This window comes from Acipenser ruthenus, chromosome 35 (assembly GCF_902713425.1).
Source record: "Acipenser ruthenus chromosome 35, fAciRut3.2 maternal haplotype, whole genome shotgun sequence".
In the NCBI taxonomy this organism is placed as follows: domain Eukaryota; kingdom Metazoa; phylum Chordata; class Actinopteri; order Acipenseriformes; family Acipenseridae; genus Acipenser; species Acipenser ruthenus.
Window position 1 is genome coordinate 10,918,405 of NC_081223.1, and position 69,939 is coordinate 10,988,343.

At 43.9% G+C, this 69,939-nt stretch overlaps 6 protein-coding genes and 1 gene segment (V, D, J or C); all 7 read left to right on the top strand.

Annotated features, from left to right (window-relative positions):
- Positions 1–3,501: 3,501 nt before the first annotated feature.
- Positions 3,502–5,382, top strand: LOC131705199 (protein S100-B-like). Its single transcript, XM_059007445.1, has 3 exons — positions 3,502–3,660; positions 4,384–4,536; positions 5,183–5,382. The coding sequence occupies exons 2-3, from the start codon at positions 4,405–4,407 to the stop codon at positions 5,303–5,305; spliced, it is 255 nt and encodes an 84-aa protein (XP_058863428.1). The 5' UTR covers positions 3,502–3,660; positions 4,384–4,404; the 3' UTR covers positions 5,306–5,382.
- Positions 5,383–10,256: 4,874 nt separating this feature from the next.
- Positions 10,257–12,528, top strand: LOC117968287 (protein S100-A6-like). The gene is made up of 3 exons (XM_059007789.1): positions 10,257–10,611; positions 11,452–11,611; positions 12,156–12,528. Exons 2-3 carry the CDS (start codon positions 11,471–11,473, stop codon positions 12,300–12,302), a joined length of 288 nt encoding a protein of 95 aa, XP_058863772.1. The 5' UTR covers positions 10,257–10,611; positions 11,452–11,470; the 3' UTR covers positions 12,303–12,528.
- A 2,222-nt stretch (positions 12,529–14,750) lies between these two features.
- LOC131705292 (protein S100-A1-like) lies at positions 14,751–17,395 on the top strand. Of its 2 annotated transcripts, none has more exons than XM_059007688.1 (3): positions 14,751–14,890; positions 15,845–15,986; positions 16,828–17,395. In XM_059007688.1, exons 2-3 carry the CDS (start codon positions 15,849–15,851, stop codon positions 16,981–16,983), a joined length of 294 nt encoding a protein of 97 aa, XP_058863671.1. In that variant the 5' UTR covers positions 14,751–14,890; positions 15,845–15,848; the 3' UTR covers positions 16,984–17,395. The 2 variants fall into 2 exon arrangements, with proteins under 2 accessions (XP_058863671.1, XP_058863670.1); XM_059007687.1 differs by having other exon boundaries at positions 14,753–14,890; positions 15,842–15,986.
- A 2,694-nt stretch (positions 17,396–20,089) lies between these two features.
- Positions 20,090–25,867, top strand: LOC117968293 (uncharacterized). Its single transcript, XM_059007686.1, has 6 exons — positions 20,090–20,677; positions 21,208–21,558; positions 23,838–24,146; positions 24,354–24,470; positions 25,061–25,131; positions 25,605–25,867. The coding sequence occupies exons 1-6, from the start codon at positions 20,632–20,634 to the stop codon at positions 25,629–25,631; spliced, it is 921 nt and encodes a 306-aa protein (XP_058863669.1). The 5' UTR covers positions 20,090–20,631; the 3' UTR covers positions 25,632–25,867.
- Positions 25,868–31,902: 6,035 nt separating this feature from the next.
- On the top strand, positions 31,903–38,517 carry LOC117965042 (M1-specific T cell receptor beta chain-like). The segment is given in 6 exon segments: positions 31,903–32,043; positions 32,141–32,470; positions 33,134–33,496; positions 34,583–34,699; positions 36,418–36,479; positions 37,310–38,517. Coding segments are annotated over 6 exon segments (1,029 nt in total).
- Positions 38,518–43,944: 5,427 nt separating this feature from the next.
- LOC131705123 (sorting nexin-27-like) lies at positions 43,945–60,653 on the top strand. Of its 2 annotated transcripts, none has more exons than XM_059007363.1 (13): positions 43,945–44,316; positions 47,741–47,969; positions 48,523–48,715; positions 48,856–48,920; positions 49,643–49,747; positions 50,655–50,733; positions 51,982–52,145; positions 54,297–54,386; positions 54,741–54,890; positions 55,181–55,309; positions 55,766–55,825; positions 57,011–57,073; positions 59,317–60,653. In XM_059007363.1, the coding sequence occupies exons 1-13, from the start codon at positions 43,988–43,990 to the stop codon at positions 59,362–59,364; spliced, it is 1,704 nt and encodes a 567-aa protein (XP_058863346.1). In that variant the 5' UTR covers positions 43,945–43,987; the 3' UTR covers positions 59,365–60,653. The 2 variants fall into 2 exon arrangements, with proteins under 2 accessions (XP_058863346.1, XP_058863345.1); XM_059007362.1 differs by having other exon boundaries at positions 57,011–57,059.
- A 7,497-nt stretch (positions 60,654–68,150) lies between these two features.
- Positions 68,151–69,939, top strand: part of LOC117968331 (neuronal acetylcholine receptor subunit alpha-7-like) — a 4,319-nt gene continuing 2,530 nt past the window's right edge. The window contains exons 1-2 of the mRNA XM_059007421.1: positions 68,151–68,360; positions 69,455–69,594. Coding sequence (XP_058863404.1) covers positions 68,309–68,360; positions 69,455–69,594 — 192 coding nt within the window. The 5' untranslated portion in view covers positions 68,151–68,308. The remainder of the gene's footprint in view (positions 68,361–69,454; positions 69,595–69,939) is intronic.

The following is a 69,939-nucleotide window of genomic DNA, read 5'->3' on the forward strand; positions in this document are numbered from 1 at the left end:
CATTAACGGCGAGACAAAACCAACGGTGTCTGAGAAGCCTGTGAAAAGTCTTGGGAGATGGTATGATGGGGACGTAAAGGACACAGTTCGTGTGGGAGAAGTGAGACAAGAAGCAGTGGAAGGGTTGAACTTAATCTCTGGTGCTTTCAGTTTGGTCTACTGACAAGACTTCTGTGGCCACTCACTGTGCATGAGGTTTCTTTGACAACAGTAGAGAAGCTGGAAGCGTTAATCAGTTCATACGTCAGGAAATGGTTAGGAGTTCCACGCTTACAGCAGTGGATTCTTTATTGGTAGACCATGGAAAGCAGCAGTGTGGAGTAGTGGTTTGGCTCCTGACCAGAGGATTGTGGGTTCAATCCCAGGTGGGGGACCCTGCTGCTGTACCCTTGAGTAAGGTACTTTGCCTAGATTGCTCCAGTAAAAACTGTATAAATGGGTAATTGTATGTACAAATAATGTGTAAAAAATAATGTAATTGTATGTAAAAATAATGTGATATCTTGTAACAAGTGTAAGTTACCCTGGATAAGGGCGTCTGCTAAGAAATAGAAAATAACCTCTAGCCCTCTCTGTAGCTCAGTGCATTGTTCTGAGTTAACCACTTGTCATCAGCTGAAACAGGGTATGCAGTAATTTTCCAGTTTGCCAAGTCTATGCTATGTGTTTTTACCAAGATACCGCAGGGACATTTCTTTAGAAGGAGTGATTCATTATCTTCTTTGTGCTTTACTAGACTGTGCTGTGCTTCAGGGATACCAAAGCAGGAAACTTCGAGAAGGCTGCTGGTTAATGGCAGCCTCACCCCATTCCATCTGCACTGTACTTGTGCTACCATTGCCCCCTCAGTATAACACAGAACCATTGCCATTGTAGTGCCCCTGTCTGCCTGTCTGCATTGACATTATCTTCTCTGTGCTTTACTCCACTTTGCTGTGATTTTACCAGGGGACAATGCAATAATCGTTGAGAAGGGGGTGTCTATCTGTACGTTACTAGGTTGTCATCCAAGACCTACAGTACATTAACATTCACTTACTTAAAACCTATTGTTGCAATTGCAGACAGAAGCAGATTGTTACAGTTTAAAATACCCCACACTGTCAGGTGTTGCATCCACGCCCATATAGAAATGGAACTCAATCTACATGCAATTATTAGTTAAATGTTGATACATGTAGGTGGTGTTGTGTTGGTGCGGATTTAGTATGAAGTGTTGAAATGCGTTTGGAAAATGAAGAAATTAATGTTGAGCAAGACTGCAATACCAATGCCACGTATCACTTACGAGAAAAAAAACTAAAAACTAAAAACTAAAAACTGAACACTCCAGTTCAGGGCAGGCTTGATACATGGAGACTGAACTGCTCCCTCCCTCCCTCCCTCCCTCACCCCGTGAAAGAACTGCTCCCTAAAAACAACTTGGTACTTTATTTTAACTGCTCCCACCCTTTTTTTTAAAAGATTACCAGATTTTTAAGGGTAGTTTTGCAGTTTTCCTATGCTTTTCCCTTGGTTATATACTAAGCATCAAAAGAAACGTATCACTTATATTTGGGTAAAATTCACTAGATGTGATCGAAAAATGACAAACTCTGTTTTAGAGCAGGTGCAGTGACTTTTTATTGTGCTGGTTAACAATTGACATCACGAAGCTGCTGCAAAATGATCTGTGGATCTCGGGCAGGTGTTGTGACTCTTGGTCTCCCAGTTGGTGGCTCTGTCATTGACAGAGTGTGTCTGGTTATACCGTCTCGCCAGGTTTGAAATCGCTGGCTGTGAGCACCCAAGACGGCGAGCCACGGCACGCTGCCCTAGTCCAGACTCCAACATGCCGATCGCACGAAGGCGCTGCTCTCTCGACAGACGTGACATATTGTTTTTTTTTGTGATTTTCTTTATTGCTTTTATTCAAGCTTTGACAGCTGAAATCACTCCAGTGTATATCCAGTACATATCCAGCGTCCAATCAACTGTCTCACTAATGAGGTGATTAAGTGCATCTGCTTCAGTCATAGTCACTCAAGCGTGTCATGGTCAAGGATGAATGATCGAGTGATTAAAAAGCAGCCAAAAACATTGTCAATGTCCATCATTTATACACCTTTTTTTAAAAAAATAAATGTGTTATACTAGTGATGAGTTTCTTTTGATGCTTGGTATATTATGCAATTACCACAGATAATTATTTTTTACCATATGCTCTGTGCTTTACCATGCTTCCCTATGCTTTACCAGACCTCTCTGTGCTTTACAATGCTTCCCTATGTTTTACCAGACCCCTCTGTGCTTTACCATGCTTCCCTATGCTTTACCATACCTCTCTGTGCTTTACAATGCTTCCCTATGCTTTACCAGACCTCTCTGTGCTTTACAATGCTTCCCTATGCTTTACCAGACCTCTCTGTGCTTTACAATGCTTCCCTGTGCTTTACCAGACCTCTCTGTGCTTTACAATGCTTCCCTGTGCTTTACCAGACCTCTCTGTGCTTTACAGCAGTGTGGAGTAGTGGTTAGGGCTCTGGACTCTTGATCGGAGGGTTGTGGGTTCAATCCCCAGTGGGGGACACTGCTGCTGTACTCTTGAGCAAGGTACTTTAGATTGTTCCAGTAAAAACCCAACTGTATAAATGGGTAATTGTATGTAAAAATAATGTGATATCTTGTAACAATTGTAAGTCACCCTGGATAAGGGCGTTGGCTAAGAAATAAATAATAATAATAATACAATGCTTCCCTGTGCTTTACCATGGTGTCACTGTGCTATGCTTTTACTATGGGAAACTTCTGTAACGGCACCTGCTGGCTAGTTTTATGAAATTCACATAATTGGAAAGCAATGTTCTCTAATCAATAGCTCTGTGCTCTCAGTTCCTGTCGCTATACTTCCATGTTTTGCAGGGAGTTTAGGGAAATGCCATTGTGTGAGGGACGTTGACTTCTGCAGGTGAGTATGGGGGTTACCAATTGTAATCTCGGTTCCCTAAAGATCAGTGCTTCAAACACAAAATAACTTCCCCAGACACCTGTCTCCGAATGGAAGACGACTGCAGGAGTAGTCATGGATGGGATTTATTAGTTTGAAACACCCACAGCAAGCAGCAACACAGGCTCAGCTGCAGGACAGGACCGCTCTCTTTTAAGCACCCTTTTTAAATTATAATGTGTATTTGTTTCTGTGCACTTTACCATGCTTTAACCTATAATTCCGCCTAGCCATACTTGCACTGTGGGTCACCACTGCCACATTTATAAACGGGCTTGTTAGGTAGTATTGATTTTCTATTAAATATTTTTCCTCCTGCTTTTCTTTCATTGTGTGTTTAGAAGTGAGCTCATGTTTACTCAATAAATGGATTCAAATAAAGAATGAAAAGAATCAGGGTTCGGTCTCTGTTGTTTCTTGATCACCTGAGCATCAGACAGATGACTGCCCCACCTGCATAGTTATTGCAGAACAGGTGAGGCAGGTCTAAGCGGAAGAGCCAGCGTTGGTGTGGGATCACTTTTTTTTTAATTATCATGGCAACAAAACATGATAAACAGCAACGGTTTAAAAGGGAGTTACCCCAAAGGTTTCTATAAAAACCCTGCTCCGACTCGACGACCAACACAACATCCAAATCATCATCACTTCCAGCTCTGTGTTTACCTGTGCAGGTGAGTAAGACACTTCTCATTGCTCGTCCTGGTTGCAAGATCGCAGCAGTCTAATGCAGATGATCTCATATCTGAACAGACTCTCTATTATTCAGACCACAGCCTGGACCAAATCAAAACTTTGACCCACGCGCTAATTGAAAATTACAAACCTGGTACTGATAGTGTGTTTTTTTTGTTTGTCAGAAGGTTATTCCTTCTACCCTAGAAGGAACCCGCTATTAATACTGGGTTTGCAATTTGCGATTAGCAGGTGGGTCAAAAGTTTGGATTTGTTCCAGGCTAATGTTTTATTAAATATTGCTTCACTGTATAGAGAGATCTTGTAAATATATATATATATATATATATCAGAATGCTAACTGAAATGTTCTAAATTGGTTCTTGCTGTTCGTTTACCATTAATGGTTATTGTTCCTCTGGAAACCTGCACACTTTGGAAAGGGCTCAATAGCATTGGCCCGGTGTACAGTATATCTAATCATGAGTTGCATTAATTTAAGATATGTTAGAAATGCTACGACATTTCAAATGATTTTAGTTGATGTGTTTCCTGTATCTCTGCTTTTCATTTGAGACGCTGCACCAATGCATATGTATTTCTCTTGTAAAAGTCTCCCGTAGTGAAAGCATGCAGACTCACCGTGGTTAACTTTTCTACTGGCTGTTCTTTTAAATGCACTTTGCCCTGAATGTCTCTCTCTCTCTCTCTCCCCTTGTCAGTGACTCAATCTCCAGCTCACCATGTCTCAGCTTGAACAGGCAGCCAAGGCCGTGGCCGAGGTGTTCTACAAGTACGCTGGTCAGGATGCCAAGAAAAACAAACTGAGCACCGAGGAGCTGAAGGCACTGATGCAGAAGGAGGTCACTTCCCTGGTCAGTTAACCAGCGTTACATTTAAACAGCAGAACAGCTGCAATACTTTATTATTATTATTATTATTATTATTATTATTATTATTATTATTATTAGGAAATTTACATTCTTAGTTAATTCTTATTTACTCTGTCTACAGTATTGGTCGTTCAAATCCACATTCATGAGTCATATACCCAGTGGAGGGCAGAAATATTAGCTGTTTTTTTTGTTGTATATTGGCTGTTTATAGTAAACTAGGACAAATAACGCAGTTTGAGATCGCTAGACTAGAATTACATTGTAACTGCAGTTTGAGATCGCTAGACTAGAATTACATTGTAACTGCAGTTTGAGATCGCTAGACTAGAATTACATTGTACCTGCAGTTTGAGATCGCTAGACTAGAATTACATTGTAACTGCAGTTTGAGATCTCTAGACTAGAATTACATTGTAACTGCAGTTTGAGATCTCTAGACTAGAATTACATTGTAACTGCAGTTTGAGATCACTAGACTAGAATTACATTGTAACTGCAGTTTGAGATCACTAGACTAGAATTACATTGTAACTGCAGTTTGAGATCACTAGACTAGAATTACATTGTAACTGCAGTTTGAGATCTCTAGATCACTTTTTTTGTTTGTTTGTCTTGTTTTAAACAGAAAGGTCACGATGCTGATGTCACCAAGATGCTGAAATGCCTAGATGACAACAAGGATGGCGAAATTGACATTGTGGAGTTTGGCACCCTGGTTGGCATTCTCGCCAACGGGTACAGGAAGTGAGAACACAGCCCTGGAATGAAGATAGGGGGGTTCTATTGTGCTGTCAAGTTCCCAAAATAAAGTGATATAAAAATATATATCTTGTTTCTTTTTTTCAGTCCTGGAGGCTAGTCCTTTTTTCTTTTTTTTTTTTTTTTTTGTAAAACCTGTAATAAATCTCAGGTCAACTCCTTAACCCCTCACCCCCTAATCAATAGTGATGACTTCATACACAACTTATTCAATGGTATAATAAACCTCATTCTTGCCACCATCGCCTTCTCCCAAATTTTGATACAAATTTTAAATCAGTAATTCATGACATTTGTGGCAGTCATTTATTTCAAGTACTGCACTTTTTAAGCTGGCAATGCCATGGGCTTTACTGTGGGGCAATGATAGAACGTATGAGGCAGCTACAATGGGACACCCTTGCCAAATTATTATTATTTTTATTTACAATTGTTGCAAGATATCACATTATTTTTTACATACAATTACATTATTTTTTACACATTATTTTTTACATACAATTACCCATTTATACATTTGGGTTTTTACTGGAGCAATCTAGGTAAAGTACCTTGCTCAAGGGTACAGCAGCAGTGTCCCCCACCAGGGGTTGAACCCACGACCCTCCGGTCAAGAGTCCAGAGCCCTGACCACTACTCCACACTGCTGCCCATGATCTTCAATAGCAATGCATGCACACAATGGCACTGCAATGGTTCTGTATTACACTGAGGAGCAATGGTAGCCTAAGAATAGGGCAGCTACAATGGGATGAGGCTGCCATTGGTAGAATGGGAGCACAGTGTGCCATTCCAGGATTTTCAACTCACTGTTTTACCAACTAATTAATTCTGTCTTAGTATCTGGGCTGGCTCAAACTGCTCTGCAATGGGAGCCATTTTTCCCTATGCTTTACCATACCTCTCTGTGTTTTACAATGCTTCCCTATGCTTTACCACACCTCTCTGTGCTTTACAATGCTTCCCTATGCTTTACCATACCTCTCTGTGCTTTACAATGCTTCTCTATGCTTTACCATACCTCTCTGTGCTTTATGATGCTTCCCTATGCTTCACCATACCTATCTGTGCCTTACAATGCTTGCCAATGCTTTACCATGCTTTCACTGAGCTTTATTACACTTTACTGTGCTTTTACTGTGGGGAAACTTTCATAAGGGAATCTGATCTGTAATGGTATTAATATTCTTGTTATGATCACAGAATGGGTAAAACCTGGACTGGTTCCAATTGCTCTGCATGTGATATGATACCCTAATTCCATAGTTATCCTACAACTAGAAACTGTTTGCTGAAAAAGACAGGAACATTTTACAAACAATGCATTGGCCTTTTTCCAGATCTGCTAAATTTAGAATGCTGTGACAGTAATTGTAAGAAGAAGGAAGTTAGTGGGGCCAACACCGCCTTGAGAAAGGCTTGCCAACTGGAAAGACAGGCCAATTATCGCACTGCCAAACCGCTATTATTAATGTGTCTTCTACAACTGCAGCTCTGAGCTGTGGAAACCGAGATCTCATACTACTGACAGCCTCCCCATTCTACCTGCACTGTACTTGTGCTACCAGTGCCCCTCAGTATAACACAGAACCATTGCCATTGTAATGCCACTATCTGTCTGTCTGCATTGGCATTATAAAGCCTAGCTTGCCTGTATGCGTGTTTGTCTGTATTGTTATTGGAGATCATTGGGGAGGGGAGGGGCATGTGTTCTGACCTCCCTACTGTCTTTCTGTCTGTCTGTCTGCATTGCCACTGAAGATCATTTGGGTAGGGTACAGTTAGCACACTGGGGTCCCATTCTACCAATGGCAGCTTCATCCCATTGTAGCTGCTCTATACCCCAGCTACCATCCCCGCTCAGTATAACACAGAACCATGACGTCACTTTTGCAGTGCTTGCATGTATTACTAAGCTGCCATTTCTCAATGTATCTCCTACTCTTGCAATCATGCCCATTGATTCTTTAACGATAACTAGAATGCCTTGTTGCTCCGGTTGCTACAGGAGCTCTGTAATTTCAGGGTTTTGTTTTTCGTATTTATTTGACTGTTTTTGGACTCAATTTTGAATTAAAAAAAACAAAAACAGGTTGAATCAATGTTGCATGTTTAGTCCATTGCGTACACAGATGGTCTAGTATACTCCCATTCTATACCCTCATTAAAGAAAGTTTCCTAACAGCCACACAACATTAATGCACACTTTGAGAAGGGGGCTGGTTCATTGTCTTCTCTGTGCTTTACTACACTGTGCTGTGCTTTTACCAGGGGGATACCACAGCAGTAAACTTTGAGAAGGGGGCGGTTCATTATCTTCTCTGTGCTTTACTACACTGTGCTGTGCTTTTACCAGGGGGATACCACAGCAGTAAACTTTGAGAAGGGGGCTGGTTCATTATCTTCTCTGTGCTTTACTACACTGTGCTGTGCTTTTACCAGGGGGATACCACAGCAGTAAACTTTGAGAAGGGGGCTGGTTCATTATCTTCTCTGTGCTTTACTGCACTGTACTGTGCTTTTACGAGGGGGATACCACAGCAGTAAACTTTGAGAAGGGGGCTGGTTCATTATCTTCTCTGTGCTTCACTACACTGTGCTGTGCTTTTACCAGGGGGATACCACAGCAGTAAACTTTGAGAAGGGGGCTGGTTCATTATCTTCTCTGTGCTTTACTACACTGTGCTGTGCTTTTACCAGGGGGATACCACAGCAGTAAACTTTGAGAAGGGGGCTGGTTCATTATCTTCTCTGTGCTTTACTGCACTGTGCTGTGCTTTTACCAGGGGGATACCACAGCAGTAAACTTTGAGAAGGGGGCTGGTTCATTATCTTCTCTGTGCTTTACTACACTGTGCTGTGCTTTTACCAGGGGGGTACCACAGCAGTAAACTTTGAGAAGGGGGCTGGTTCATTATCTTCTCTGTGCTTTACTACACTGTGCTGTGCTTTTACCAGGGGGATACCACAGCAGTAAACTTTGAGAAGGGGGCTGGTTCATTATCTTATCTGTGCTTCACTATACTGTGCTGTGCTTTTACCAGGGGGGTACCACAGCAGTAAACTTTGAGAAGGGGGCTGGTTCATTATCTTATCTGTGCTTCACTACACTGTGCTGTGCTTTTACCAGGGGGGTACCACAGCAGTAAACTTTGAGAAGGGGGCTGGTTCATTATCTTCTCTGTGCTTCACTACACTGTGCTGTGCTTTTACCAGGGGGATACCACAGCAGTAAACTTTGAGAAGGGGGCTGGTTCATTATCTTCTCTGTGCTTTACTACACTGTGCTGTGCTTTTACCAGGGGGGATACCACAGCAGTAAACTTTGAGAAGGGGGCTGGTTCATTATCTTCTCTGTGCTTCACTACACTGTGCTGTGCTTTTACCAGGGGGATACCACAGCAGTAAACTTTGAGAAGGAGGCTAGTTCATTATCTTCTCTGTGCTTTTACTACACTGTGCTGTGCTTTTACCAGGGAGATACCACAGCAGTAAACTTTGAGAAGGGGGCTGGTTCATTATCTTCTCTGTGCTTCACTACACTGTGCTGTGCTTTTACCAGGGGGATACCACAGCAGTAAACTTTGAGAAGGGGGCTGGTTCATTATCTTCTCTGTGCTTCACTACACTGTGCTGTGCTTTTACCAGGGGGATACCACAGCAGTAAACTTTGAGAAGGGGGCTGGTTCATTATCTTCTCTGTGCTTTACTACACTGTGCTGTGCTTTTACCAGGGGGATACCACAGCAGTAAACTTTGAGAAGGGGGCTGGTTCATTATCTTCTCTGTGCTTTACTACACTGTGCTGTGCTTTTACCAGGGGGATACCACAGCAGTAAACTTTGAGAAGGGGGCTGGTTCATTATCTTCTCTGTGCTTTACTACACTGTGCTGTGCTTTTACCAGGGGGATACCACAGCAGTAAACTTTGAGAAGGGGGCTGGTTCATTATCTTCTCTGTGCTTTACTACACTGTGCTGTGCTTTTATCAGGGGGATACCACAGCAGTAAACTTTGAGAAGGGGGCTGGTTCATTATCTTCTCTGTGCTTTACTACACTGTGCTGTGCTTTTACCAGGGGGATACCACAGCAGTAAACTTTGAGAAGGGGGCTGGTTCATTATCTTATCTGTGCTTCACTATACTGTGCTGTGCTTTTACCAGGGGGGTACCACAGCAGTAAACTTTGAGAAGGGGGCTGGTTCATTATCTTATCTGTGCTTCACTACACTGTGCTGTGCTTTTACCAGGGGGGTACCACAGCAGTAAACTTTGAGAAGGGGGCTGGTTCATTATCTTCTCTGTGCTTCACTACACTGTGCTGTGCTTTTACCAGGGGGATACCACAGCAGTAAACTTTGAGAAGGAGGCTAGTTCATTATCTTCTCTGTGCTTTTACTACACTGTGCTGTGCTTTTACCAGGGAGATACCACAGCAGTAAACTTTGAGAAGGGGGCTGGTTCATTATCTTCTCTGTGCTTCACTACACTGTGCTGTGCTTTTACCAGGGGGATACCACAGCAGTAAACTTTGAGAAGGGGGCTGGTTCATTATCTTCTCTGTGCTTTACTACACTGTGCTGTGCTTTTACCAGGGGGATACCACAGCAGTAAACTTTGAGAAGGGGGCTGGTTCATTATCTTCTCTGTGCTTTACTACACTGTGCTGTGCTTTTACCAGGGGGATACCACAGCAGTAAACTTTGAGAAGGGGGCTGGTTCATTATCTTCTCTGTGCTTTACTACACTGTGCTGTGCTTTTACCAGGGGGATACCACAGCAGTAAACTCTGAGAAGAGGGCTGGAGTGGAAAACATGTTGCATTGCATTCAGTGCCAGCTTGGGCGTGTCTGGGTATCACATTGCAGTGGGTTCATGCAAGTCTACAATAGCAGAGCTCTATGTTTGGAAAACAAAGTGCACTGGCCATGATATTTCAGTGATTTTCCATTACGGGATGTAAGCTTTTTCAGAGCGAGAAAGCAACGCTTTCCCCTGTGTTGAACTGACCAGGACTAGCAGGGTAATTATCAATCCTTGCCAGCCTGTGTGGGCGTGGGGAGGGGTGATCGGAAAATCAGCATTTTACCAAAACAAACACTGCTGTCTCCATGCGAGCTTGACAACCACATCACAAAAACAACAAACCCGTCTCGTATTTTCTGTTAATGTATTCAGTGTGAAAGCAAAGTACTAAAAAGGGAGTCACCCAGAAGCTCACATAAAGACCGAACCAGGAAAGGACCGAGTCAAACAGCCTCTCTGTTCCTGACCACCTTTATATTACCTGTGCAGGTGAGTTATTATCTTTATTTATAGCTAGAGAGAGAGAGAGAGAGGGAGAGAGAGAGAGAGAGAGAGAGAGAGAGAGAGAGAGAGAGAGAGAGAGAGAGAGAGAGAGAGAGAGAGAGAGAGAGAGAGAGAGAGAGAGAGAGAACTGAATAAAATGAAGTGTTTTGGGGATTTTCACAAAAAGTTATTTCAGGTTGCTTCGGACAACAGCCCTTCTCCAGCAGTGCACCTTTTCATCTCATCATTTTTTCCCCTCTTTTTTTGTTACTTTCTTTAATTATATATTTATTCCCTGACGGCAGTGAGTTGCGCACAAGCAGTTTTGCTGTACTGGATAAGATCTCTTTGCTAATAATGTTTCTTTGATATGCCGGTCAGATAGGAGCTGTGCATATATTGGTAAAGACTGTGTGAATACCAAACAGCAATTCAATCTTTTTGCAATTGTGTTTTCTTTAACAGTTGTGTTCATGTTATCTTTTCTGTTGTGCTTCTAATTGTAAAAGCTGCATTTACAATGCATCCTCTGCCATTATGGCTTTTTTTAAATTTTATTTTTTTTAGCACATTTATGCCACAAAGGATTACTGAACTGGTCAGGAAGGTCACTTGTGTGCATCGCTTGCTAGTTATAGGAGTCATGAGATTTAATACAAACCAGGAGACTCAATAGATATCAGGAGATTGACAAAAAGCAGGAGATTCAATCGAAATCAAGGCTTTAAAATCATATTTAAAAAATTCAATAGAAATCTAAACATCTATTTGATTCACCCACTTCGTGGTGAGCGAGGGATCACGCCTGATCAAGCGCTCAGCCTCCCTCTGCTGATCTGTCTGCAGGTTGAAGTGTGCGGCAGCGATGTCCCAGCTAGAGTCCGCTGTGCAGTCCCTGGTGGACGTGTTCATCAAATATGCAGAGCAGGAGGGCAGCAAGAACCAGCTGAGCCAGGGGGAGCTGAAGAAACTGATCACGACTGAACTGAGCAGCGGGGCGCTGGGGGTGAGACTGGGGTGGACTGGGGAGAGGGGGAGAGGAGAGATACAGAGGAGAGGAGGAGAGGAGAGAGGGAGAGGAGAGACTGAACTGAGCAGCGGGGAGCTGGGGGTGAGACTGGGGAGAGGGGGAGAGGGGGAGAGGAGAGAGACAGGAGAGGGGGAGAGGAGAGAGGGAGAGGAGAGACTGAACTGAGCAGCGGGGCGCTGGGGGTGAGACTGGGGAGAGGGGGAGAGGAGAGAGGAGAGAGACAGAGGAGAGACTGAACTGAGCAACGGGGCACTTGGGGTGAGACTGGGGAGAGAGGGGCGGGCAGGGGGAGGACTGGGGAGAGGGGGAGAGGAGAAACAGAGGAGAGGGGGAGGGGAGAAGGGGGAGAGAGGTGTGAGGTAGAGAGACTGGGGGGGCGAGTGGGAGAAGAGGGGGGAGGGACTGAAGCCTGGTAGCAGCTCGCAATCTCATAAGCGGAGCCTCGCTGCCCTCACCCTGATGAAGGCACTGTGTGATTCGCCGCTGACTTCCTGTCTGTTTCTGTCCCTCATTCATGCAGAAGAAGGTCGGCCCCGAGGAGGTGGGGGAGCTGATGGGGCAGCTGGACAAGAACCACGACGGGGAGGTGAACATGCAGGAGTTCTGCAGGTTCATTGGCATCCTCGCCAAGGGGTACTACAAGAGCAAGAAGAAGGGGAGCCCCTAACTCACAGCAACTCGCACAACCACCCACCCACCCACCGACTGACTCAAACCACCCACCTTCCCACTAACCCACTCATTTACCCTTGTGCTTCACCTCTGCCGGACCATAAACCAGCCTCATGCTCGATGTAACCAGCATACCTCCTTGCATGCGACAGCACAGTTTTCTGTGTTTGTAAAGTTGTTGTATAAAATGTAATACAAAAATAAAACGTGGTACAAACCAAGACATTTGTTGTTTTTGGAGAGTGACTCTCACGGTGCTTCATCGCCAGTAACAGTGGCTGGGCTGGGATTTGAAATATCATCCATTTGTAATTCCAAGCAGCTACGTATCTGAATTTTAATTTTAAGGTTATGAAACAGCATTGGAACTGCCAGGAGGCTGGTGTTATATATTCAAAAGCATTCAGAGAAGAACAGAAAAGCAGCGAAGCAAAATAATCAAACACACACTCTAAAGAGTTATTAGCGGAAGCAGAAGCCTTTCTCAGTGCCTTCAGTTCTATCGTAAACGGCTGCCAGTTTCTTTTAGTATGTCGGAGTTTTCTTACGAGGGTTTAATAGTTGCAGGTGATAAGTTTAATGTCTCACATAGCCAAGGGAGGACAGGTTTACAAAACTATCCAAACAACTTCTCATCAGTCAGGTCACGTGTTATCAGAGGGGCTTGGTCGGTGATTGATAATCTCGCAAGAAACACAGGCAAATGTTGAACCCCTGTCCTGATTCGACCTGATACACAATCCAGCAGGTTTTATAGGCAACCCTTAATCATCACTGTACTGAATGTATTATACATTTTTCACTATATTGTTGTTTTTTTTTTTACTGTATATCATGTAAGATGCATTTCTCTGTATTTAAAGTATGATGGATTTTCTTGTTGTTGCTGCATCTTGTAAAGCGCTTTGTGATGGTGCTCCACTATGAAAGGCGCTATATAAAATAAAGATTGATTGATTGACTGATTTCTAGAGATCATGTGGAACAAAAATCTGATCAGCCTGCAGCTCTCCAGGACCAGAGCTGACCCCTCCTGATGTAATTGAACACATTAACTTGAGAAATTGATCAACAACTTGCATTCTTCAGAAATCGATGATTTAACTAAGTACCGGTAGAAAACAGTTTAACCCAAAATAAATCACGCTATTTTCACAGGCTGAAAAAGATGAAATAGTCGCTACTGTCTTTTATTTCATGGTATCATGGTAGAGATGGCCCTGGCTATGAAAAGCACTATATAAATGTAAAGTTGTTGCTCCTGTTCTTCCAGGTGCTTGAATACTTGCAGAGAGAGGTAAGGTTCTAAAGCATGTATTTAATTGTATTATTGTATTGATTTAGTTTTGGGAGGAATCTTCTGTTCACTGGGGGGTGGATCAGAGAGGTTTGGACAGTGTTCAGAGTTCCTGTTTACGCAGAGAGGGGTGAGGGGTTGGAATGGGTTATTGAGCCATGCTGTTGATGCTGGATCACTGGGACCCTTTGAGTTTTAGGATCAGCTTGCTACTAGAAACTGGAAGAGCATTGATGTTTTTTTGAGAGGGCAATTCTCTTTCCTATACTGCTAGAGCGCTCTGCAGTGTTGAGAGTGGAGTTCTCTTTCCACTACTGCTAGAGCGCTCTGCAATGTTGAGAGTGGAGTTCTCTTTCCTGTACTGCTAGAGCGCTCTGCAGTGTTGAGAGTGGAGTCCTCTTTCCTATACTGCTAGAGCACTCTGCAGTGTTGAGAGTGGAGTTCTCTTTCCTGTACTGCTAGAGCGCTCTGCAGTGTTGAGAGGGGAGTTCTCTTTCCTATACTGCTAGAGCGCTCTGCAGTGTTGAGAGTGGAGTTCTCTTTCCTATACTGCTAGAGCGCTCTGCAGTGTTGAGAGGGGAGTTCTCTTTCCTATACTGCTAGAGCGCTCTGCAGTGTTGAGAGTGGAGTTCTCTTTCCATTACTGCTAGAGCGCTCTGCAGTGTTGAGAGTGGAGTTCTCTTTCCTATACTGCTAGAGCTCTCTGCAGTGTTGAGAGTGGAGTTCTCTTTCCGATACTGTTAGAGCGCTCTGCAGTGTTGAGAGTGGAGTTCTCTTTCCTATACTGTTAGAGCGCTCTGCAGTGTTGAGAGTGGAGTTCTCTTTCCTATACTGCTAGAGCGCTCTGCAGTGTTGAGAGTGGAGTTCTCTTTCCTATACTGCTAGAGCGCTCTGCAGTGTTGAGAGTGGAGTTCTCTTTCCTATACTGCTAGAGCACTTTTGCTGCTCAGCTGGATTTTGTTAGATCATTTTACAACACTGGGGTATCACGCAGTATAATGCTCTAAAGAAATACAGCTGCTTTTTTATAGTTTCTCTTCAGGGTGTGCGATTGGGTGTTAAAAGTTTCCTGAGCACGTGACTAAACTTTTCTTTAAGAGTTAAAAAAATAAATATTTCAAGCAGGCGTGGGATGTAACACTGCCCTGTCCTGGGTGTGGTGCTTTTAACTGTTGTGTCAGCTCGGGTCTGTCTGTTGAAAAGACAAACCTGACTATTAGAACTACAGCTGGGGTTCTGAAGAAAGACTCTATATCTGTTTGTTTTTTTTCAACTAAAAGAAGGTGGTGAGTTGAACCTGATCAGTTATCTTTGAAACCCTGCGAGATTCCTGCCCTGTGATTTTAAATGGCGGTGTTTTTTTTGTTTTTTTTTTAATAGTTCATTTAATTTATTATTTAAACAGTTTTGAAACTGGACTGCATTTTGTCTTCCAAAAGGAAAGGGTGGACTTTTATTCAAGTAAATAATAATTTTATCGGTGACATGCTCAGTTTTAGGGGTGTGCAGAAACTCGTACTCACAATATTTATCGGCAGTTATTAATAAATCCTTTGGTTAATGTGTTGATTTCAAAACAAGAAAAGCTGTCCTTCCTTCACCTCTAAAATCAAGTACCAATTATTCGGGGGGGGGGGGGTCACATTTTTACTGTCGAGGCCAGAGACTGACCATTAAAAGTCAGACTTTTTTTTTAATATGCTTTAACAAAACTCCTTATGCTTTACCATGCTGTCTCTGTGCTTTATTACACGGTGCTGTGCTTTTACTATGGGACACTTTTATAAGGGTTAGTTTACCATGCTTTACCACACCTCTCTGTGCTTTACAATGCTTCCCTATGCTTTACCAGACCTCTCTGTGCTTTACAATGCTTCCCTATGCTTTACCACACCTCTCTGTGCTTTACAATGCTTCCCTATGCTTTACCAGACCTCTCTGTGCTTTACAATGCTTCCCTATGCTTTACCAGACCTCTCTGTGCTTTACAATGCTTCCCTATGCTTTACCAGACCTCTCTGTGCTTTACAATGCTTCCCTATGCTTTACCAGACCTCTCTGTGCTTTACAATGCTTCCCTATGCTTTACCAGACCTCTCTGTGCTTTACAATGCTTCCCTATGCTTTACCACACCTCTCTGTGTTTTACAATGCTTCCCTATGCTTTACCAGACCTCTCTGTGCTTTACAATGCTTCCCTATGCTTTACCATCCCTCTCTGTGCCACTCTCTCCCAGCAGCGCGATGTCTCAGCTGGAGCTTGTGCTCGGGTCTGTGATCGATCTCTTCAGGATGTACGCAGAGCTGGAAGGAGACAGGACCAAGCTGAGCCGTGGAGAGCTGCAGAGGCTGCTGCAGACAGAGCTGACCGGCCCACTGGGGGTGAGTGAGACTCAAACACAGGGACTGCTGGAGGGGGCGAGTGAGACTCAAACACAGGGACTGCTGGAGGGAGCACAGCTCAAACTCTGTGCATTGAAAATCTTTCCACAATAAACCCCCCAATGCTTTCCCCCATGGGTATACTTACACGTATATATTAAATGCACATATACAGTATATATTGCACAGCACAGACAAACAGGCAGATGCTGGCCCTGATACGATAGCACACTGACTGCATTTTTACAGTTTTCCTCCATGCGTTTCCATGGTTATACTATGAATTTACCATAGGTTACCCTGGCTGGGGGCTTCCTAAATGATCTTCAATGTCATTGCAGACTGACAGACAGACAGACAGACAGGCAGGCAGGCAGACAGACAGATAGACAGACAGACGGACAGTAGCTCTACAATGATAATGCAGTGGTCATGTATTACACTAATGGGTAATGGTAGTCTGTGCTGTGCAGAATATTTCACCCCTGAACCCTGTCTCTTCAATGGCAATGCAGACAGACAGACAGTGGCTATGCAATGGCAACGCAGACAGACAGGCAGACAGGAGAACTGCAATGGCAACGCAGGCAGACAGACAGTGGGACTGCAATGTCAATGCAGGCAGACAGACAGACAGACAGACAGACAGGGGCACTGCAGTGTCAATGCAGACAGACAGACAGACAGGGGCACTACAATGGCAATGCAGACAGACAGACAGAAAGTGACACTGCAATGTGAATGCAGTGGTCCTGTATTGCACTCAGGGGTAATGGTAGTCTGTGCTGTGCAGTGTGTTTCACCGCTGACCCCTCTCTCTCCCCTTTCTTTGCTGGAGCAGAAAGACGTGGGACCCAGTTTCGTGGACGAGCTCCTGCACATGCTGGACACCAATCAGGACGGGGAGGTGGACCTGAAGGAGTTTGGGGGCTTGATCGGGATCATGGCGATGGGGTACAGCGGCAAGGGGAAAGGGGGGCGCACACACACTCACTGAGACCCCCAGAAAGAGGGGTGAAAACCGGGGGGGGGGGGATTGTGGCGATGGGGCACAGCGGGATAGAGAAAGAAGGGTGCATCCTAATACCCAGTACAACTGAGAATCACACACCGCTGGACCTGCTCTGCACAGACTGGAGATTTTGACTGGAAGTCATCTGGTGATCTGCCAGCACCTCAGCACAGATGAAGCAGGACTGCGTCACGCAGGAGGGGTGAGATACGAAGGGGACACTGAAAGCACACAGCTGCTGTGCAGCACCTCCTGCCTGCAGAAGCTACTCGATTGCTTTTAATTGAGAATTTTGCAGGCGCTTTAAACTTCCTGTTGAAATTCTGCATCGTTTCCCCCTCAAGGTTTTGCTTTTCGATGTGTCAAGATGTGTGAAAAATAAAGACTTTGTTCATGACGTCTGCGCTGTGAATTATGCCTGGTCTGTTCAACAGCTGTTTTTTTAAAAAGAAAAAATGTTTAATGTACCGGTGCACCCTCTGGTGGTGGCGTATTGGAAGTACAAGTGGTTTGAGCGATTCCAATGTTAAGAGTGCCTTGCAATGAAATAGACCACAGCATTACCAGCAGCTTCACAAAGGATTGGGACAGACAGACGCACAGACACACCGACAGACAGGCTGACTGTCACACAGTGTGAGGGTGAGCCGAGTGGCTGATGTTAAACAGGAAAGACGAACAACCAAAAGTTTAGTTTTTAAAAAAAACACAACTTTATTTGTGAACAAAAAGACAACTATTTGATCCTGGATAGCAGTACAGTATTTCAGGTAAGATTTCGAAATGTCACAGTTTGGGGAAAAAAAGTGGTGTGCAATTAAATATTATTTATTATTCAGCCGGTTTCATTCGACTTTCTGAAGCAAAATTGGTTAATTCTACAGGGTGATGCAAAACGTTTCTCCAGCGCGGTAGCGGTGAAGTGAAACTGGAAAACGATTCAAAACTTGGAGGTGAGGAATAGGGTCTGAGGACAGCTGACCATCAGACTCCCCCTGATAATGATCATTTTAAACAGATATTAATCGTCTGAACTTTGCACCCGTTACAAATCACAAGCAAGAAGGAAAAAATAAAAAAAAATAAACTACTGTTGAAAAATTATATCAAAACGCAAAACTAACATCAAAACACTCCAAAGGATTTATTATTATTATTATTATTATTATTATTATTATTATTATTATTATTATTATTATTATTATTATTATTATTATTAATAAAGGGGCATTCAGAACAGAAAATAGGAGGCACTTTTTTACACAGAGAATTGTGAGGGTCTGGAACCAACTCCCCAGTAATGTTGTTGAAGCTGACACCCTGGGATCCTTCAAGAAGCTGCTTGATGAGATTCTGGGATCAATAAGCTACTAACAACCAAACGAGCAAGATGGGCTGAATGGGGCCTCCTCTCGTTTGTAAACTTTCTTATGTTCTTGTGATCTTATGTTAACTTGAAATCTCCAACTGTTTAAAAGCGACAATCATGAGCAGCAATAGCAATAGCTTACTGTATTACAGTGTATATTTAAAGGAGAGGAAAATGCCTATATCAAATATGTTGTTATTATTTTGGTTTGTATTTGTCCAATGAATAACTAAATGTTTTGCAAATTTGTTTGATTTAGCCGATATTTTACAAAAAAAATATTACAGTTTGTTTTTGTTTGTTTGTTTGTTTTATTTTAAGCTGTGTGTTTGTGTGCCTGTATATATAAATATATAATTTGTCTTTACAAATCTGTAGCTGCACTTCCTATATTTTATCACATGGTGGTGCCACTGTCCAGCGTCTGCGAGCGCTCTTGCAGTATAGGAAAGAGAACTCCACTCTCAACACTGCAGAGCGCTCTGCAGTATAGGAAAGAGAACTATAGTATAGGAAAGAGAACTCCACTCTCAACACTGCAGAGCGCTCTAGCAGTATAGGAAAGAGAACTCCACTCTCAACACTGCAGAGCGCTCTGCAGTATAGGAAAGAGAACTATAGTATAGGAAAGAGAACTCCACTCTCAACACTGCAGAGCGCTCTAGCAGTATAGGAAAGAGAACTCCACTCTCAACACTGCAGAGCGCTCTAGCAGTATAGGAAAGAGAACTCCACTCTCAACACTGCAGAGCGCTCCAGCAGTATAGGAAAGAGGACTCCACTCTCAACACTGCAGAGCGCTCTGCAGTATAGGAAAGAGAACTCCCCTCTCAACACTGCAGAGCGCTCTGCAGTATAGGAAAGAGAACTCCACTCTCAACACTGCAGAGCGCTCTAGCAGTATAGGAAAGAGAACTCCGCTCTCAACACTGCAGAGCACTCTAGCAGTATAGGAAAGAGAACTCCACTCTCAACACTGCAGAGCGCTCTAGCAGTATAGGAAAGAGAACTCCACTCTCAACACTGCAGAGCGCTCTAGCAGTATAGGAAAGAGAACTCCACTCTCCACACTGCAGAGCGCTCTAGCAGTATAGGAAAGAGAACTCCACTCTCAACACTGCAGAGCACTCTAGCAGTATAGGAAAGAGAACTCCACTCTCAACACTGCAGAGCGCTCTAGCAGTATAGGAAAGAGAACTCCACTCTCCACACTGCAGAGCGCTCTAGCAGTATAGGAAAGAGAACTCCACTCTCAACACTGCAGAGCACTCTAGCAGTATAGGAAAGAGAACTCCCCTCTCGACACTGCAGAGCGCTCTAGCAGTATAGGAAAGAGAACTCCACTCTCAACACTGCAGAGCGCTCTAGCAGTATAGGAAAGAGAACTCCACTCTCAACACTGCAGAGCGCTCTAGCAGTATAGGAAAGAGAACTCCACTCTCAACACTGCAGAGCGCTCTAGCAGTATAGGAAAGAGAACTCCACTCTCCACACTGCAGAGCGCTCTAGCAGTATAGGAAAGAGAACTCCACTCTCAACACTGCAGAGCACTCTAGCAGTATAGGAAAGAGAACTCCACTCTCAACACTGCAGAGCGCTCTAGCAGTATAGGAAAGAGAACTCCACTCTCAACACTGCAGAGCGCTCTAGCAGTATAGGAAAGAGAACTCCACTCTCAACACTGCAGAGCGCTCTAGCAGTATAGGAAAGAGGACTCCACTCTCAACACTGCAGAGCGCTCTAGCAGTATAGGAAAGAGAACTCCACTCTCAACACTGCAGAGCGCTCTAGCAGTATAGGAAAGAGAACTCCACTCTCAACACTGCAGAGCGCTCTAGCAGTATAGGAAAGAGAACTCCCCTCTCCACACTGCAGAGCGCTCTAGCAGTATAGGAAAGAGAGCTCTTCTGAGCAGCAGATGTATTCTGCATACCGGCTTCCCAAACACTTCTGCAAAGTTGCACACTTTTATAGACTCGTATTTAGGATCATGCCGGTCCCATTGCTTTGTGATCCTCTCTGAGCAATGTCGTGCCCGTTGCTTTGTGATCCGCTCTGAGCAATGCCCTGCCCGTTGCTTTGCGATCCTCTCTGAGCAATGCCGACGCCCACACAGTTGGTTAAACATCACCGAGCGAGCTGAGAGACCCGCCCCGTATGTAAGCGCAGCAGATCTCGCTTCAGTGTTGAAAGCACAGTGGCGCTGTTTAGTGCGGGCTGCACGGCGCGTATTCAATCACACTGCGCTTCGGACTCCAGGAGCGATGGCATTCTGTTCTATCGGCTGCCTTTTGGTTTTGGTCGCTCTCTGTAAGTATGCGATTATTCTGACATTGATTTGATATATTTAGATAGATATCTATAGATATCATTTCATTTTATAATAGGGATTTCAAACAGCTCGTCTTTTGCAGCAAACTATGACTAGGTTTAAGTAAATAAGAAGTGAAAGTTGAAAAATTGATTTTCTCTTATAGTTTTGATATAGTGAATAAATATTTAACGCCTGGTGACTGATGCAGTACTTGGTCGACATTTTTACCATTTCAATCCCAACTCTGTTTTAATTAAATAGTTTATCTATATAGTAATTAAATACATTTATTGTTTATATGTATTTATTTGAATTTAATTTGAATTTGACTTTTTTTTCAAATAAAAACGACGTGCCTGTATAGCAAACTGAATAATAATAATAATAATAATAATAATAATAATAATAATAATAATAATAATAATTTAATCAGTATTGTCATCATTTTCTTGTGCGTAAAGTATAGGAGAATTTGTTTTTTTTATTAGTTTGTTTTAATTAATTTATTTTTCGTATTGTTTTTCAGATGGGCTGGCGGAACCAGTAACTGACTCCGTCCCGCCGTTACACACCGCGGAACCGGGCGGGAATATCACGCTGAAATGCGGAGTAGATCTAAGTAAAATAAACCAATATATAGCTGCTTGGGTTACCTGGTACCGGCAGGAGCCGGACGGGCGAATCCAGATCGTCACATCCCTGAGCACGGGCTACTTAAAAGAGGGCCGGTATTCCGGAGGGATTGACGGCAAGAACGGACAGTATAATTTAACCATTGCGGACCTCCACAGAACCGACTCGGCCGTGTATTTCTGTATAGTGAGAGCAGCAGCTCTCCAGTTCGCATCCGGGTCCAGCTCCAAACTCGTTGTATCAAGTAAGTACCGTCACAGTAACTCGGTTCTGGAAGGAGGAATCCGTATCGAGCTGTTTTAAAATGTATTTTGGTTCTGTTTGTTGAAGTAAGGCGAATGGGGTTTCGCTGGCTGGGCATGGGCGTAAGTTGTTGATGTGAAGCGGAGGGAACACGAAGCCACTTTTTCAGGACCATGTGGCTTGAAACCTGGTTCCAGGAGACCGGGAGACCTGGTTTGAGGTTTGCTGTATCAAACCCCAAGTCTCCCTGTGCCGCACAGTGACCTGAAACGTCTCCTGAAACCAAGTTACAAGCCTCAGAGCGGCTCCGTGTTCCCTCAGCTTTAGATAGGCATTGTGTCTGAAAATATAGACCATTGGAATAGATGTTTTTATGCTGATTAAGCAATAGCGTGTCTGAAAATGCATGTCATTATTCCCTTACAAAAGTACCATCGTTAAAACATAGCAGCGCTTAACATAAGGAAGCATTGTAAAGCACAGAGAGGTCTGGTAAAGCATAGGGAAGCATTGTAAAGTACAGAGAGGTATGGTAAAGCATAGGGAAGCATTGTAAAGCACAGAGAGGTCTGGTAAAGCATAGGGAAGCATTGTAAACACAGAGAGGTCTGGTAAAGCATAGGGAAGCATTGTAAAGCACAGAGAGGTCTGGTAAAGCATAGGGAAGCATTGTAAAGCACAGAGAGGTCTGGTAAAGCATAGGGAAGCATTGTAAAGCACAGAGAGGTGTGGTAAAAGCATAGGGAAGCATTGTAAAGCACAGAGAGGTGTGGTAAAAGCATAGGGAAGCATTGTAAAGCACAGAGAGGTCTGGTAAAGCACAGGGAAGCATTGCAAAACACAGAGAGGTCTGGTAAGGCATGTTACAAAACATGCTAAACTAAAAGATTCTCATTGTAAAAGCCCAGCAAATTGTAATAAAGCACAGAGAAAGCATGATAAAGCCCACGCAAGCATTGTGAAGCACAGTGAAGTATGGTAAAGCGTATTAATAAAACAATCTGGCAAAGCAGGGTAAACTATGGTAAATGCAGAGCGTAACCGTGGGAAAAGCATGGGGGGACCGCTGCAAAATTGCCGCGCAAATGTATCCTGGTAACCTAACCCAACAAGATGCTCGGATATATTGTGAGAAGTGTTGAATTTAAATCAAGGGAAGTAATGTTAAAACTTTACAATGCATTAGTAAGACCTCACCTAGAATATTGTGTTCAGTTCTGGTCACCTCGTTACAAAAAGGATATTGCTGCTCTAGAAAGAGTGCAAAGAAGAGCAACCAGAATTATCCCGGGTTTAAAAGGCATGTCGTATGCAGACAGGCTAAAAGAATTGAATCTATTCAGTCTTGAACAAAGAAGACTACGCGGTGATCTGATTCAAACATTCAAAATCCTAAAAGGTATAGACAATGTCGACCCAGGGGACTTTTTTGACCTGAAAAAAGAAGCAAGGACCAGGGGTCACAAATGGAGATTAGATGAAGGGGCAGAAAATAGGAGGCACTTTTTTACACAGGGAATTGTGAGGGTCTGGAACCAACTCCCCAGTAATGTTGTTGAAGCTGACACCCTGGGATCCTTCAAGAAGCTGCTTGATGAGATTCTGGGATCAATAAGCTACTAACAACCAAACGAGCAAGATGGGCTGAATGGCCTCCTCTCGTTTGTAAACTTTCTTATGTTCTTATGTTCTTATTTGTATAAGGGTACTGTGCAGTAATCCTTTTGGAATTGGAACCCTGTTTTTTGTAGTTTCTATAAAGAAACGTTCTTAAATATTGGACAAAGGAAGGGAAGGGTTCTATAAAATGCGTTCAAAGGGTTGGCAATAGAATCATCCGAAGTTCCATTATTTGAATTTTCATATTCGGAATCCCTCGTTATAAAACGTTTAACCCTTTGCAATCCAAAACGCCTAATATGTTAAAAAAAAATGACAAAAAAAAAAAAAAAAAACACCGAAATTATTCGATGGTCTTTGACGGTCTTTCACTCGGACCCTAATTACACTGTTTTACATTCAAAGACAAACACTGACAAATGAAATCAAACAATATGTGATGATGATGATGATGATGATGATGATGATGATGATGATGATGATGATGATGATTAAATTATACTCGGAGGATAATAAGAGCACGCTTTGGGTTTACAATGAGAGGGAACAGCAGAAAGTGAGCGGTGTGAAGAGTAACGATAACATTTGATCCCTGACGTCAGCTACTTCACTTTGTTTTTTCATGATTACTAAACTTACAATGTATGTGTTTACTCAAAGACCCGCTGACTGTCCCGAGTGTGGAGTTATACTCTCCGGGTCTGTTTGAAGGCGATTCGGACTGGACCGGGCCGGTCCCGGTGCTGTGTTTGGTGAGAGACACGTCTCCGGGGCGGCACCGAGTCCTCTGGACTATCGGCGCCGAGGCAGCCGCGCCGGGCAGCGCGGAGGAGGGAGAGATCGAACCCGACGGGTCCTATAGTGTGCGGAGCTACGTCACAATCAGCGCGGATCAATGGAACAGCGGCGCTATAAAGTGCGAGGTTTACAACGTCACAGAAAAAGTCTCTGCGTCACACCGAAGGCAAGGTGAATTACGCAGCTGAAGGGTCATTATTTGAAATTTGAGCATAAAATATTTACAATGTAAAAAAGCTGCTTTTGCATATTCTGTTAAAGAACACACACTTAAAAACATAATCATAATAATCATAATAATAATAATAATAATAATAATAATAATAATAATAATAATAATAATAATACTAATGTGTATTGTTAATATCTGTGGCGCAGTTTTTGTTTCAGATTGCGTTCCTGTGTTGTTTTACGGACTGCCCCCCGTTCTCCTGCTAATTCTGGTCGTAGTGTCTGTGGCGTGTGTTTACAGAAGACTTCATAAAACTAAAACCGGTAACTGCTGGATATTCTCTTTGTGATCGCTGGTGTTTCTGCATTTGAAATATCCGCATACCATTCATATCATATACACTAGACCCTGTTTATTGCATTTTTACTGAACTATGAAGTATTACTCTGTAAGTCGCCTTGGATAAAGGCGTCTGCTAAATAAACAAATAATAATAATTACTATAATTAGGAGTTCCCAGTTCAAATCCCAGCTCAGCCACTGACTAACTGTGTGTGTGTGTGTGTGTGTGTGTGTGTGTCTGTGTGTGTGTGTGTGTGTGTGTGTGTGTGTGTGTGTGTGTGTGTGTGTGACCCTGAGCAAGTCACTGAACCTCCTTGTGCTCCGTCCTTCGGATGAGACGTAAAACAAACGAGCTCCTATTGGAAGTGACTCTGCAGCCCCAGCAGCAGCAGCAGCAGTTGTTGATGATGCAGAGTTCACCCCCTAGACTTAAGTCGCTTTGGATAAAAGCGTCAGCTAAATGACTAAATAATAATAATATATAAAAAGTCAGTTATATTTATTTGATTGCATTTTTACTGAGCTATAAAGTCTTACTATAATAACATTTTTTTTTTTTTACAATCTATAGATATCAAGTCCAGCGATGCTCCATGTCGTCCCCAGCGCCCCGCCCGACACAGAACAGTCCAGGATTACTCGGTAATCAATCTGATTCAGGGTTTTATTTACTTATTGATAGACAAAGAGCAGGAGAGGCGAGACCTTTCATTGGACTAACTAAACAATAATTAATCCCAGGCTTTCAAGACCTCAAAGGTCTCTTCTTCAGGTGAAAGTAGAAAATAGGTATTATTAATGCGGATAGGGATTCTCAACCAGTTCACAAATCATAGCCAATACATTTATAGAAGATATTAAATAAAAACGATATACCTGCTATATGTAGCACACACTTGTGTGTCTAATTACAACGTGGCTGGTGTACAGTAATATGTAACCAATGCACTATTGCACAACTAATATGCCATTGTAGATAAAACTTGTGATCCTAACTTGCTGCATCCTTGTAGTATTACTGTACTTAATGTAAACTACACTGTATTTAAATATGAGGCTTGCATTGTAACCCTGTGCTGTCCTGTAACACCTGAACCCTTTCTCTTTCTTCTCAGACGGAGTACGCATCGCTCAATCTGTGACAGCCGTGGAGAGAGAGAGAGAGAGAGAGAGAGAGAGAGAGAGAGAGAGATAGAGAGAGAGAGAGAGATACTCTTTCAATTCCAAGTCCAATTCACTGTGCATTTACATAGCAGTTAGTAAATACATGTGTAACACAATTACAATGTTATTATGCATTGTTACAATGTACTTACTGTGGAAATCTCTGTGCTCGATATAACCCTATCCCTAACACTAACCCTAACCCTTTGCTGATACAACTTATATATCGTGCAAAAAGACATCCACACTAAGCACTTTGTAACCATGCATAATACCATTGTAATGATGTGCCAGTCCGCATGCATTTATCAAACACACAGTAATGAGAGACACTTCATGTCCAATATTACCTATTTGTATTGAAATGAACTTTAAACAGCTGGACTCAAATTCAAGCAAGCCTCTCATGCTGCACGCCCACAAATCTTTTTTTCTCTTTGTATTATTCTAAACTTCTTGCATATTATTATGATATCATATAAAACACATATTTTGCTGTAATACTAATTTAAATAATAATAATAATAAACGTGTTTGTGAAAAAGGATTTGAACAGGTGCAGTCTTCTTCGGTGTGTTGTTGAGAATCATGAGCTGTGATCCATATTAAAAGGTGATGTTGTTGTTTGAAGATAGCACTCCTATTAATACAAGTACAGGAACACTAAGAATCTTAACATGAGTGCGATTGCACACGTGGGGCTACCTGGGATTCGATTCCCATTGAAGTTCAAGTTTATTTCTGCAACCCCTCAGTAGTTCATTAAAGTTGCATCAACTCCCATAGTAATTATTACATTGTGTGTGTGTGTGTGTCGTCATTGGAAGGGAAATTGTATAGACCCCAATGCAGGGGAGTCCAATCCCAGTCCTGGAGCACCGTCATTCCACTCCAGGTTTAACAGATAACATTATCATTATTTATTTACTATTATTTATTTTTTAGCAGATGCCCTTATCCAGGGCGACTTACAATTGTTACAGAATATCACAGCATAAAGTATCACATTATAAAATATCACATTACAGAATATCACATTGCAGAATATCACATTACAGAATATCACATTACAGAATATCACATTATAAAATATCACATTACAGAATATCACAGCATAAAGTATCACATTATAAAATATCACATTACAGAATATCACATTACAGAATATCACATTACAGAATATCACATTGCAGAATATCACATTACAGAATATCACATTACAGAATATCACATTATAAAATATCACATTACAGAATATCACATTACAGAATATCACATTACAGAATATCACATTATAAAATATCACATTGCAGAATATCACATTACAGAATATCACATTACAGAATATCACATTATAAAATATCACATTACAGAATATCACATTGCAGAATATCACATTACAGAATATCACATTACAGAATATCACATTATAAAATATCACATTACAGAATATCACATTGCAGAATATCACATTACAGAATATCACATTGCAGAATATCACATTGCAGAATATCACATTACAGAATATCACATTGCAGAATATCACATTACAGAATATCACATTACAGAATATCACATTATAAAATATCACATTACAGAATATCACATTGCAGAATATCACATTACAGAATATCACATTGCAGAATATCACATTACAGAATATCACATTGCAGAATATCACATTACAGAATATCACATTACAGAATATCACATTGCAGAATATCACATTATAAAATATCACATTGCAGAATATCACATTATAAAATATCACATTACAGAATATCACATTATAAAATATCACATTGCAGAATATCACATTACAGAATATCACATTATAAAATATCACATTGCAGAATATCACATTACAAAATATCACATTACAGAATATCACATTATAAAATATCACATTACAAATATCACATTACAAAATATCACATTGCAGAATATCACATTATAAAATATCACATTACAGAATATCACATTACAGAATATCACATTACAGAATATCACATTACAGAATTATTATTATTATTATTATTATTATTATTATTAGTTATTTATTTCTTAGCAGATGCCCTTATCCAGGGCGACTTACAGTCGTAAACAAAAATACATTTCAAGAATATCACATTACAGATAAGAGCAGCTATAAAGAACAATACAATCAGTAGCAAATAAGATCATATTCAAACAAGAGTAAAATAGAGAATACAGTAAATAATTACAATTAGGAGCGAGTTCGACTAAGAGCAGTTAACTCATAGTAACAGTATTTACTCATACGAGTAAAGTCTGTTAAGAGCACGTAGTGAAAGATGAGAATGATTTTAAACAAGAGCAATTAGAAAAATTATGAATAAGGAGACAGATAAGAGTAAAATCAAATACAAGATACGGGAAGTAGTTATAATTCAGAGCAGTATAATGAACTACTCCAGAGATCTGGATGGGGGGTTATTTAATCGATTCGATAATTAAACGATTTTGAACAGGGTTTGGAACACAGACCCGGAGTGAACGGGTCCGCTTTGGCCGCCCCTCACTCCGGCGCTTTTGGCAAGGTTTGTATTTTGTGTTTGCTCTGAACGCGAATGCCCTGATTTTGAAAGCCTACCTTTTTTTCTAAAAAAGAGAAATCGTTCGTGCAATAAAATGGGATGCATATCTAGCAGAACTCGTCCTGAAACGATGACAAATGTTTAAACTATTAACTTAAAGCAGCGCTCAAACTCCTCCCCCCCTCCCCCATGCAAAAACGCACCGATTCTAACCCTGCATACACGCACGCTCGAGATATGAAGCATGCATATGCTGACGTGCCATATTCATATCTGATGAAAGAAAGGAGCCGCCTTCGTGCAGAAATACCCTTCTGTCGATTGCAGACTAGTGGAAAATCACCTCGCGCTGAGAGAGCTCGTTGTGGGTTGTTGCTGAGACCACGAGTCAGACTGAATACCCCTGTGAAAGCAGAGTGCATTAAACCGCTCCACAGCCTCTATCTAGATACACATGAGCGGACAGAATAACTGAATACACCTGCTGACCGCAACAGAACCACGAGTTAAAAATACACGCGTGCCCACATGGAAACACTAGAGCAGGGTGCGTGCATGTATCTTATTTGTCTTATGTTGGTTTGTTTGCGCGTCTTTATGAATTCATGAAATGACCACAACGTGTTTATTTTTAGAGCATATAAAAAACAAAACACGAGCTGATTTTGAGGGACACAAAATATGATCAATGAATTGATCCGTCTTTTAATACGAGACACAACAGGCTTTTTTAGCGAAAGAAATTGCGCATTGCAGAATTTGCTAATAAAGGCATTTGTTATTTTACTAAGGGAGTTATTCGGTTAATAGTTAATACTAATATAGTTAATATATAATATAGTTCATATTTTATTATATTCAAGCTGTTTTGAAAACGCTTATGGTATCTTTAAAACCATACAGTTCAATATAATGTGTGCCGCTTTACGCGTAAAGATCCACGCAAGACTCGAGGTGTCCGGTTGCAGCAGCGACTCAGCGAGCCTTTAGAATCTCGTGCCGGATTTGTGTGCTTCAAAACAGGAGGGGATGTAATTGTTATAAAACGAGAAACAAATTCGACAACACCGACGCGCTGAAGCGACCATTAAACACGACCTGTTAGTTAATTGCATTTGGAAATAAAACAGAACCGGAGCAGTCTGTAATGAACGCGCCCCTTTCACTGCTGAACGATTTGTTTAAAGGAGCTGTTTCAGACTGAAAATGAAATGCAAACTCTGCGTGTTAACTCGGCGCAGTGAGCTGCAATCCCCTATTGACTACAATAGCAACATATTTTCATGTGGATTTTAATAAGCCTGTTCCACGACGCACGGCAATGCACGCTGAAGCATTGTAAAAACTAAAACAATCCGCGGCTCTACATCAAGACAAGCTTCCAGACTCCACAATGAAATGCACGAGTGTCTTGAGATTATTAATGATGAAGTGAACGTTATTATTATTATTATTATTATTATTATTATTATTATTATTATTATTATTATTATTATTATTATAGTATTTGGTCTAGGGTGCCCTTTTCAAATGTGTGCGTAAAGTCGCTTTACCGTTTCAGATATATTCATTCTTTACCTTTCTGTTGTTTGTCAGATATTTGTTTTATTATTTAAATTCTGTTGTAATTGTAATATAAAGGCACCTGGTCCCAGGACTCAGTGACATGAGCGATGTGGGGGGAGGGTGTGTGTGTAACGGTATCGACCCGCACAATGGCCGTTAATTCGGGTTTCAGTGCTTGTGGTTTATTATTTTCCACTGAAGATCAGCACCAACACGTGGTCGTTTCAGATGGACGAATCGATCAATAAGGTACAAAAACCACCCATGCATTTTTAAAAAAAATCTTTTGTTATATATAAATATATCTAAGTATTGTTTTGAGTGTTTTGAGACAGGAAATAACAGACAGCCTCTCTTCACTTGCGCAGTAAGGTCCCCTTCCCCCTCAGAACCAGACTCGACCGCCACGCCTGTCTGATCCACACAGCACCGCGCTTCTTTCCGTGTCTGCAGAGCCCTGTGAGGCGGATTGCAAACGAGCGCCTTGTCTCAATGGAGCGCTTAGTGCGTAATAGAATGATCCGCATTCTAACTGTGGCAACATTCTATTCTGAAGGCAAGTCGCTTTTCATTATTATTATTATTATTATTATTATTAGTAGTAGTAGTAGTAGTAGTAGTAGTATGTAGACAACAATTTACTGTTGCCAATGATAGTGTACTTTTGCTGTTAAATATTTTATGATATATTATTATTATTATTATTATTATTAGATTTTGATTCATTGCCAAACCCTTATTAAAAGGTATATGTTCATTGAATAACGATGTGGTTCTAAATATTGTTTTTCGGTAACACGTTCCATGAAGTGTCTCTAATGACTGTATTCACAAACATGTGGGCTTACACATCATTACAATGGCATGGTGCAGAGTTACCATGTACTTAATGTGGAAATCTGTGTGCTCGATATAAACCTACCCCTAATACTAACCCTATCCCTAACATTAACCCTATCCCTAACACTAACCCGATCCCTAACACTAACCCTATCCCTAACACTAACCCTATCCCTAACACTAACCCTATCACTAACACTATCCCTATCACTAACCCCATCCCTAACACTAACCCTAACGCTTTGCTGATACAATTCTGTGCTTGCGTATATCGTGCAAAAAGATTTACACACTAAGTACATTGTAAGTGTGCATAAAAACACTGTAACTATGTGTAAGTAATGCTAAGCATGTATATAAATACACAGCAATCAGAGACACTTCATGTAAAGTGTTTACAATTACTGGAAGAATTCTTCTTTAAATCGCATGGCGCAATACCTTTCTATAGGAGATGCATCCTCAACATTAGTCCTGTTTTATTATAATATCTCTGGGTCAATCGCAACGAATCAAAAGGTATAATTCAGTTCAATATTTGCTCTAGGTAAGACTTCATGTTGTGATGTTTAAAACGACCGCGTAAAGGGATCTAGCTTTGTTTTTTAAATGTATTTGTATCTATTGCAATCAGGTGGATGATCTCAACACTGAAATATGCAGTTAGCAAAATAATTCATCCATTACAGTGTTTAAAGTATTATTTCTATTCTCCACGCAACGTTTGCAATAACATTCCTGGGTCAATCGGAACGAACCAAAAGGAGCGTCCTGACTGGGGATGATCGCGGGGTCAGTACGGAGGACGGGACTAAACCAGCACCGAAGTTAATACCAAGTGCCATGAACTAAGGCGCTCAAGATAGACCCCCAGCTGCGTATTAAAATGTGTCTCAATTGCAACGAACCCAAAGCAGCTGCTGTTCCCCTCTAGAGCAGGGCTTCCCAAACCGGTCCTCGGTACCCCCTGCTGGGTTTCATTCCAAATGAGCTCTCGATTAATTAGACCTTTTGACTTGTTTTCAGCTCTTAATCAGCTGCGTATTTCAAGTCAGCTGTAACATTTTATAAGCAACTCGAACTCTGGAACTGTTTAAGAGCTGAGAACAATAATTAAAAAGGTCTAATTAAGCAAATGATCATTTGAATGAAGGGTCTGGTTCAGTGATGGAGAGCTCCGTTCGGATGAAAACCAGCAGACACACACAGAGGGGTCCGCATGACCGGGGCTGGGAAACACTGCGCTAGAAAAATAACACTCTTAAAATAGAATTAGCTGGAACCAATCAGCGAGTCCACAACTTTGTTCCCCATCTGTTTTCGTTGCAATTGGTATAAGTTAGTACGCAGCTGGGGATGATCCCGAGATTGTACCGTATATTAGCCAGTCTGCAGCTTAGTGCACAGCTCCGTACTGAATCTACAAGTGCGTTGCAATTGACCCATGCTGTCTGTCTGTGTATTATTATTATTATTATTATTATTATTATTATTGATAATTTATTTGTTTATTTTTCTTGCAGTTTTTCTTTTTCTCTGTGCAAATCCCGCTTATTATTTCGCTCGGGTCGGAGAGCCGGTTACCGTCCCCTGTGTCTTCGATTGGAAACTCGAATCTGCAGATCTGCTCCGCTGTTTCCGAGACAACGCAAGCGGAGGACTGAGCGAGCCGTTCCCTGGTGAATGCGGAGATCCGGGCTCCCAATGCAGGATCACCCGCACCGTAGAGAGCAATAGAGTCACGCTAACAATACGGGACACGCAGAGAAACGATAGCGGGCGATATTACTGCGCTGAAGTGAGTGGCAGCTCTCTGAGATTCTCAAACGCGTCCGTTGTGATCGTGTCTGGAGGTGAGTTTATACTGCATCACTGACTTAATAATAATAATATTTAAATATGTACGATAATCAATTCATACTTTTGGAGAAACGTTCAGTAACACTTTATATTCAGTGTCTCTGATTACTCTGTGTTTGCATAGCAGATACTTTATAAATACACGCGCACTTACACATCATTACAATGTTAATATGAATTAACTTAACAAGCAAAGCTTTTTGCAAGATGCATGTAATTACACAATTGTATCAGAAAAGGGTTGGGTTTAGTGTTAGGGTTAGGGTTAGTGTTAGGGATAGGGTTAGTGTTAGGGTTAGGGTTTGTGTTAGTGATAGGGTTAGTGTTAGTGATAGGGTTAGTGATAGGGATAGGGTTAGTGTTAGTGATAGGGTTAGTGTTAAGGATAGGGTTATATCGAGCACAGAGATTTACATTGTAACTATGCATAATAACACGATGCTTCATACCTGTATTTACTAAGTAACTGCTATTGTAAATACACAGTAATTAGAGACGCTGCATGTAGTGTTGCCAAACGTTTTATTAAAATATATTAGAGAGCGCAAGTTATTATTGAATGTAAATACCCTGATTGCCTTATAAATTCAATGCTATAAATGTAATTAAATACAGATTATTATTATTATTATTATTATTATTTCATTAAGTTTCAGATGATTCCTCTGTGAATCCGTCAGTGTCTATCCTGCCCCCCCTGGCTGTCTCCGGCAGCGCGCCCGATTCCAAGGCGACCCTGACATTAGTGTGTCTAATCCGGGGCCTCTCCTCGCCCTCGGTCCGGGTCCGGTGGTTCATCTCCGGTAACTTCACGGCGGAGGGAACGCCGAGCTCCGGGATCAAAGTGAAGGAGGGCGGAGAGGGACAGGGAGACGGAGAGAACTACGCCGCTACAAGCCGCCTGACAATCCCAGTGGAGACGTGGAGAAGCGGGGCTGAGTGCGCATGCGAAGCACAGCTGGACTGGAACACTTCTATCCGCAGCGGGAATGTTTCATACGCTGGGATTCACGGGGCGGGTCAGTAATCTCTCCCTTTCGACTCTTTATCATTAATGAGTCATTTAACAGACGCTTTTATCCAAAGCGATTTACAGAGACTAGACCAGTGCTGCCCAAACCCGGTCCTGCAGAGCCCCTATCCAGCAGGTTTTATAGGTAACCTTTAATCATCCATTTCTTAACACCTGGAAGAATTTCACTGTGATCAATTAAGCAGGTGATTTATTAAATGAAGTCCTTTAGAGATCAGTTGGTACAAAAAATGAACTACCCTCTTCAGCCCTCAATGGGCTGGATTACATTCTGGGGAAATGTCATGATTTATCTGTCTACTGTCATGACTTATTTAAGGTGGTATGGCTGAATCATAATTTTTGATAATTTTGTTTTGTTTAATTTAACAATTCCTGCTTTGAAACTTCATGTTGTATTTGATTTTTGTATAATGTATTACATTTGTATTCAAACATGAACTAAACATAAACCAAAACTAAAATTGTAATCCAGACCGTACCACCTTAAATAAGTCATGACACTAAACAAGTCATGACATTTTCCCAGCATGTAAACTGGCCCAATGACCAGAGTTCCCTTAATTGAACAAGTTATTTGCTTAATTGATCAATAACTTCCATCTGTTCCCAGTCTTTAGTCTGCTGCAGAGTCACTTCCAATAGGACCTCGTTTGTTGTACGTCTCATCCGAAGGACGGAGCACAAGGAGGTTCAGTGACTTGCTCAGGGTCACAGTGAGTCAGTGGCTGAGCTGGGATTTGAACCTCCTGGTATCAAGCCCCTTTCTCTAAACACTGGACCACCAAAACTCTTATTTTCTAACATTTATATTAAAAAAAAAAGAATAGGCTGTAACAGGCTTGAGAAACAGATACAAGCTTTATGTTTGTGTATTTGTACCTGTGATTATTATCATTGCTTGGGTTATTTAGGATAAGCAGAGTAAACATGTTAATGTGGAGAGTTGTTTACTTTTTAGTGTAACTGTCATTCTAATTGTAATTACTTTAACGTAATTGTAATTGAAATTGTACTCAGTTGTAATTGAAATGTCAGTAAACAACTCTGCTGTAACTGTAATTGAACCCAGGTCTGGTTGCAGAGCGGTGCCTGGTTCAGTACGCCGTGTTCTCCGGGGTCTCCCTCCTCGCGCTCTCCGCGGCTCTCTGCGGCTGCGCGCTGTGGACCCGCCGCCGCTTCAAACCAGGTACCGTCCCGGCCGCTCCCTCCCTGTGCGCCGGTGCGAGTTTATAGCGCTACAGCCAGTGATGGTTCTGCAGCGGGCTAGCGAGTCAGTGCACCGCATTGTAAATCTCTACAGATATGATTTCATTACTGACAGAAACACTTTCAAAATGATTATTATTATTATTATTATTATTATGACGATGGTGATAAATATTGTTATTAATATTATATTAGTATTATAAAACATAATAATAATAATGGTGACGTTGTTAAAATGTATTTTGTATTTATGTAGTTTTGTTGCATACACACACACGCACACACACACGCACACACACGCACGCACACACACACACACGCACACGCACACGCACACGCACACACACACAGAGAACACGCAGTCCAGTGGCCACGCCCCCTGCTCGCGCCGCAGTTCTGACTGAGAGCTCTCAGCTGTCAGTCTCGCGCAGATACACAACACAGACCCCGTTCAAATATCTCGACTTTAACCGACTTTTCAACTCTCCTTTAATAATTCAATTGATACCTGTTGAGCCATTCGTGTATCTCAATCACAACTCAGAAACGAGTTAATAGCAAAATTGATTTGATTTACGTGTTTTTTTTCTGTGAAACAACCAAATTAAGCTTTAATTTTTGATTAACAAGCAGAAACGAGATCGCAACGTGTTAATAACGACACATCTTTATCAAAGCTACAATGAAAAATAAAGTATTTGATGCTGGACTCACAATCGTTGTGCGTGACTGTATTTACATAAGAAGAGTCGCTTCTGCTTTGAAATGAAAAAGTCAGACTTACGATTTAAAAGCCCATTTAGTTGTTTCACAGGGAAAAAAATAAATAATTAAATCAATTTTACTATTGACGCGTTTCTCAGGATGTGATTGAGATACACGAATGGCTTAACGGGTATCAACTGAATTCTAAAGGAGAGGCGAAAAATCGGTGCAACTGGAAAACACAGAAAATGAGAAACCCTACTTATGAGAAGTGGATAAACGCCATATTGCCCAAATTTAAAAACGGGTACACGCCGTTTACCTGTGTATACCCTTACCTATTTAACATGATACACAATAAACCCACATTAGAAAAATATATAATAATAATAATAATAATAATAATAATAATAATAATAATAATATATATGACAGTTACCTGTAGCTGTGACTTTCAATCTTGGCTGCCCGTTCTCAAATCACCTCAGGAGAAATTTGAACAACTTTTCACACTCGCGAGCCCCTGGGGAAGCTCGAGCTACCTGGAGTTGATTGTGATTGGTTAAGAGAAATAACCCAGGCGCTGGGGTAAGATCTGTCCCTGCTCGGAACGGTAAACAACCCAACAAAGTGACCCAACACACGTAACCCCATGGTTGGGTTACAAAAATAACCCAGCATTTTTTTAGAGTGTATAGATATTAGGACCCCAGTGGTCTGTGATGAAGGGGAGGGGTCGGGTCTCTCTTTCTACACCAGCAGGTGGTATTACTGCAGAGTGCACGGGCTTCATTTCTGTGCAGTTCTTAAGCAAGGTTACACAGTGTCTGTATTATAAGAAAGACGTTAAGAAGCAGGTTACCCGCGGGGCTGTTTCCAGCCGCTTCTCCCTGCCGCTTATTACCGCGGCCCGGGGAGACGCTGTTGGTATTCAATAGACACTCAGCCTCGTTCTGAGACTCTGTCAGTGACGTCTCAAATTTGCATTCCCAGCGTCCACTGAAGACTCCACGCGTGTAATTTACAAAAGGACCCCCGGCAGCGGAGATACAAAGGTAAAGTTGACATATTCAGTTCATGCATTAGACTTTTTTCATTGTTCTTTTTTTACAAACTCGCTTTTTATCTCAGTTGCTTTCTAATTGTATAATTAAAACCACTTTTTTGTCACTTTTTTAATTTCAATTTTATAGCATTTTGTGTTAAACCGTTTTTCATTCAATGGTTTAATTGGTTGTGTGTGTTTGTGCGTGCGTGCATTCGTCTGTGTGTGTGTGTGTGTGTGCGCGTGCGTGAGTGAAGCGCTTTCTGATCCTATAGAAATGTACATTGTATTGTATTGTATGCAAGTCAATGGGATTCAGTGTTTCGCGTCTATAGTAAAGCGATCCCTTCAGCGCACGGCGTCGAGTGCCCCAGGGGGATCAGTACAATCTGAGACGGCGTTGAGGTTTTTGATACTCGTGCATTCAGGGCTCTATTCTGACTTGGTTTACGCGTGATTTACGCGCTGGAAGAAGGGTTTACATGCCCACGAATGGTAAATACAACACCATATATGAGCATGTAAGACCTAAACCAAGTCAGAAAAGACCCCTCACTGCGTATTCTGATAAGAGCTGTCCTGTGATAAGAGCGGTGGGCTTTCAGAAGGGCCGTCCTGGATTTGAACCCCTTTCGTGCAGGAAATCTAGAAAATAGCTGAAAGGGTTCATAATGAAGCCAATCCGCGGCCGGCTGCGCCGTGCATCAGTGGGGTCCTGTTCTCCTGTGACAGGATTTGGAATCCCAATTGAAAGTTATTGGCTGGGAGGTTCCGCTATTGGTATATACTGTAATATTATTGATGATATATTATTTAATAAACCCTGTTGATCTCTTGCAGAGGAGAGATGAAGAGGACAACCTGGTCACCTACGCGAGCTTGGAGTTTGAATCCCAGAAGAAGAACAGAAAGAAGAGACGCATATAATAATAATAATAATAATAATAATAATAATAATAATAATAATAATAATAATAATAATGAATCCTTTGGAGTGTTTTGATGTTAGTTTTGCGCCTTGATATAATTTTTCAACAGTAGTTTTTATTTTTTTCTTGCTTGCTTGTGATTTGTAACGGATGCAAAGTTCAAACGATTAATATCTGTTTAAAATGATCATTATCAGGGGGAGTCTGATGGTCAGCTGTCCTCAGACCCCATTCCTCACCTCCAAGTTTTGAATCGTTTTCCAAACTGGCCAAACATTTTGCAACACCCTGTAGAATTAACAAATGTCGACTTCATAAAGTCGAATGAAACCGGCTGAATAATGAATCATATTTAATTACACACCGCTTTGTTATTTTCCCATACAAACTGACAAAAAGTTGAAAAATGTGACATTTCAAAATCTAACATGAAATAATATACCAGTATTACGGCTTCCTAATGGTAGACTTTTTTTCTATATCATTTAATAGTTTCTTTGATGACATGATGTTAAATAAAAGAGGTAAACTATGTTCATATAGCTTTTTTAAAAATAATATCTCAGTCCTAAAATTCTAGATGAGGCAAAACTTTTGCCCAGAGCTGCACACAGAACTGAACCTGTTTTAACCCTTCGAGGTACACAAGGAATCAAGCGCTTGCTGTTCAAATAGTTTCTTCTTAAAAAATACCTTTGAGAGCGACTCAGGAATCACGAGGAGGAAACTGTCCATTTGGACGATCAGATCCAGTCTGACACTTCATTTTAAACCCCGCTGTTTCGTGCACCTCGTTGCAAACAATAAGAAAGCGCGCATCGTTTCTATTCGTGGGACGCACGTGTTCCTTCTACCTTAAAAGGCTCGTGCGTTTCTCTGAGATTTCTCATTGGTTTATCAGATTTGATGGACAGTTATTGGAATTGTAATAGAAATATCAATGGGCTGGAATAAGCCATGCTGGTGCAAATATAACACGTGGTGTTTATTTAGCCTTTGAAGAAGACCCTCTGAAATTGTATAGAAACTGTCTCTATATCAAAACTCTGTTGCGTGAAATTACGCCAGCATGTTCTTCATTATTAAAAAATAAATAAAAAATACATCAATAAACTTGATTCTGTGGCATATTGTTTATTACTGTACATTTGGATCATTTCTAATAATAATAATAATAATAATAATAATTGAAAAAATCTTGGCATATGTTTTTTTTTTTTTTATTCAATTCCCAATTCCAATTTCTATTCTTTTTTAACACAATTTCAAAACACATCGCTGATCAGAATTGCGTTAAAATGAGCTTCTCGCACGCACGCACGCACGCACGCACACACACACGCACGCACACAGCAATTCAGTCTTATCAATAATGCAATTTATATAAGCTTTTTTATCACAGTGGTTCTGTTGTTTTATGGCAGCTGTATAATAAATGGAACAGAACTACAGAACTGAAACAAAGAACACAAGACTGCTGCGGTTTGATGAACTGCAGGTCAGAGTCTGCTGTCCGCAGGGTTTTTTTTATTATTATTGTATTTCTGTTTCTGCATTAGATTTGTATTTGCTCTGAAGCAGTGCAGTATTTAAAAAAAAAAAAAAAAAAAAAAAAAAAAAAAGCGGTACAAGACTGCCCCCCTGTGGTGGAAATGAGGTGATGCACTGAAACTTTCCCAAGTGTGTAACAGCTCTTGCAAGGGAGAGCCTGTCTCTTTGGTAAAGAGATCTGGCTCTGAAGAGCGTGATGTACTGGGTTTGCACCCGGTAAGGGGGCTGGTTCATTATCTTCTCTGTGCTTTACTACACTGTGCTGTGCTTTTACCAGGGGGACACCACACCAGTAAACTTTGAGAAGGGGGCTGGTTCATTATCTTCTCTGTGCTTTACTACACTGTGCTGTGCTTTTACCAGGGGGACACCACAGCAGTAAACTTTGAGAAGGGGGCTGGTTCATTATCTTCTCTGTGCTTTACTGCACTGTGCTGTGCTTTTACCAGGGGGATACCACAGCAGTAAACTTTGAGAAGGGGGCTGGTTCATTATCTTCTCTGTGCTTTACTACACTGTGCTGTGCTTTTACCAGGGGGATACCACAGCAGTAAACTTTGAGAAGGGGTCTGGTTCATTATCTTCTCTGTGCTTTACTACACTGTGCTGTGCTTTTACCAGGGGGATACCACAGCAGTAAACTCTGAGAAGGGGGCTGGTTCATTATCTTCTCTGTGCTTTACTACACTGTGCTGTGCTTTTACCAGGGGGATACCACAGCAGTAAACTTTGAGAAGGGGTCTGGTTCATTATCTTCTCTGTGCTTTACTACACTGTGCTGTGCTTTTACCAGGGGGATACCACAGCAGTAAACTCTGAGAAGGGGGCTGGTTCATTATCTTCTCTGTGCTTCACTACACTGTGCTGTGCTTTTACCAGGGGGATACCACAGCAGTAAACTTTGAGAAGGGGGCTGGTTCATTATCTTCTCTGTGCTTCACTACACTGTGCTGTGCTTTTACCAGGGGGATACCACAGCAGTAAACTTTGAGAAGGGGGCTGGTTCATTATCCTCTGTGCTTTACTACACTGTGCTGTGCTTTTACCAGGGGGATACCACAGCAGTAAACTTTGAGAAGGGGGCTGGTTCATTATCTTCTCTGTGCTTCACTACACTGTGCTGTGCTTTTACCAGGGAGATACCACAGCAGTAAACTTTGAGACGGGGGCTGGTTCATTGGGGGGAGGGAGAGGGAGGGCTGAAAGAGAAGGATGGTGATAGTGATAGAGAGGGAAAGAGAAAGGAAAGAGAGTGGGGTATTTATGTGAGACAGCTTGAGAGACACAAAGGAAGCTGATTTTACAGCTGTGTATTGTAGGCTGTGTGGCCCTTTGATTTATTACAGTTTTAGCTGAGAATATATGAGAGTTTTTGAAAATTATTGGGAAGTGTGTGTGCGTGCGTGCCTGCGTGCGTGCGTGCGTTTGTGTGTGTGTGTGTGTGCGTGTGTGCGTGTGTGTTTTAATAACAGTATGTATTTATCTCTTAAGCGTTACAACAGACAACTGGGTCCTAACATGACATGAAATGACTGCTTACTCCTCAGATTTTGAAACTTGAGAAATGCAGAGCGTTGCAAAACTTCACGGTCGGTTGATAGAATAATAATGACTCAGCTGGTTTTTTTTTTTTTTTTTTCCGAAACAGCAAACGAAGCGCTCCTGAACGTGACGCGAGGCTTTCTCGCTACGCCTCTTTCGCAAGAAAAACTCAAAGCAAACAAGTTAGAAAAAAGACTACAGTACCCAGCGTTCTGCGCAGCAGGGGGGCACGGGTGCATTCTGGGGCTTGTAGTCCAGTCAGCTGAAGATAACGACTTCTTGTAAATGTTTACTTTTATTATTTTTGTCAAAAACTAAGCGGTAAAAACACAAACAATCATTGCTAGTGTTTGTGACCAGACATTGCGTTATAATCCGCACAGAGGATGTAATAACACAGCGTGCGTACATGCCGCCGGCCCATGTTATTATATCATGTAAATAATTGTTTACAGAAAATGGCAGGTCGTGGAAAGACAGGACAAGCACAACTGCACGCGTTCCTCGTCTACATTTTTAAAATGAAAGCTGACTGCATAGGCTGTATGGAGTGTACCGGTTATAAATACACTTAGCAATGTTTGCCACGTTATTTTTGTAGTTTTTCCCATGATTATACTACAATATTTAACAGAGTTTACCCTGGTTTGAGATGTTTATGAAATATGCTTCCATAGTAAAATCATAGTGCAGTGAGAAGAGGATATGAACCAGCCCCCTTCTTTACTGCTGTGGTATCCTCCTGGTAAAAGCACAGCACAGTGTAGTGAAGCACAGAGAAGATAATGAACCAGCCCCCTTCTCAAAGTTTACTGCTGTGGTATCCCCCTGGTAAAAGCACAGCACAGTGTAGTGAAGCACAGAGAAGATAATGAACCAGCCCCCTTCTCAAAGTTTACTGCTGTGGTATCCCCCTGGTAAAAGCACAGCACAGTGTAGTAAAGCACAGAGAAGATAATGAACCAGCCCCCTTCTCAAAGTTTACTGCTGTGGTATCCCCCTGGTAAAAGCACAGCACAGTGTAGTGAAGCACAGAGAAGATAATGAACCAGCCCCCTTCTCAAAGTTTACTGCTGTGGTATCCCCCTGGTAAAAGCACAGCACAGTGTAGTAAAGCACAGAGAAGATAATGAACCAGCCCCCTTCTCAAAGTTTACTGCTGTGGTATCCCCCTGGTAAAAGCACAACACAGTGCAGTAAAGCACAGAGAAGATAATGAACCAGCCCCCTTCTCAAAGTTTACTGCTGTGGTATCCCCCTGGTAAAAGCACAGCACAGTGTAGTAAAGCACAGAGAAGATAATGAACCAGCCCCCTTCTCAAAGTTTACTGCTGTGGTATCCCCCTGGTAAAAGCACAGCACAGTGTAGTGAAGCACAGAGAAGATAATGAACCAGCCCCCTTCTCAAAGTTTACTGCTGTGGTATCCCCCTGGTAAAAGCACAGCACAGTGTAGTAAAGCACAGAGAAGATAATGAACCAGCCCCCTTCTCAGAGTTTACTGCTGTGGTATCCCCCTGGTAAAAGCACAGCACAGTGTAGTGAAGCACAGAGAAGATAATGAACCAGCCCCCTTCTCAAAGTTTACTGCTGTGGTATCCCCCTGGTAAAAGCACAGCACAGTGTAGTAAAGCACAGAGAAGATAATGAACCAGCCCCCTTCTCAAAGTTTACTGCTGTGGTATCCCCCTGGTAAAAGCACAGCACAGTGTAGTAAAGCACAGAGAAGATAATGAACCAGCCCCCTTCTCAAAGTTTACTGCTGTGGTATCCCCCTGGTAAAAGCACAGCACAGTGTAGTGAAGCACAGAGAAGATAATGAACCAGCCCCCTTCTCAAAGTTTACTGCTGTGGTATTCCCCTGGTAAAAGCACAGCACAGTGCAGTAAAGCACAGAGAAGATAATGAACCAGCCCCCTTCTCAAAGTTTACTGCTGTGGTATCCCCCTGGTAAAAGCACAGCACAGTGTAGTGAAGCACAGAGAAGATAATGAACCAGCCCCCTTCTCAAAGTTTACTGCTGTGGTATCCCCCTGGTAAAAGCACAGCACAGTGTAGTAAAGCACAGAGAAGATAATGAACCAGCCCCCTTCTCAAAGTTTACTGCTGTGGTATCCCTCTGGTAAAAGCACAGCACAGTGTAGTAAAGCACAGAGAAGATAATGAACCAGCCCCCTTCTCAAAGTTTACTGCTGTGGTATCCCCCTGGTAAAAGCACAGCACAGTGTAGTAAAGCACAGAGAAGATAATGAACCAGCCCCCTTCTCAAAGTTTACTGCTGTGGTATCCCTCTGGTAAAAGCACAGCACAGTGTAGTAAAGCACAGAGAAGATAATGAACCAGCCCCCTTCTCAAAGTTTACTGCTGTGGTATCCCCCTGGTAAAAGCACAGCACAGTGTAGTAAAGCACAGAGAAGATAATGAACCAGCCCCCTTCTCAAAGTTTACTGCTGTGGTATCCCCCTGGTAAAAGCACAGCACAGTGTAGTAAAGCACAGAGAAGATAATGAACCAGCCCCCTTCTCAAAGTTTACTGCTGTGGTATCCCTCTGGTAAAAGCACAGCACAGTGTAGTAAAGCACAGAGAAGATAATGAACCAGCCCCCTTCTCAAAGTTTACTGCTGTGGTATCCCCCTGGTAAAAGCACAGCACAGTGTAGTAAAGCACAGAGAAGATAATGAACCAGCCCCCTTCTCAAAGTTTACTGCTGTGGTATCCCTCTGGTAAAAGCACAGCACAGTGTAGTAAAGCACAGAGAAGATAATGAACCAGCCCCCTTCTCAAAGTTTACTGCTGTGGTATCCCCCTGGTAAAAGCACAGCACAGTGTAGTGAAGCACAGAGAAGATAATGAACCAGCCCCCTTCTCAAAGTTTACTGCTGTGGTATCCCCCTGGTAAAAGCACAGCACAGTGTAGTAAAGCACAGAGAAGATAATGAACCAGCCCGTTGAACTGAAAGAATATAATGATGTCATATAAGTTTCACCTATTTACTTACGTTACAGACATATGGTTTATGACGTTATAGACTGGCTTAAGCGTTGGTTCGAAAATATAATAAAGGTTCAAATTAATTAAAATATTATAGATAGATAGATAGATAGATAGATAGATAGATAGATAGATAGATAGATAGATAGATAGATATGCATCAGATAATTCTGAAGGGGTTACGCCACGTAACATCGTGGTTTTTCATATTTTGTACAGCTTTTTTTCTTTAATCGCACCTTTTGCAAAAGAAAAAACACACGAACTACAGTAAACAAAACAGCTTCTTTCGCCTCACAACTACGACTCCCACTAACGCCCAAAAACTACACCGGGGCTCCTCGCTTGGCATTCTGGAAAATGTAGTTCCCGGGGGATCGTTTACCAAGTGAAAGTAAACCGCAGTTCCCGCATTGAAGAAACTACAACACCCATGATGCTCTCTGACCGCTGTAAAAAAAGGGGGCAGGGCGAGGCGGGCGGCCGCAGCGGGAGCGTCTCGTGATGACGGCGGCGGTCCGTGTTGTTGTAAAGATGGCGGACGAAGCGGGAGACGGGGTGCGCTCCGGGCAGACGCCGAGGAACAGCGCCAACTCCACGGCAACCGCCGGGATAGCCGGCCCCTGCGCCGTGGCCTCGGGTCCCAGGCTGGTCCGAATCGTCAAGTCGGAGTCGGGCTACGGTTTTAACGTCCGGGGCCAGGTGAGCGAGGGAGGCCAGCTCCGCAGTATCAACGGGGAGCTGTACGCGCCGCTGCAGCACGTCAGCGCCGTCCTGCCGGGAGGAGCCGCCGACAGAGCCGGGGTCTCGAAGGGGGACCGCATTCTCGAAGTGTGAGTACGCCTTACGACTAATATAAATACATTTAAAAAAAAAAAAAGTGAGGCGAAATAGCCAGTTGTTTACAACCCCGTGGTGGGTGTTGCGCGAATGGAGAAGTAGGCGCTGTCGTGTTTTTTTTTTTATTATTATTATTATTTTCTGCGTTGCGGATTTCAAGAGAGAGACCGAGACAGAGGGTCAAGTTGGATCGAGTTGTTGTGTTTTGTTTTTTTAAGTGGTTGTAATCAGCCGGAGTTGAATTGTGGTCGACTGGTGTGCATCCAGTACAGCAACAGGACCGTGTTTTTAATAATATCGTCTCTTTTTCGAGGTGTTTATACTGCACAGCCAGGTCGCACAAACGAAAAATAACATTGAACCGTTGCACTAGTATTAATTATACAGCACGTTTTGGGTTATGGACACACAGGCTTGCCAGGTTGTGAACCGAGTTATAATTATATTGAAGTAATGCACGCTTCGGCGTCCACTCGCCCGGTTTCGTTTTATCGGTTGAATTGCATCCCAACCCCAACCCCAACCCCAGTTAAGCGACAGCCTTACGAACAGGACAAACACTGCGCTGTGTGCTGATTTTTAGCCGTAGCTTCATTTGAAATGCAAAACGCATCGCTTTCCTCTGACATCAACAGCGTTGCTATGTGTTGTTAGGTATAGGACGACTGCTGGTCATGAGAAGGGAGTCGGTTTCCGTTAAGAATGGGGTTGTGTTGTAACTGGATAAGCACAGATTAGAGACCGCCTTTTCCTACTGTGCAAGTGCAGTGTGGAGTAGTGGTCAGGGCTCTGGACTCTTGACCGGAGGGTCGTGGGTTCAATCCCAGGTGGGGGACACTGCTACTGTACTCTTGAGCAAGGTACTTTACCTAGATTGCTCCAGTAAAAACCCAACTGTATAAATGGGGAATTGTATGTAAAAATAATGTGTAAAAATAATGTGTAAAAAATAATGTAATTGTATGTAACAATAATGTGATATCTTGTAACAATTGTAAGTCGCCCTGGATAAGGGCGTCTGCTAAGAAATTAATAATAATAATAATAATAATAATACGAAAATAATTACTTAACGCGACCCCCCTCATATTAATTGTGAACTGAAGTGTATGCCAGTCAGTGTGGCTTGTGTGTTTTTAGCAGACTCCTATTGCACAGCAGTGTCACCCATTCCAGGTTTTACTACCAGCTTGATCAGCCCCAGTGTGTCTAGCTAACAAGCTCAGGTGTGTCTGATTATTAAATTCGCAGCAAAACCAGGAATGGATCACACTGCTATGCAATGGAAGTCTTATCGCCATCCCCTGTTGTGTGTGTTTTTAATCAAGTAGTTCATCATAATTGTGTAATGCGACAGTCAAATGCCTCCTCATGCAAGTGACAGCTGACGTTGCAATTATTTAAATGCGAAATGCAGCTGTAAGTTTATTAGTAAAACTAAAATATGATCAGTTTTTAAAGAGCTGTTCGTGAGGTGTTGTGCTAATCCAGGGACCGAAGAAAGACTCCTGTTGCAGAGCGGTTTGATCCATTCCTGGTTTCACTAGGAGTTTAATAACGCACACCTGAGCTTGTTAGCTATACACACTGTGGCTAATCAAGCTCCTGGTAAAACCTGGAATGGGTGAAGCTGCTGAGGTTAGTAACACGCTCTGATCTGGAGTAGCAACTCTCTCTCTCTGGTTTCAGTTCAGCTTTTTTTTTTTTTTCGTTTCTGTGATCCCAGCTTATTACACAAAAAGGACTGGAAACCGTTGCAAGAGTTTTTTCACGAGGCTTACTGGAACTCGAAGGCTGGCAGAGTTTTTGTTTTTAGTTCCTGTAAAAATTTCACAAACCTTTACCATCAGAAACGCCGTTGTCAGACTCCCACCCTCGCTTTCGATAAGTGACCACCTGTATCTGTGCAGGGATGGGAATCAGACTCCTGTTGCACAGCAGTGTCACCCTTTCCAGCTTTTACTACCAGCTTGATCAGCCCCAGTGTATAGGCAACAAGCTTGGGTGTGTAATTTAAACTCCTAGTAAAACCAGGAATGGATCAAAGTGCTGTGCAGCGGGAGTCTTATTTCCATCCCAGAAACGAGAAGCTAGTAAAATTGACTGTCTGTGTGCCACCTCGCCTCCCCAGATTGGAACCCAGGCTTCCAGAGGAAGGTAACGGGCAGAAATGAGAGGCGAGTGAATTCTTCCTCTGTCTGATGGTCCCTTTCGCTCGTGTTGTTTACCCCCACAGCCTTGCAAATTGCGTTTCAGCATTTGGGCTCCCCAGTTTCACAGTCTGGCATATAAAGCCGTCGCTCATTGAAGGGATCGGATTGCTTGTTATTTTTTTTCTCGTGCATTCGGTGTTGGTGTTCTCTGCAGACTCCAGTAATGGACCCTGTGCTTCTTCCACAGGCCTCATTCATGTGGTTTTTAGTCGCACGCAAACCAACAGTTACATAAGTAATAATCGTAGCTGGGCTTTTGTGTGAGCCGAGGTTATGGAAAGGATCGTATCGCTAGGCAGGTACCCAAATGGCTTCGCAATGTTTACACATCTCTCCCTGTGTGTGTGTGTGCTCGCGGCTCTGTTTGTTTCTGTCTGTACAAGTGTGTGTGTGCATCTCTCTCTCTCTCTCTCTCTCTCTCTCTCTCTCTCTCTCTCTCTCTCTCTCTCTCTCTGCTGCTTTCAGCCTCTTGTCTCCATGTGTGCGTGTCTCTGTGTCTCTGTCTTTCTCTCTGTTTCTGTCTGTGTGTGTGTTTTTCTCTCCTCTCTCTCTCTCTCTCTCTCTGCCTGTCTCTCTCTCTGTCTGTGTCTCTCTCTCTCTCTCTCTCTCTCTTAGGTTCTTACCAGGCTGTTCTCCTCCTCTGTTTTCCTCTCTAAATAAACCCTCCCTTTGCTGCTGCTGCTGCTGCCGCCCAGGCAATGGAAACTCTAATCACTGAGCTGACCTCATCCTCCATATTCATGAAGCAGAAGCTCACGGCTGAGCGAGGCTTTGAGAACAGAAACCAGCAGCCCAGACTGGGCTGGGACAGTGACCTCACTAGAGCTGACCTCTGACTTTCTTAAAATCCATCTGACTTTCTTAAAATCCCTCTCACTTTCTTACCTGACCATCGCAAATGGGGTGGGGTGGGGTGGGGTGGGGAGAGGGGACAGGTGGGATTTTGAAAGAAATAGTTCAACGAAGGAAGCAAAGGCGGGTACAAGAGTACAGTTTTACGCATTTTGATTTCATCCTAAAAAAACTGATTAATGAAACCGCATGTGCTTTCCCGTTATTCATTTTGTTTTGATCCATCGATGGGTATTTGACCCCGCAGCGTCCCAGCCCTACAATCAGCTGCTGGGAACCGGACGAGCGCTGATGGGCTGAACGGCCTCCTGTGATTTAAGGAGTTTTCTTCTCTGTCCCTCCCTCTCTCCAGGAATGGTGTGAATGTGGAGGGCGCGACTCACAAGCAGGTGGTGGAGCTGATCCGGGCGGGGGACCGGGAGCTGCTCCTCACCGTGCTGTCCGTGCCGCAGCACGAGGCTGACAGCCTGGACCCCGGGGACGAGGCTGGCCAGGTCTTCCACGACTACAGCGAGAAGCAGGCTGTGCCCATCTCCATCCCCACGTACAAGCACGTGGAGCAGGGCACGGAGAAGTTCGTGGTGAGGGGAGGGGTGGAGAGCGATTGGGGGGGGGCTCGCATGTTGAGCAGGGCACAGAGAAGTTCGTGGTGAGGAGACGGGTGGAGAGCGATTGGGGGGGCCCTCGCATGTTGAGCAGGGCACGGAGAAGGTGTGGGGGAGGGAGAGGATGAAAATAAGACTCCCATTGCATAGGGGTATGATCCACTCCTGTTTTTACTATGAGTTTTGTCGAACACACCTGAGCTTGTTACCTCTACACACTGGGGCTAATCAAGCTTGTATTAAAACCAGGAATGGGGGAAACTGCTGTGCAATAGGAGTCTTCCTTCCATACTTAGAGTGGGGTAGGGTTGTGTGGGAGAGGAGTGAGGTAAGGTGAATGGGAGGAGAGGAGTGTGAGGGGGAGGAGTTGTTTCAGAGTATTTGTACAGTGTATGTGATTCCTGTTGCGATGCTGAGCGCTTTTCTCTTTCTCTCGTCCTTTCTTTCTCTCTCTCTCTCTCTCTCTCTCCCTCCTTTCTTTCTCTCTTTCTCTTTCTCTCTCCCCCCCCCCCCCCCCCCCCCCCCCCAGGTGTACAACGTGTACATGGCAGGCAGGCAGCTGTGCTCCAAGCGGTACCGCGAGTTCGCCATCCTGCACCAGAACATCAAGAAAGAGTTTGGCAGCTTCACCTTCCCCAGGCTGCCCGGGAAGTGGCCCTTCAACCTGTCCGAGCAGCAGCTGGACGCGAGGCGCCGCGGCCTGGAGGAGTACCTGGAGAAAGGTAACTGGATAAACGTGTAACGTCCCACCCCTCGGGTGGGAGTTTGAATTCTCGGATCACACCCACGCGTTGTTCTCTGCGTGTTGCATTGCTGTATTGAAGTGTGTTGTGCTGTGCTCACGCTGTACCCTCCTCCGCAGTCTGCTCCGTGCGAGTGATCGGGGAGAGTGACATCATGCAGGAGTTCCTGTCTGAATCTGACGAGGTGAGACGCGCGCACACACGCCGTGCCGTGCCGGACAGAACACGCGCACACACGCCGTGCCGGACAGAACACACGCACACACGTGCCATGACAGACAGAACGCACACACGTCCAGGGCAGGAAGTTAAGGTCAGGAAGGGCACAGCAATGTTGCCTTTGTTGGGCGTGAAGATTCAGAGGCACCCAAGGCAGTTCTAGGAGGTATAACATAAATCCATCCTAAGGACACCAAGGCGATTTCAACATCAGAAAAGAAATACAGAGAGCCTGTTATGTTGATGAAATAGTAATTCAAATTGTTTGTTTATTTAGCAGACGCCTTTATCCAAGGCGACTTGCAGAGACTAGGGTGTGTGAGCTATGCATCAGCTGCAGAGTCACTTACAGCTACGTCTCACCCGAAAGACGGAGCACAAGGAGGTTAAGTGACTCGCTCAGGGTCACACAATGAGTCAGTGGCCGAGGTGGGATTTGAACCGGGGACCTCCTGGTTACAAGCCCTTTTCTTTAACCACTGGACCACACAGCCTCACAACTGTTACAAAAGCTGAGCTTGTTGCTTATACACACTGTGGCTGATCAAGCTCCTAGTAAAACCTGGAATGGGTGTAACTGCTCTGCAGTAGGAGTCTTGTTTCCATCCCTGTAATGCAAAAACAAACTTTTTTTTTTAAATCCTTTTTTTAACTATTTAATTTTGAATTTGCTTCTACTCTCCTCAGAATTACAATGGCGTTTCGGACGTGGAGCTGAGGGTAGCCCTGCCAGACAAGTCTACCGTGACAGTGCGAGTGAAGAAGAACAGCACCACGGACCAGGTCTACCAGGTAACTGCAGCCAGGGAGAGGCAGGGCAGCACACCTGGGCTCGGGGATAATCAGGGTGGGCTCGGGGATAATCAGGGGGGGGCTCGGGGATAATCAGGAGGGGGCTCGGGGATAATCGGGGGGGGGGCTCGGGGATAATCAGGGGGGGCTCGGGGATAGTTGGAGGTTCATTTGTGCCGGATCCCAGCTCCGGAACCTTTTTGTCCGACAGGCGGGCGAGAATTTAAATGAGGAATTAAATTCATTTAATCAGGTAATGTATTGATTTCAAAAACGAGAAAAGCTGTCATTCCCTCACAATTGAGTGTGAATCAATAGCGGCTAACGTCCGCATTGAGGTTTTAAAAGCTGATTTGGAAGCGAATTTCCATCTTCGGCTAGTGCCTGATCAATAAAACAATTGATTGCTTTATCGGGGTGCTGCATTTACTGTGGGGAAACTTTTATAAGGCTTTGTTTTACCATGTGTGTTTTTTTTATATAAATATATGCTTTACCAGACCTCTCTGTGCTTTACAATGCTTCCCTATGCTTTACCAGACCTCTCTGTGCTTTACAATGCTTCCCTATGCTTTACCAGACCTCCCTGTGCTTTACAATGCTTCCCTATGCTTTACCAGACCTCTCTGTGCTTTACAATGCTTCCCTATGCTTTACCAGACCTCTCTGTGCTTTACAATGCTTCCCTATGCTTTACCACACCTCTCTGTGCTTTACAATGCTTCCCTATGCTTTACCACACCTCTCTGTGCTTTACAATGCATACCTGTGCTTTGACTGTACTTCATTACACTTTGCTGTGCATTTACTGTGGGACATTTTTGGGGCTCTGCTCTGGACAGCCCAGTTAATTGCCTTCCGTCTCTGTCTTTTTAAACAATTAATTTTTTTTTATTAATTCCCTCAGGCCGTGGCCTCCAAGGTTGGCATGGACAGCATCACAGCGAGCTACTTTGCCCTGTTTGAGGTGATCAACCATTCGTTCGGTGAGTCTGCTGTTTGAGAGCGAGAGTCGACCACACAGAGATGGTTTACCACTCGTCCCCGTTAGTGCTGCACAGACTGATTAATTAATTATTAGATGATTGGGATCTCCACAGAAACCAGGAGCTGACAGTCAGACGAGGGTGGCTGGTGTCGATCGGGCTGATTCACCATTCAGAGCGAAACGAGGGAAGAAACAGCTGCTTGGGTTTGTGACGATCGCTGCTTTTCTTAAGACTCTGGAGAACAGCGATCCGCACAAACCCAAGCAGCTGTTTGTTCACTCGTTTCGCTCTGAATGGTGAATCAGCCCGATCGACAGCAGGGTTGGGGTCGATTTTTTTCCTTTTTTTATTCTCATTTCTTTTTACAACACAGGCTTTATTGGTCAAACCCGTATACAGATCGTCCACGACACATGCATTTGTATGTGTGTTTGACACGTATGTGTGTGTTTGTTCGGTAACCCCTGTGTTGTAAGAAAGGGAATTGGAAATTGATTTTAAGAAGGAATCGGAAATGATGCTGATCAACCCCAGTGACCCTCGCCTGCGGAGAGCCTGATCCGAGGAATCGAAGGGCGGGTTCACGCGATACTAATCCCAGGGTCATGCTGCTGCAGTCTGGCTTGTGAAGCGCTTTCAGATGGACAGAAGTGCAGGCACAGGTTCAATCCATTGACATGTAAATCACAAATCCTTTTATAACGCCCTATCACGAAGCAGTACGCTCACAAACGGAGCGCCAGACCTGATCAAAGACAGGGTAGAGAGAGAGAGAGAGAGGTGTGTTTTAATTAGTGACGAGTCAAACTCTTCAGATCTCTGAAATTTAGTAATTGCTTGACCCCTGCTCTAGAAAGCTGTAGAGGTACAGAGATATATCAGGGATGGCAATAAGACTCCTATTGCACAGCAGTTTCACCCATTCCAGGTTTTATGCAAGCTTTATTAGCCACAGTGTTATAGGTAACAAGCTCAGGCTGTCTGATTTGATTAAACTCAAAGTAAAAAACCAGGAATGGATGAAACTGCTTTGCATTAGGAGTCTTATTTCCATCACTGTGTGTATAGATATAATGGAGATGTATGAACAGAAATCAATCTGTTTTGATATGACGTCTTTCACGATAAATCGCCCCAAAGCGCTTTGCATAGACAAAAACATTGACAGATATTGAAAGCAGCAATAAGCAAGCAGTTGAATCGATGTACTGTGTGTTTGTATTGACGTGCTGTGCTGTGCTGCAGTGAGGAAGCTGGCTCCCAACGAGTTCCCTCACAAGCTGTACGTACAGAACTACACCTCGGCTGTGCCCGGGACCTGCCTCACTGTCAACAAGTGGCTCTTCACCACGGAGGAGGAGGTGCTGCTCAACGACAATGACCTGGCCATCACCTACTGCTTTCACCAGGTATGCATCCAGCCCTGTGTGTGTGTGTGTGTGTGTGTGTGTGTGTCTACTGCTTTCACCAGGTATGCACCCAGCCCTGTGTGTGTGTGTGTGTCTACTGCTTTCACCAGGTATGCACCCAGCCCTGTGTGTGTGTGTGTGTCTACTGCTTTCATCAGGTATGCACCCAGCCCTGTGTGTGTGTGTGTGTGTGTGTGTGTGTGTGTGTGTGTGTGTTAGTCTACTGCTTTCACCAGGTATGCACCCAGCCCTGTGTGTGTGTGTGTGTTAGTCTACTGCTTTCATCAGGTATGCATCCAGCCCTGTGTGTGTGTGTGTGTTAGTCTACTGCTTTCATCAGGTATGCACCCAGCCCTGTGTGTGTGTGTGTCTACTGCTTTCATCAGGTATGCATCCAGCCCTGTGTCTGTGTGTGTGTGTGTGTGTTAGTCTACTGCTTTCATCTGGTATGCACCCAGCCCTGTGTGTGTGTGTGTTAGTCTACTGCTTTCACCAGGTATGCACCCAGCCCTGTGTGTGTGTGTGTGTTAGTCTACTGCTTTCATCAGGTATGCATCCAGCCCTGTGTGTGTGTGTGTGTGTGTGTGTGTGTTAGTCTACTGCTTTCATCAGGTATGCACCCAGCCCTGTGTGTGTGTGTGTTAGTCTACTGCTTTCATCAGGTATGCATCCAGCCCTGTGTGTGTGTGTGTGTGTGTGTGTGTGTGTGTGTGTCTACTGCTTTCATCAGGTATGCACCCAGCCCTGTGTGTGTGTGTGTGTGTGTGTGTCTACTGCTTTCACCAGGTATGCACCCAGCCCTGTGTGTGTGTGTGTGTGTGTGTCTACTGCTTTCACCAGGTATGCACCCAGCCCTGTGTGTGTGTGTGTGTGTGTGTGTCTCTACTGCTTTCACCAGGTATGCATCCAGCCCTGTGTGTGTGTGTGTGTGTGTGTGTGTGTCTACTGCTTTCACCAGGTATGCACCCAGCCCTGTGTGTGTGTGTGTGTGTGTGTGTGCGTGTCTACTGCTTTCACCAGGTATGCACCCAGCCCTGTGTGTGTGTGTGTGTGTGTGTGTGTGTGTGTCTACTGCTTTCACCAGGTATGCACCCAGCCCTGTGTGTGTGCGTGTCTCTACTCTCTCTCTCTCAGCCTCTTGTCTCCATGTGTGCTTGTCTCTGTCTTTCTCTCTTTTGTTTCTGTCTGTGTGCGTGTGTCTCTCTCTGTACGTGTATTTCTGTATGTGTATCTGTTTATTTTTCTCTCCTTCTCTCTCTCTCTCTCTCTCTCTCTCTCTCTCTCTCTCTGTCTCTCTGTCTCTGTGTTGCAATGTAATAACTTGCCTCAGGTTATACTGAGCTTTGTGTGTCTTACACAGTATACTGCTTTCACCAGTAATATATACAGCTGTGTGTGTCTTATACAGTATACTGCTTTCTCAGTGTGTGCGATGCAGTATACAGACTACAGTCTGTTTTGTGATTTTATAATAAGTTAATAGGGCAGCAGTGTGGAGTAGTGGTTAGGGCTCTGGACTCTTGACCGGAGGGTCGTGGGTTCAATCCCAGGTGGGGGACACTGCTGCTGTACCTTTGAGCAAGGTACTTTACCTAGATTGCTCCAGTAAAAACCCAACTGTATAAATGGGGAATTGTATGTAAAAATAATGTGATATCTTGTAACAATTGTAAGTCGCCCTGGATAAGGGCGTCTGCTAAGAAATAAATAATTCACGGAGTGTCTACTGCAAGCTGTGTAAGGTCACATCACAGGACACTGCTGCTGTACCTTTGAGCAAGGTACTTTACCTAGATTGCTCCAGTAAAAACCCAACTGTATAAATGGGGAATTGTTTGTAAAAAATAATTGTATGTAAAAAAAATAACAATTATAAGTTGCCCCGGATAAGGGCGTCTGCTAAGAAATACATAATAATACATTGTGAATTTGAGAACCTCTCCCATTGAAATATAAAACATGTGCTTCGATTGGCAGTCCTCTCATCCCCAGACTGCCTGGAATAACACTGCTTATAAGAATGAGACGCCCTACGCAGGATGGATTGAATTGTGATATACGCCTCTGTGTGTGTGTTTCAGTGTAGCCTGCTTCTCCTTTCCGCCTGGTCTAACCCCCTCCCTCGCTCCCCCCCCCCCCCCCTCTCTGCAGGCGATGGAGGATGTGAAGAAGGGCCACATCAAGGCTGAGGAGAAAGCCTACCAGCTTCAGAAACTGGCAGAGCAAAAGAAGATGGGAATGGTGAGTCTGTGTCTCTCTCGCTCTCTCTCTGAGTGTGTGTGTCTGTCTCTCTCGCTCTCTCTCTGAGTGTCTGTGTATATCTGTGTGTCTGTCTCTCTTTGCATGCAAGGCTGTTTTGTAGTAGCAATTTCTAAAGAGGCATGATCTGTGTCCGTCTGAGTGTGTGGCCAAGTACAGTTCTAGCAATGTGTTCCCTATATATTGTAACACAATTCTCTCTCTCTTTCTCTCACCTCTCATCCCTGTCTCTCTTGCCCCCCTCTCTCTCTCTCTCTCCCCCTTTCTCCCTCATCTCCCTTTTGTCTGTCTCCTCCTTCTCCTTCTATCTCTCCTCCCCCTCTCCCCTCACTGCAGTATCTGAGCATGCTGCGCTCGTGCGAGGGCTACAATGAGATCCTCTTCCCGCACTGCGCCTGTGACTCGCGGCGGAAGGGTCACGTAATCACGGCCATCAGCGTCAAGCACTTCAAACTGCACGCCTGCACTGAGGAGGGGCAGCTGGAGGTGAGGAATAAACTCGTCCCGGGGCCAGAAACAAGACTCCCGTTGCCTAGCAGTCTGATCCATTCCAAGACACCCCTGAGCTTGTTGCCTATACACGGGCTGATCGTAGTTAAACCTGGAATTTGCAACAGGATTTCCATCCTTGAATTATGCAAGGCATTGAGTCGAGTCTGTATAACTGTTGCATCTTCCTTAGTCTGTATTGGTCCCTCTTGACAGTAGTGCAGGTTTCCTGTGCCGTGTCTCTCTGACTGTCGGTCTGTGGGTAACAGCGTTGCGTCTCCTCTCAGAACCAGGTGATTGCGTTCGAGTGGGATGAGATGCAGCGGTGGGACACTGACGAGGAGGGCATGGCGTTCTGCTTTGAGTACGCCCGCGGAGAGAAGAAACCGCGCTGGGTCAAGATCTTCACCCCCTACGTGAGTCAGGCCCAGCCTGCTCAACACTAGACTTGCATGACATTATATCAGTTAACATGTCTGGTTGACCCTGTCTCTATTATTATTATTATTATTATTATTATTATTATTATTATTATTATTATTATTTAGTTCTTAGCAGACGCCTTTATCCAGAGTGACTTACAATTGTTACAAGATATCACATTACAAAGTATCACATTACAGAATATCACATTGTAAAATATGATTATAAGATATCACATTACAGATGAGCAGCTATAAAGTACAATAAAATCAGATGCAAATAAGATCTAATTCAAACAAGAGTAAAATAGAGAATACAGTAAATAATTACATGTTTGTATGTCTGGTTGACCCTGTTTCTTGTAGGAGAAATCAGATAGATATCTCCTTGCCACTTCAGTGCTATTGTTTTTTATAATTGTATGAATCTCTCTCTCTCTCTCTCTCCAGTTTAACTACATGCACGAATGCTTTGAGAGGGTATTCTGTGAACTCAAGTGGCGAAAGGAGGTGAGGCCGTGACTCCTGCTAACTAACAGAAAAACTCCTTTAAGATATTTAATTGCATTCTGTGCAAGACCTTCATTTTAATGATTCAGTTCACTTTGTGTGTGAAACTCTCTGGGATCCTTGTGATGAAAGGCGCTGTAGAAATGTGTACTGTAAAGGCGTTCGCTATGAATGCTGTTTGATTGAACGTGCAGGACAGAGAGAGATACATACGAACAATATGCAGGTCGCGATACCGTGTGATTCACGATACTCTGATGGCCTGCTTCTGTGATGCACAGCAAGATCAAATGGTTATTTAATGATGGGCTGTTTTGTTAAATGGGGTAGGTGGAGTTTCTGATGTGTGTTTGGTCTTGAATCACGACACTAATGATACCTACCTCTATTACAATTCATCACGTGAAGAACGCAACACAGTGAGTTGATACTCCAGCATGCGTTGTAATACAAACGCCAGCAGTGTGTGTGTTACAGGGGCTTTGCAAACGCCCGGAGTCAATGGGAGTGAAACCATTCACCTGCCTGCCTAAAATCAGGAGAGATTAAGTTGATCGTAAGGTTTCGTTATGATTTATTACACCAGCTATTAGAGTTATTGGCAGTAGTGTTAGTGTCGGTATGAAAATGATGATAAAAATGTATTTAAATTGTGGGGATCATTAATAAAGGAAGGTATTAGTTATTATAAATTAGTATGTTATTAGGTTAGGTTTAGAATTATGATATTCAAATTATCATTGTTTATTGAAATTGTGGGGATCATTTAATCTATTTTATATAGCGCCTTTCATAGAGGACCACCGTCACAAAGCGCTTTACAAGATGCAGTAACAAGAAAATCCATAATACTTTAAATACAGAGAAATGCAGAATACATGAAATACAGTAAAACAATGCTTAATACATGAAATAGTAGCAGCAACACAGCAGGTAATAGATATCAGGCTGGAAAGCAAGAGAGAACAGGTGGGATTATTATTATTATTATTATTATTATTATTATTATTATTACTGTAAATCCTATATTAGGTTTAGAATTATGATTAGTCAAAATATGAAGATTTAGGTGTTTTGGATTATTAAATGTTAATGTGTGTTTATTCTGGTTCTTGAAATTCAGGTTAGAACAGAAATGAGGACTGCTCTCTGACTTTCTCTATCTCTCTATCTCTCTCTCTGCAGGTGGAAGAGGAGGTGACAGACCTGGATAATCGGAATTGCAGCAAAGATGGTATGTGTAGCAAGGTAAGGCCTTGCCAGCTGTTCGACAAGGCTTTCTGAGACAGGGGTACCGGGGAGAGTGAACCTGACAAACTCAATCAGGAACGCTGCTGTAGACCAGGCTTTCTGAGACGGGGGTACCGGGGAGAGCGAGCCTGACAAACTCAATCAGGAACGCTGCTGTAGACCAGGCTTTCTGAGACAGGGGTACCGGGGAGAGTGAACCTGACAAACTCAATCAGGAACGCTGCTGTAGACCAGGCTTTCTGAGACAGGGGTACCAGGGAGAGCGAACCTGACAAACTCAATCAGGAACGCTGCTGTAGACCAGGCTTTCTGAGACGGGGGTACCGGGGAGAGCGAACCTGACAAACTCAATCAGGAACGCTGCTGTAGACCAGGCTTTCTGAGACGGGGGTACCAGGGAGAGTGAACCTGACAAACTCAATCAGGAACGCTGCTGTAGACCAGGCTTTCTGAGACAGGGGTACCGGGGAGAGTGAGCCTGACAAACTCAATCAGGAACGCTGCTGTAGACCAGGCTTTCTGAGACAGGGGTACCGGGGAGAGCGAACCTGACAAACTCAATCAGGAACGCTGCTGTAGACCAGGCTTTCTGAGACAGGGGTACCGGGGAGAGCGAACCTGACAAACTCAATCAGGAACGCTGCTGTAGACCAGGCTTTCTGAGACAGGAGTACCGGGGAGAGCGAACCTGACAAACTCAATCAGGAACGCTGCTGTAGACCAGGCTTTCTGAGACAGGGGTACCGGGGAGAGCGAGCCTGACAAACTCAATCAGGAACGCTGCTGTAGACCAGGCTTTCTGAGACAGGGGTACCGGGGAGAGCGAACCTGACAAACTCAATCAGGAACGCTGCTGTAGACCAGGCTTTCTGAGACAGGAGTACCGGGGAGAGCGAACCTGACAAACTCAATCAGGAACGCTGCTGTAGACCAGGCTTTCTGAGACAGGGGTACCGGGGAGAGCGAGCCTGACAAACTCAATCAGGAACGCTGCTGTAGACCAGGCTTTCTGAGACAGGGGTACCAGGGAGAGCGAGCCTGACAAACTCAATCAGGAACGCTGCTGTAGACCAGGCTTTCTGAGACAGGGGTACCAGGGAGAGCGAGCCTGACAAACTCAATCAGGAACGCTGCTGTAGACCAGGCTTTCTGAGACAGGGGTACCAGGGAGAGCGAGCCTGACAAACTCAATCAGGAACGCTGCTGTAGACCAGGCTTTCTGAGACAGGGGTACCGGGGAGAGCGAGCCTGACAAACTCAATCAGGAACGCTGCTGTAGACATCCTGGGTGTGGAAGAGGAAGCTGGTCCGGTCATGGGATCGGGGGACGCCCACCGAACCTTCTGAGCAGCTGTGTGGGGGATTGGTGAGGTGAGGTGACGGAGCGTAATGGCACTTTATAAACTGTGGAGAAAACGGGGTGAAATAACTGGGCACTAGTGTACTCTGTGTATAATGTGGCCCTCTTTGGCAGTGATTTTAGCATTTTGGGTTAAATACACATCTGTAAGTTTAATGGGCTTTTCTTAATATATATATATATATATATATATATAATAATATAGAAAGGTAATTTAATATTGATTTATAAATCAGTACAGTAAATTTTTGCTGATCGGAACCAGATGATAACCTGTTGAGATTTATTGATCGTGATCTGCACTGTACTGAAAACGTTTTCGCTTCTTGGATGTTATCAATAAACTGTTAGCACAAAGTTCAGGAATGGAAATAAGACTCCTGTTGCAGAGCAGTGTCACCCATTCCAGGTTTTACTAGGAGCTTGATCAGCCATGTAGTAATAATAATGCTGGTTATCATCAAATGGAAATAAGACTCCCATTCATAAGAACATAAAGTTTCCAAACGAGAGGAGGCCATTCAGCCCATCATGCTCGTTTGGTTGTTAGTAGCTTATTGATCCCAGAATCCCATCAAGCAGCTTCTTGAAGGATCCCAGGGTGTCAGCTTCAACAACATTACTGGCTAGTTGGTTCCAGACCCTCGCAATTCTGTGTCTCGTTCCTTAGCAGTTTGATCCATTCCTGGTTTCACCTGAGTTTGACATACCTGTGCTAGTTACCTATACACACTGCGGCTAATCGAGCACATAGTAAAACCTGGAATGGGGAGGAAAATGCTGTGCAATAGGAGTCTCCTTTCCATCCCCAAATTAAGCAAGGCATTGAGCAGTGTCTCGTATTTCAATTTATTGATTTATTTTTTGCATTTTCTTTCAGAATATCTTCCTGCTGTTGAAATCGCACAGAAGGGATGGAGACATCTAGGAGGAGAGATTGCAACATCGTAAACTACAGAAAAAACAGAGAAACCTGCAGCTACAAGCAGCAGCAGCAGCATCGAGAGAGGAAGAAAAAACAAATTCAAAAAACCATGATGCTTTTAAACATTTGGCGAGAGAGAGGCAAAGCTTTTGGCGTCAACTTCGAATTCTTGTTCTGCTTGGACTTCTGCTTTTTTACTGTTGTCATCTTCATCGAAATAATAGCAGTAGTAATGATAAGATTAAAAAATAATAATATTAATAATAATGATGATGATGATCCCGGAAGGATGACTGGGAGACGGACAGTTAGTCTGGAAAAAACTCCACCCTACCTCTGATCGTTCTGATGAAACATCCTGGGGGAAAGTATAACAAACAAAAAAAAACGGGAAATCTGTCTGCAGAGACTTTAGAGAGAACATTGTGATCCGCTTTCCTTAATGAGATGGGACCCCCCACCACCACCTCCCCCTCTCCCTCCCTCCCTTCCTCTCCTCATGCCACCCCTTTCTTAACCAGGTTCTGCTGCTTTGCTGAGACTGACCCAGCGAGAGTGTGTGAATCTGGGCAGAGGCTGTGCTGGAGACAGGGGTGTAAATGTATACCTCCAGACAGGATGCAGTCAGCCAGTCCTCTCGGTACCTCTCTGAGGTTGTGACGTTTCCTTCTTGACGTCGTTTTTTTGGCCTCGATGGTGGCAGGCAGGGACACCACAGATGTATAGAAATCTGAAAAGGAAAAACATTTCGGTTTTTGTTCACACTCTGCCTCCTTGCTCCGAAATAATCAGTGATTCTTAACTCTGTTTATATCGGTCCAGACCAGTTTAACCACAGAGGGGCTTGTTTGGCGTGAGGAGTCAAAGCAACAGCCTCGCGTCCCGTTTTGATTCCAGCAGCATTTTATATTCCTTCTAAAGCAGGTCAGGATCCACACCCCAGTTTACAATGGGCTGTCATGTTTTATTGTAGCTCAAATAGAACAGCAGTACCGCTGCCTCGCAGCAGGGGGTGCTGTTGTCACCCAGATACACTTTTTAATCTCTCTCTGTGTTGGTTCACAATAGTTTGAATTAAACAAAGCCTGCCCTGGACTGGAGGGAGCGCCCTTTCTGTTAGGGGGGGTGAGGGAGGGAGCAGTTCAGTCTCCGAAAATGACCAGACCTAAAATCCCTTTTTTAAAGCATTAATTACGAAGCAGGGGTCCCAATTCCAAGCATTTGTTTGGAGGGGGGTACGGCTCGTCACGCTATGCTAACCTTGCTCAAAACCGGGGTGACCCGGGGGGGGGGGGGGGGGGGGATTCAGTTGGAAGAAGTGTGTTTGGGGGCAAGGAAAATAACACGGGGGGGGGGGTTGATTAGACCATGTGACACAGAGCTAGCCTGACACTGCAACACTAGATGGGGAATTGTGATGAGCAGAGAGGCTGCTGGGAGACATGAGAAGGATTTGTGGAAGTTATGAGCCTGCCATAGAAGCAGGGGGGAAGCGTTTTGAATCGATGTTTCTGTTTGTTTTCTGTTTAGTGTGGATTTGCGATTCGGATATTTCTGTTTTGACGCTGTCTGCAGCCCCAGCCCTTCACACTACAGTGCGCTCTGAGCTCAAATATTTATCCGTGCAGCCTGAAGCTCTTTTTTTTTTTCAATTGTTATATTTTTCGAAGTGTAATTGATGTTAGCTTGCCTGTTGTGCGATATATTAGTACTGGCGCATCACCCAGGATTACATGAACATGTCTGGAATCAGTGTGTGTCTGTGTGTGTTTAGACACAGCTGCCCTACAGCTCCCTCAGGATTGTATTGACAGGTATATACAGGATTTAAGCAGAAGCAGTCCCTTTAACTTCTCCCCCGGGAGTCCATAAACTGATTTGAACACGAGAGTGTGATTTACACCAGCGCCACACTGAGGGGTCAGTGCTTCCTAACCAGCCCCTGGGGGCCACACTGACTCCCAGTCCCTCCTCGGCTCTCACCCCTAAAGCCACACTGCCTCCCTCCCTCCCAGTCCCTCCTCAGCTCCACTAGAGCCACACTGCCTCCCTCCCTCCCAGTCCCTCCTCCGCTCCACTAGAGCCACACTGCTTCCCTCCCTCCCAGTCCCTCCTCAGCTCCACTAGAGCCACACTGCTTCCCTCCCTCCCAGTCCCTCCTCAGCTCCACTAGAGCCACACTGCTTCCCTCCCTCCCAGTCCCTCCTCAGCTCCACTAGAGCCACACTGCTTCCCTCCCTCCCAGTCCCTCCTCAGCTCCACTAGAGCCACACTGCTTCCCTCCCTCCCAGTCCCTCCTCAGCTCCACTAGAGCCACACTGCTTCCCTCCCAGTCTGCTCTGCTCTTTCCTGTGTGTACAGTTTGCAGTTGAGTACCTCAGGTTCAGACAAGGTTAAATTCATGTGTTTCTTTGTCGAAAGCTTTAAACAAAGGGCCTTCGTCATGCCGGGTTAGTCTTGCGCACATTTTAAATAATTTAACAAAGTCCCGAGGATAGTTGCTGCTGTGATTGAGTCTGTGTCTCAACCCCAGCCTGTTTGAAAACAAAATTAAATCTAAATAATTCTTCTGTTCTTGACGGCTGGGCGACTTTCCTAGGCTTGAGTTTTAATATGCTGAGCAGGAAAAACTGTCTGCCGCGCCGGGAATAATATATGCCTGAGAACACAAGAGTCTCGGAACAAAGCTGGGGAAGACAAAATCCTGCAGTGGGTTTGAGGAGCTCGGTGGTTAGAGAAAGGCAATTCCTAGATCCATAATGTGATTTTCTTTGCCATGAGGTCGCTCTGCACTTTCCATTATTTCAGTGATTTACACAGACTGATCCATTCCATTGCCCTGTTTGATTAATTCCCTATTGAGCTGTGTGTGTCTGTGTGTGTCTGTGTGTGTGTGTGTGTGTGTGTGTGTGTGTGTGTGTGTGTGTGTGTGTGTGTGTGAGTGAGAGAGAGAGAGAGAGTTCAACTCCAGCACCACTGCACTCCAGGCTTCAGCTTCCCCTCCTGGTCTTTTGTTTAATTAACCCTGAAGTCGTTCATTATCTCGTTGTACCTGCTAGACGTCCTGGAGTGGAATGACTGGACACCCCTGGGTTGGATCATTCGATGCTGATTTGGTGGCGTTTTTAAAACGTGTTCATGACTGATTTAACGTTATAGTTTCACTCTGGATTATTGTTGACTAAATCATATGCTTGTTAATATGCATTTACATTTCAATTACTAAAAACGTTTCAATGCACCCTCTACCTGTGTGTGTGTATATATAGTGTGTGTGGTTTTTTTAGGATGTCCATTTGTTTTAATGTACAGTATGTGTTTTCTTTAATACAGTACATTTACCAGGGTTAGAAACTCACACTAGCCCTGCTGCTGCTGCTGCACCCAGTCCTGGGGTTCAGAACTCCCCTCAATGAAGTCTATTATAATTAATATTGATATGATCAGGAGCCAGGAGTTTGAGCAGGATTAGAAACTCTCACTAGTCCTGCTGCTGCTGCTGCTGCACCCAGTCCTGGGGTTCAGAACTCCCCTCAATGAAGTCTAATAATTATTATTATTATTATTATTATTATTATTATTATTATTAATATTGATATGATCAGGAGCCAGGAGTTTGAGCAGGGTTACAAACTCACACTAGCCCTGCTGCTGCTGCATCCAGTCCTGGGGTTCAGAGCTCAAGGACGTCTCGTATTGAAACGATCAGGAGTTGGGACTCTGCAGCTGGGCTAGAGGAGTTTCAATCCCTGCTTTCCTGTTTACAAGTTTTGAATTTCTTTAATGGCATGTTAAGCGAGAGGATCATGACCCTGATTTGAATGCTGTTTATAAAGTGACAGCTGGATTGTGTGTGTGTGTGTGTGTGTGTGTGTGTGTGTGTGTGGACTTGGGTTGAGCAGAGATTCCCCAGGCAGACTTATTGTGAGTGATCAAAAAGAACAGGCTGCATTGAAAATGAAAGGGGAAAGGGGGAGGGGTGAAAGAAAGACTCAAATAACTCTTGATTGATTGATTGATTGATTGATTGATTACATATATATACATACATACACTGCAGCAGCCATGTGTGAAATGTCTTTAAGAAATAAATAAACACTGAATTGCTTATTTTGAGCCCCAGGATTTCAGTGTTCTTCTATAATTTCACAGGCCCAACCCTAACATATGGTTTGTACACCTACAACTTTTTTAAATTTTCAATGGAACCCTCAAAGTTGTACTTAGAAATTTAGCCAGTTTTTCTTTTTTTTTTTTTTTTTTTTTTGTATAAACTTCAGATCTTGTGGGTCTGCAGCTTGCTTACTTCATTGTAGTTTTTCTCATCCAGAAAGTAATAGGGCTCTAGCAGTATAGGACAGAGAACTCCCCTCTCCACACTGCAGAGCGCTCTAGCAGTATAGGAAAGAGAGCTCCCCTCTCAACACTGCAGAGCGCTGTAGCAGTATAGGAAAGAGAACTCCCCTCTCAACACTGCAGAGCGCTCTAGCAGTATAGGAAAGAGAGCTCCCCTCTCAACACTGCAGAGCGCTCTAGCAGTATAGGAAAGAGAACTCCACTCTCAACACTGCAGAGCGCTCTAGCAGTATAGGAAAGAGAACTCCCCTCTCAACACTGCAGAGCGCTCTAGCAGTATAGGAAAGAGGACTCCACTCTCAAAACTGCAGAGCGCTCTAGCAGTATAGGAAAGAGAACTCCACTCTCAACACTGCAGAGCGCTCTAGCAGTATAGGAAAGAGAACTCCACACTGCAGAGCGCACTAGCAGTATAGGAAAGAGAACTCCATTGAAAGTCAAAAATTATTACAAAGTACTCTTGTCTCGTGTGTGGCTATGAATATTTATTTTTCAGTAAATAAATAGATGCAACAATTCTGTGGTTTCAGGCAGTGATAAGGTCCACAGATTTTGTCCCTCTCTCAGCTCTCTGTGGTTTTAAGCCAGCCCTCAACAGTCGTGCACATTTTTTTTTTTTTTTTATTTATTTGAGAGAACTCTAATTGCGTTTTTTGTTTTTGTGATTTAAAAGGATGTGGGGAGGAGGGGAGAGATTTTAAATAAAATGCTAACAGTGTTTCATTACTTGTTCAACAAAAAAAATAGTTGAAAAAAAAAGCAAAATGGTTGAAAGTATCTAGCTAACCACTGTAAAAAAAATAAATAAAAAGAAATTAAATAAAAACTGTTTGTTAATGTCACTTTAGTGTAATAAAATTGTAACATATTCTTTTAAATAAATTGATTTATTGATGAAAAGCTTCTGTCTTGTGTTCGTAATTTATTTTTTTAATGTTTTTAAAAGATAAGCCGCAGACCTTTTGAGTGTTCTGTTCCTAATAAAGTGGCCAGAAACCTTTGTGTTCTGTTCCTAATAAAGTGGCTACACTTAACAGCACTCTCGTGCCTAACAAACTGTCCTCACCCGATGTGCTGTTGGGGTGTTCCTAACAAACTGACCTCACCCGATGTGCTGTTGGGGTGTTCCTAACAAACTGACCTCACCCGATGTGCTGTTGGGGTGTTCCTAACAAACTGACCTCACCCGATGTGCTGTTGGGGTGTTCCTAACAAACTGACCTCACCCTATGTGCTGTTGGGGTGTTCCTAACAAACTGACCTCGCCCGATGTGCTGTTGGGGTGTTCCTAACAAACTGACCTCACCCTATGTGCTGTTGGGGTGTTCCTAACAAACTGACCTCACCCTCTATCCTGTTCCCAAGAAAGTGGGCTTCTCCATTCCGGTGTGCTCCTTACAGCTTGCTCGCTTTTAGAATGATTTTTATTGATGTTTTTCATTAATTATTACAGTGATAATGGTTCTAAACAGAGTCGCACAACCTCAGTAAAATCGTGAAATAAACGACTGCATCATTGTCTCAGTGAAAAGGCCTTGCCTCGTGCTTCTGTAAGTTCCCGATGGAAAACGACACTCTGGATGTGGCCTCTGCAGCCGTCCTCTTCCCTATATGGGTCACCTGTCTTCAGCTCCAGGTGATTAGCTAATCCTGTGTCTCGTGTACGTGCTGCCCTGGGGAGCTGTAAGCAAGTGCTACTGACTGCTGAGGAGATGAAGGCATGTGATTTAAAACATTGATCCACTCTCTGTCAGGCTGCTGTCTGCTGTTAAAGATGCCTTCGCTGGCCCTCATCCCTGTCTCTCCCCTTGCGCTGGAGGCCTGGGTTCAAATCTGGGGGGCTGGGGCCGAAAGTTTGACATCACCCAGTATTTTAGGATTGAGACATAATTGAAAAAAAAACCATAATATATTTTATTTAACATCATGTAATCAAAGAAACTGCAAAATGGTATCGCAAAAAGTCTACCGGAAAGCCAAAACAGTAGTATTTCAGTTGGATATCGAAATGTCACATTTGTAAATTATTTGTCAGTTTAAGTACACACAAAGCGGTGTGTCATTCAATATCATAACGTAACGTTATTGAGCAGGATTCATTCGACTTCACGAAGCAAAGTTAGTTAATTTTATTATAGGGTGATGCAAAAGTTTTGGCCACAGCTGTGCACTAAATCTCTCTGCTTGGCTGGGTGTGTCTGTCACTGAACAGAGGAGTCATCCATCAACCATCCCGAACCCTGCTTTCAGTGTGTGTGTGTGTGTGTGTGTGTGACGAGGGCTGTGCTGGTTCAGTGTGTGTGTGTGTGTGTGACGAGGGCTGTGCTGGTTCAGTGTGTGTGTGTGTGTGTGTGTGTGTGACGAGGGCTGAGCTGGTTCAGTGTGTGTGTGTGACGAGGGCTGAGCTGGTTCAGTGTGTGTGTGTGTGTGTGTGTGACGAGGTCTGGGCTGGTTCAGTGTGTGTGTGTGTGCGTGACGAGGGCTGTGCTGGTTTTGTGTGTGTGTGTGTGTGTGCGTGACGAGGGCTGTGCTGGTTCAGTGTGTGTGTGTGTGTGTGTGTGACGAGGTCTGGGCTGGTTCAGTGTGTGTGTGTGTGTGACGAGGGCTGTGCTGGTTCAGTGTGTGTGTGTGTGACGAGGGCTGTGCTGGTTCAGTGTGTGTGTGTGTGACGAGGTCTGGGCTGGTTCAGTGTGTGTGTGTGTGACGAGGGCTGTGCTGGTTCAGTGTGTGTGTGTGTGTGTGACGAGGGCTGTGCTGGTTCAGTGTGTGTGTGTGTGTGTGTGACGAGGGCTGTGCTGGTTCAGTGTGTGTGTGTGTGTGACGAGGGCTGAGCTGGTTCAGTGTGTGTGTGTGTGTGAGACGAGGGCTATGCTGGTTCAGTGTGTGTGTGTGTGAGACGAGGGCTGTGCTGGTTCAGTGTGTGTGTGTGTGTGTGACGAGGGCTGTGCTGGTTCAGTGTGTGTGTGTGTGACGAGGGCTGTGCTGGTTCAGTGTGTGTGTGTGTGTGTGTGTGACGAGGGCTGAGCTGGTTCAGTGTGTGTGTGTGTGTGTGACGAGGGCTATGCTGGTTCAGTGTGTGTGTGTGTGTGTGACGAGGGCTGAGCTGGTTCAGTGTGTGTGTGTGACGAGGGCTGTGCTGGTTCAGTGTGTGTGTGTGTGTGACGAGGGCTATGCTGGTTCAGTGTGTGTGTGTGTGTGACGAGGGCTGAGCTGGTTCAGTGTGTGTGTGTGTGTGTGACGAGGGCTGAGCTGGTTCAGTGTGTGTGTGTGTGTGTGTGTGTGTGTGACGAGGGCTGTGCTGGTTCAGTGTGTGTGTGTGTGTGTGTGTGACGAGGGCTGAGCTGGTTCAGTGTGTGTGTGTGACGAGGGCTATGCTGGTTCAGTGTGTGTGTGTGTGTGTGACGAGGGCTGAGCTGGTTCAGTGTGTGTGTGTGACGAGGGCTGTGCTGGTTCAGTGTGTGTGTGTGTGTGACGAGGGCTATGCTGGTTCAGTGTGTGTGTGTGTGTGACGAGGGCTGAGCTGGTTCAGTGTGTGTGTGTGTGTGTGACGAGGGCTGAGCTGGTTCAGTGTGTGTGTGTGTGTGAGACGAGGGCTGTGCTGGTTCAGTGTGTGTGTGTGTGTGTGACGAGGGCTGTGCTGGTTCAGTGTGTGTGTGTGTGTGTGTGTGTGACGAGGGCTGTGCTGGTTCAGTGTGTGTGTGTGTGTGACGAGGGCTGTGCTGGTTCAGTGTGTGTGTGTGTGTGAGACGAGGGCTGAGCTGGTTCAGTGTGTGTGTGTGTGTGAGACGAGGGCTGAGCAAACCGTCTTCATCGACAGCTCTTCATCTTCACATCAGCAGCAACATCGTGGTAGTCTGCAGCTTCAGCAAACTAGACACAGAAAGTATCCTCCAGTGGAAGGGGGTGTGCACACAGACACACAAACCAGGGATGGGAACAAGACTCCCATTGCACAGCAGTGTGATCCACTCCTGCTTTCACTAGGAGTTTAATAAGACACACCTGAGCTTGTTACCTATACACACTGTGGCTAATAAAGCTGGAATGGGTGACACTGCTGTGCAATAGGAGTCTTATTCCCTCCCTGCACCCCCCCACACACACAGACACATTGTAGTGTTTCTGAGTTTGCATTGATTCCCTTACAGAGTGGATTTCCTATTCTAAACTCAACACAATAATGAAAGGATGAGTGAAAATGCATTGAAAGTCCCTCCTCTGTGGGTCTCCGCTGTGCTCCGAGTGCTCCTTTCCATAGCCAGTTTGGTCGCTGACGCTGTATTTATAATGTGTTTCTTGGGTTCTTTATGGTAATTAGAATTCTCTCTCACTCTCTCTCAGTGGAAGTGGGAGGAGCAGAGTCTGAGTGAGGGAGGGAGGGAGGGAGAGTGCAGCATTGCTGAGTCCTGGCTCTCCTCTCTCGCAGTTTTCTCTCCTCAGTGTCTGCAGAGCCTCTCCAATCCAGCTTTGTTGTGCTAGTCCTGTGCCTCGCTGTACCCCTGGACTGCCCCTGGAGCACTCAAAACCAGCTGACTGGACCTCACCACACCCCGAAAACCAGCTGACTGGACCTCACCGCACCCCAAAAACCATGGGACTCAGACTGTGCCTCAGTCTGGCTGTGATAGCTGCTGTACTGTCAGGTATGTTCTGCTGGAAACACAAACTGACACAGACACTGAGACACACACACCGACATACTGAGACATACTGAGACACACACACACACACACACACAGACACTGAGATGCACACTGAGGTATACTGACATACTGAGACACACGCACACAGACACTGAGACACACACACCGACATACTGAGACACACACACACACAGACACTGAGACGCACATTGAGGCATACTGACATACTGAGACACACGCACACAGACACTGAGACACACACTGAAACACACACACAGTGAGACACTGACACACACACACTCACATATACTCTCAAACACACACACACACACACAGTTAGACACACACACACCGAAACACACACTGAGATACACACACACTGAGACACACACACACACTGAGACACACACACACACTGAGACACACACACACACTGAGACACACACACACACACACTGAGACACACACACACACTGAGACACACACACACACTGAGACACACACACACACTGAGACACACACACACTACACTAAGGAACACTTCAAAAAGAATGAGGAAAAGCAGGAGAGGGGTGGAGAGAGAAAAGGCTTAAATCAATGTTCTGTGTTTTTTGCTGTATTCTAGTTTAAAAGAAACTGGAGTCTCCTCTGTGCTGCTCGGTGTGTTGTGTAAAACTCAACCCTGCTGTCACAGAGAGAGAGAGGGAGAGAGACAGATAAAGACAGATGTGTTGTTTCTTTCACTGTTCTTGTAAGATGTGATGCCTCACGTTGCTGTTTGTTCATGTTCAAATTGCTTTGGCCAAACTTGTCAGTGCAGTCTCTCTAACAGCCTTGTCATCTAGGGATGCTACAGTGAAATTAAAATGGAATTGTCATTAGCCCTCCCCTCCCTCTCCCCTCTCGCATCTCTCCTCTCCTCTCCTACCCCTCCCTCTCTCCTTTCCCCTCCTCTCCTCTCGCATCTCTCTTTTATCCCAGTTACACGGCTACAGTTACCCCAGACCTCACTCCCATAGAGGAGAATGGGCAGAATAACTCTCTCTCTCTCTCTCTCTCTCTCTCTCTCTCCTCTCTCTCTCTCTCTCTCTCAGTGTCAGTGCAGGGTCCTCACCAGCGCTCTCTCCTCAAGGAGCTCCTGAAGGATTATCAGCGTATGGAGCGTCCCGTCAGCAATGACTCCCAGCCCCTCCCTGTGTACTTCTCTCTCAGCCTCCTGCAGATCATGGATGTGGTGAGGACTGACAGCGGGGGGGGGTGTGTGTGTGTGTGTCTGTGAGTCTGTCTGTGTGTGTGTGTGTCTGTGAGTGTGTCTGTGTGTGTGTCTGTGAGTGTGTCTGTGTGTGTGTCTGTGAGTCTGTCTGTGTGTGTGTCTGTGAGTCTGTCTGTGTGTGTGTGTGTCTGTGAGTCTGTCTGTGTGTGTGTGTGTGTGTGTGTGTGTGTCTGTGAGTCTGTCTGTGTGTGTGTCTGTGTAACTGTGAGTGAGTCTGTGTGTGTCAGTGTGTGTGTGTGTGTGTCTGTGAGTTTGTCAGTGTGTGTGTGTCTGTGAGTCTGTCTGTGTGTGTGTCTGTGTAACTGT

Coding starts and splice junctions, on each gene's coding strand:
- LOC131705199 (XM_059007445.1), top strand. CDS start 4,405: ATGTCTCAGCTTGAACAGGCAGCCAAGGCCGTGGCCGAGGTGTTCTAC. Junction 4,537..5,182: donor AGAAGGAGGTCACTTCCCTG/GTCAGTTAACCA, acceptor TGTTTTAAACAG/AAAGGTCACGATGCTGATGT.
- LOC117968287 (XM_059007789.1), top strand. CDS start 11,471: ATGTCCCAGCTAGAGTCCGCTGTGCAGTCCCTGGTGGACGTGTTCATC. Junction 11,612..12,155: donor TGAGCAGCGGGGCGCTGGGG/GTGAGACTGGGG, acceptor TCATTCATGCAG/AAGAAGGTCGGCCCCGAGGA.
- LOC131705292 (XM_059007688.1), top strand. CDS start 15,849: ATGTCTCAGCTGGAGCTTGTGCTCGGGTCTGTGATCGATCTCTTCAGG. Junction 15,987..16,827: donor AGCTGACCGGCCCACTGGGG/GTGAGTGAGACT, acceptor TTGCTGGAGCAG/AAAGACGTGGGACCCAGTTT.
- LOC117968293 (XM_059007686.1), top strand. CDS start 20,632: ATGGCATTCTGTTCTATCGGCTGCCTTTTGGTTTTGGTCGCTCTCT. Junction 21,559..23,837: donor CTCCAAACTCGTTGTATCAA/GTAAGTACCGTC, acceptor GTTTACTCAAAG/ACCCGCTGACTGTCCCGAGT. Junction 24,147..24,353: donor TGCGTCACACCGAAGGCAAG/GTGAATTACGCA, acceptor TCTGTGGCGCAG/TTTTTGTTTCAGATTGCGTT.
- LOC131705123 (XM_059007362.1), top strand. CDS start 43,988: ATGACGGCGGCGGTCCGTGTTGTTGTAAAGATGGCGGACGAAGCGGGA. Junction 52,146..54,296: donor TCACCTACTGCTTTCACCAG/GTATGCATCCAG, acceptor CCCTCTCTGCAG/GCGATGGAGGATGTGAAGAA. Junction 55,826..57,010: donor AACTCAAGTGGCGAAAGGAG/GTGAGGCCGTGA, acceptor CTCTCTCTGCAG/GTGGAAGAGGAGGTGACAGA.